The sequence below is a fragment of the Colius striatus genome, chromosome 25 (genome assembly GCF_028858725.1).
Source record: "Colius striatus isolate bColStr4 chromosome 25, bColStr4.1.hap1, whole genome shotgun sequence".
NCBI lineage: Eukaryota > Metazoa > Chordata > Aves > Coliiformes > Coliidae > Colius > Colius striatus.
The window spans coordinates 5,050,061-5,120,509 of record NC_084783.1 but is presented as its reverse complement, the minus strand read 5'-3'; the positions used below and the strand labels follow the sequence as shown (position 1 = coordinate 5,120,509).

The window sequence follows — 70,449 nt, the reverse complement described above, 5'->3', positions numbered from 1 at the left end:
CTGTATAAAACACCAGACTATGCACAAACCTCTGTTGCATCAGTCATATGTAGAGGCTGAAAAGAAAACTGGAAAGTAATTCCTTACTGACAGCTGTCTCATTAAGCACAGTGCTCTGTTCTAAGTGAGCATCTGACCAGATGAATGATTTCTTAGGACTTTTGAAGTCATTTTGTAAGGAATTAAAATGTTACATTACTGTGAAAGATCAGCCTCTCCCGTTCTGTAGGTGATTAATAAGTATTTTTGACACAACTAGGTAATAATTCCATCCTTGATATCATTATCATGTGATATGCTACTCAGAATACATTCTTAATTTCAGTGGGCTCTTTAATGATCCTTGTAATTTTGTTCTACAGGTGCTTGTATTCCCAGGAGGCAGGATCAGTCTTGTTTCTACCGCTTTGTCTCTGGACTGATGTCATTTCTGTTAAAGACATCATCATTGCTGGTAAGCTTGCAGTAGGATGGCCAGGCTGGTGGGACACTTCTTTCAGTTATCAGTTTCTATATCAGATATCTATGACTAACAGAAAGGAGGCTGTCACAGAAACAGAAAGGGAGAACAAACCTAAGAGTTAAAGCAATGGGTGTAGGGTTTTGGTGGGTTTTTTTACCATGAATATAATGCTGTAAAAATTAACTAAGACCTTAATCTTGGCTGGTGGTACGTAGTGACTGACATGAGTGTACTTCTATTGGGAAGGGGGACGAGTGATTCTGGCTTCCCTAAAGCTGAGGACTTGTCTGTTGTTTATTTTTCACCTTCTGCTGAAATCTAGTGTTTACAGAACTTGATGCAAACATGAATAACTGCTAGTCTTGTTTTTATTGCAGCATCTTTTCTTACATGCACCATTTACAAGTGTATTCTCACAGTCTTTAATTATTACCTCCTGTGCCTTTAGGTCTGGTTATTTGTGTGAGAAGTTAGTGATAACACTCATGCAGAGGCAGTTAACAAAGGCTCATTATTAATATCCTCATCCTACCACTTGATTCTTATGAGTACTCATATTGATTGGAATTTGCAGTTGAGGGGGACAAAAGTGAAAGGAGGCTGAGGGTAACAGCACTCAAGAATTGGTGTCATTTACAGCTTAGTGTTAACTGGGTTTTGTTTGCCAAATACCTGGCTGGTGGTTTTAACTTTGCAGGGTGGATGAGACACAGTGGGGGAATTCTTGTTTCTGCAGAATAAGGATGAGAATGTACAAGTGGTCAGGATGTCAGTTAGACCTTGTCAGAACCAATACAGAGGCATTCACACCTTTTTCAATGAACTGCAGTCCCTCCCTCACCTTTCTGCCACACCAGTAGAGCCACAGCAACCCCCTGCATGCTTTCCACCTGGACAAGTGCCTGACATTCCTGACATTTCCTGAGGACCAGAATCACCTTTTTTGTTGTTAATGAAATAAAAATGTGAAGTATGTGCTGTGCACACGGGTGGGTGAATGTGGCTCACAGATTTGACTGATGAATAGTTTTTATACATAAGCAGTTCTTACAGAACTTCCTTTAAACCCCTAACTATTACCAGATGTGGGTTGCAGGCGGCTGCTGGAATTCCAACACCTGTTGCATCACACTGAATAGGATTCATTTGGCAGGCACAGAAAATTCCATTTCAGTAACTAAATGGTTTGAAATGGTATCTCTGGTTCTAGCCTTATTTGCAGCATTGCACATACTTTCATAATTAGAATATGAGTTTGCAGTCTTTAGAGACTATCATTGCCTGGTATTTCTTGTACTCACTAAACATCAAATACAAACTCTTCAATTTGGAAGAAATTTCTCCTTTAAAAAAAGTTAACAATGAGTTAAAAGGCCATATGCCATGTCATGATAATTTCTAGCTGTGATTTCTTAGGTGTAGAAATACACTGGTCTGTGTTCAAAACTGTTACAGCATTGTGCTGAAGGTGCTGGAGCTTCATTTTAGAAGTGTGCTCTGCTGCAGTGATGAATTCGTTGCTGAATCGTGTCACTGCTCTATCCACAGAGCTTTATTCAGAGATACAACGTGGATGGCTACAGAATGGCTGTTTAGTGGCACCTTATGGGGTTTTTTGGTATGTACCCCTTAGATCTTGGGCAGGAGTCTATAAGGAGCTGTTTGTGGGTCTGCTCTATAGAGACATGCATTAGGTGTAGAGGTAACTGTTCTTTTGCAAGCATAGTGTTGTTTCATCCAGAACATACCTGATCTCTGCAGGACTACTATCAAAGGCCTTGTTTAGATTAGTGAGGTATTGCACACGAGTTGTAGGCTGCCACACCATGACAGCAGCAGAGGTGCTCCATTTTCATTTTACCTCCTTATTGTCTTCAATCAAAGGATTCCAACATGCTTTTAAGTATCACTCTGAGGGAGGAGGCTGACATCAGTATTGCTACTTTGCAGGCAGGAAAATACTGAGATATACGGGTTTTGTGGTTCTATATGAGAATATGACGAAGCTGAAAAAGAATCTGGACACACCACATTTTGCTTTCTCTTTGCTATTTTGATTTTAAAAACCCCCAACATTCCCACTTCAATGTGCTCTTCTAAGTTGCTTCTCAGAGCTTAGCTGGTTTGGTTGGGAAATGATCTTTCTGCTTCCAGAGTCTGAATGAGTTTGAATAAGCTGAAGGAGAATCCAGCAGTAAGGAAGAATCCACGCTCTTAAATGTAGATGAGTCAGGCTATTTCCATTTCTAGTTGAGTTTCAAAGGCCCAGATGCATTATAAACCAGAGTTATTTTATTAAGAATATTGTAAACAGAAGTGCAACCCAGGCTTAACAGAGCTGGCAAAAGCAAATGTTGGATCTCAGCTGTGCCATCGTTGCATTTAGTACAGAGAAAAAGAAAACTAATGTTCCAGTGAAACATTTGTGGAAAAATACAGCTCTCAAAAAGACAGAATGGTGGCCATTGTGCTTAATTCTACATAAAAACAGCCTAATGTCAACTGACCTGACATCATCCCAGAGAATAGCACCGCAGGGTTTGTGGAGAGCATTCCTGTCCAACTAATAAGCATAATCTAGCAAAATACATCCCAGAATCACAGAATGGTGATTTACTTTACACATGGAGAGAAAAGATGTGTTGGGAGGGCCTCTGGTTGACTTTGTGCTTTTCTTTCATGTGCCCTCGATTTGGGGCAGATGAAAGAGTCTCCTGGTCGGTGCTGTAGAGTTGTTTTGTAAAGATACATGAGCAGTGAAGTGAGCAAGAGAGGAGCAGTTTTGCTTAAATAGCACAACAGTGAGCAAAATTCATTCAGCTTACGTCATATTAAAGGCTGGAAACTGCTCCAAGTCATTCTGCAGCTCCTCCCACAGATGAGCTTTAGTGAGAAAAATCCCATTGAAAAGAAATCCAAATGGCCTTTCCCAAGGTGGTGAACAGTCTGTAAAAACTTCTTGTTCAGTAGTGAGAGCAGAAATCTGCTGTTATCATTCTATTGAATAAAACTCCTTTAGTTCTCCACCCTGGTCTTGACAATTAGGACAAGTCTGGAAACAAGATCTGTAGAGAAAAATTAGTCAAGGGTTGTTGCTGTGATGAGTGGTTTATGTAGGTGATTTCTTTACAACCTTCCAAACTTGTGTGGCTGTGGCTTTTAAGTGTTGTGTCCAATCCTAAGAGCTGGGATGAGCCTTGCAAAACACATCATCCTTTTGATTTGAGAATGTCACCTGGTATAAAGAATTTTCAGGTGAGGCAGACTTTTTAAAGCCATAGCCTAGTTTCTTTGGGGATTTTTTCCTTCATTTGATAAAACCTGTTCCCTTTTGTTATGCCTCAGCACAGTAATGATATGATGCTGCTGCTTTAAGGTAGACTGAAGTAGGGAAATGCAGTCACATCTACCAGTGACAGCCATTAGTGAAGATAACCTGAACTTATCAAAAAGCTATGGAGTCAGTGATTTATCTAAAGAGAAGTCATACTAAAATCAGTATAAGTTTCAAACAAGATAAAACCTGAGGCACTGTTTTGTTGCTCTCCTGGCTGTGGACCAATCAGCCTCTGAAGTCCATTTGCTGAAGCAGTCAGGGAAACTTCCTCACTCCTCTGGGTGAGACTGACTTGCAGCAAATGTTTGCTGGTACTGATCCTGATAAAATGGCTGGTGACTGAAATAATTTTAAGAGAGTGAAAAGTAATTGACACATTTGGCAGCTTTAACAACTTGATTTGCTGTTTTTCCTGTTGGAAGCCAGAGGAAAGGGCCTTTGGTGAACAATCGAGCTGCCTTTTGGATACAAATCTGTGTTTTTGCTGAACGAAATGCTGCTCAGTGATTGGTAGAAGAAATGAAACTGAGATTCAAACACTGGAGCTGACAGAGAAAGAAAAGAATAGCATTCAATATTTTTTTCCAGTTTTCCTGGTAGTTTACATTAAGCCAGGTGTGGAGGATTGGAGGAAAGGATCCGTTCAAACTACCTACATTAAGGGTTTTCAGTTATTGCTGGGGCAAGGGCAGCTCTGCTGAAGCACACACCTGGGATCCTGGCTTGCCCATGTTGTCTCTGGCAAGGGATGGAGAAATCATTCCTTGATGTGGCATTTAATCCCTCTCCGTGAGACACGGCATTGATTCTGTCACCTTGCATCCTTGCTTTTGCTTTGGGTGTGCTTTTCCTCCATTTGTGTCAACTCGACTCACCTTCTTCAGCCTGATGCAGTCGAGAGCTCCCCCTCCTGTCTCAAACCCCGGTAACCACGGGTCAGGCCCGAGGGATGGAGATGGACAGAGAGGGCCTAGGAATAGAGGAGGATGGAGTCGCATCAGCCCTGGCACTGGATTTTCAGTTGGAAAGCAGCTCTTTGGTGGGGCTCAGTGGAGTGCAAAAGCTCGCTCGATGGGAGCAGCGCGCAGGGGCTGCTCTGGCCTGGTGCGGCTTGACGGCAGCTTTAAGGCACCTCAGCTCTCGCAGCTGCGGAGTCTGCGTGTGGCACCGTCGAGGAGGAAGGCAGAGCGCTCGGGCAGATGGTCTCCCGGTGCTGCTGAGCGCGGCAGTTGAGGAGCAGATGCCGGCCGGGCTCGGCTGTCGGGGCTGCGGCGAGGAGCGGCGGCTGCAGCCGGGAGCCCGCGGGGGCCGGGCGCGCAGCGCACCTGGGAGCGGGCAGCGCCAAGCCGAGCCCCGGCGCCGGGAGGCGGAGGTGCGGGGCCCGGCCCCCTCCCCCGGTGCACGCCGTCAGGAGCAGGCGGGGAGCCGCAGACAAAGAGCCGGGGCCGCAGCCGAGCGGGCACCGGGGCCAGGAGGGGGCGGCCCGGGGGCGGGGACGCGGCGGGGGCGGGGGCCGGAGGCACCGGGGAGCCGAGCCCGGGAGCGGGGCGGCGGGGGAGGCTCGGGCTGCGCTCGCCGCGAACAAAAGGCTCCTCCTGGCCTCGGAGAGTGCCGTGGCCTGGGGCCCCGCAGCACCATGCCCCGCCAAGAGCCCGGCTGCGTCTGGGGGGTCCTCCTGACCCTCTGCAGCCTGAGCGCAGCCCAGCCCCGGGAGAGGCAGTAAGTACCCAGAGAAGGTCGCGCAGCCTGCGGCGGGCTCCCTGGAAGGGGTGATGGGGGAAGGAGAGGAAGGGATGAGCCTCCCTCCTCTCTGCGAGGGGCTCCGGGAGTGGTTGCCCCAGCTACTTAACAAAGCCTGCGAAAAGTCACGTCGAGGAGCTGAGGTCGGGGAGGCGAGCGGCGGCTGCTCCTGAGCCCAGCAGCACGTTTGTGCTCGCCGGTGCAAAAGTGCACAGCACAGAGAAAGGAGAGGGGGGAAGAAAAGAAAGTCTCCGGAGAAATACCTGCCTCTAGCTGCTCCAGCAAGCGGCTGCAAAGCTTTCTTCTGCAAACAATTCTTTAAGGAATCCGGGGTGTTGCGCAGGGGCTGCTGTTGGGTTTGGGATGGTTGAAGGTAATGATGGTTGCTCCGTAAGAGCACGTGAAGGATTCTTGTGTGGAAAGTCACATTTCCCTGCGGGGAAAGCTTTCTGGCTTTTAGGAATTGAGTCCTCAGCTCCTTCTGGAGTGTTTAGGTTAACGTTGATCAAGGTTTGCTGCTTTCTTTCCTTTATCTATGGCTTATTCTAGCCCATCAACACCATGAATAGCTGCATTAATGAAGAGCCACCCACAGCCTATTTTCATTTGCTTAGTAGTAAATATCTCTTTCTACCAAGTTTTGGTGTGATCTGGCAGAGCTGTTAGTGAAATGTGCTTCAAGGATCTGTCCAGTCACTGTCAAGTTAACTGTTAAATTGCCAAGTTAAATATTTAATGTCCAAACGCTCCTCATGAAGTGATTTCAGTATCTGTGCCGATGGGTTGATGCTTCAGAAAGAGCCACAGCAGTTTAGAACAATGTGAATACATGTGCTTCACATATGGCACTGCAGTGCTGTGCTTCTCTGACAGTTTTAATCTAATCATTTCATCCTGGATGCAGATGGTACTCCCTCTGCAGCTTCTTTCTTACCAAGAATTTACAGACAAAGTAGTAACTTTTAGTTGTTATTTGTTATTGTTCTGATGAATTTTCAAACCTGGCAACCACAAGGTTTTGAATCTGTAAATACCCAGTGCAATTAAACTCAAATGCCACAGAGATCTGAACTTCCTTTGGGGGTAATGAGATCTCCATGGCAATGAGGCCTGCTGAGTGAGAAACAGGGGGCTGGAATTTGATAAAAGGTGATTTAAGGGCTGTAAATCATCATCATCTTCATCCCAGAGTGACAATGAATCATGAACTAAACCAAACTGTCTCATGGAGCTGTAAAAAGGCATGGGCTGAGAAATAGGGCTTCAAGAGTCATATGAGGAATTGCCTCATGTAAAAAATCCTTTGGGGCTGAAGAAAAAGCAGAAAGGTGTGTCATGAAGAGAATATAAATGTGTTGCTTACAGCCCAGTGCATCAAAGAGCTCAGAGTCTGTAATCCTTCGAGTTGACAAGTCCATGGCATGGTGCCATTCAGGAATGGTATAGATTCCATTCAGCAGCACAAGGACTGTAGTGCAGATGGGAGGTCGTCTGGGGTGGCTTTAAAACTCTGTATGTGCCAGCTAAAATAAGTCCTTTTTGCCCACTTTTAAACTTGGAAGATAGAATTGTTTGAACAAAAACATGTTAGAATTTGAGCCCAGTCTTGTAGTTGTAGTTTCTGAGCTCCTTCTGTAGAAATTGGAAGTTTAGATGTGGTAGGTTGATGTGAGTCTGACATCCAGAAAGTGCTGAATATCATCACTGAGAGTCTCCTCTTCTTTGTGACAAGTTAACTCTGTAAGGGGAGTGATGAAAAGTAACTGAGATAAAAATGTTAGAAGTATCTGAGTCCTTTCCAAATGAGACATTATCTACAAAACTCTATTGGAGGCTCAGGTATCTCTTTATTCTTTCCCGAACTTCAGCTTTTTTATGGTTAGTTACAGGTTTAGTGTGTTTCTACAGAGTGTATAAATGAATGTATTTATAACGTGTGCAGTAAAGGTCACTATTACTGCCTTTAAATACTGAGGGTTGTTTATGTTATGCATAGAGTGACATACAAATAAGAATCACACTCTTGTTGCTGTTCTTGACTGTCTGCTTCCAATTTTGCTTCTCAGGGGCTATTTGATTGCAGCACCTTCTGTTTTCCGCTCTGGTGTTGAGGAAGCGATAAGTGTAACCATCTTTAACTCTGTCAAGGAGACAACAGTTCAGATTCAGTTAGTGGTGAAAGGAGAAACTGTGTCACGAAGCCATGGAACAGTTCTGGGTAAGTTCCTACAATTCTGAGCTTGAGAACTAGTTTCTAAGTTGAGATGCAGTGAGAGCACATCAGAGTCTCGTGGAGAGTTGCTTTAGATGATAATGGAACTGGAACCAAATGAATTAATTCCTTATCTAGTAAAACTTCTCAGGTGGTTGTGCTACTGTGATTTTGAGATGTGTGTGATCTCAAACATCCAAGACTAATAATTTTGGAACCTCAAGACATGCAGAGACCCCAGATAACTGCTATTGAAATGTTTTACGGTGAATATCCTTTCTTTTGAAATCTGAATGAGTGACCCTGGGCAGCTGGGGAAGGGATAAAAAAATGACACCACCATCATCATCATCATTTCCTACCTTTGTTTTAAGCTGAGTGTGGGAAATGCAACCTCTCCATCTTCAGGCCTGAGTATTGCTGAAAGATGTGGTAATGTTTGAGGAATTGGATAAGTTGGATAATATTTTGTGGGGTTGTGTTTTAAAGGCAGATTCTTCTCTGTCCTGTAAGGACTGAGAGTGTTTGATTATGTCCAACTTACTACTGAATGTGTTTACATTATGGAAAATGAAACCCAGTAGCACTGTTCTTCCACTGCTCACACTGGTGTAAGCTGTAGTGTAGACAGGGCTCAGGCAATCAGGCTTTTTAACCATCATGTTTTAAGCCTTTTCTGTGTAAAAACTGGGAGTTACATAAAAGCCATTTCCTTTCTTGGAACAGATTGTATCTGGTTTCATCCTCCCCTTGTCTTTGAAACTGGCTGACACTTGTTGAGTAATTCAAAGGGGGTGATGCTTCCACATGTGGACAACCTGTGCTAGAGAGAAATCTTAGATATGGCTGTATCCAGCCATCAAAATAAATTCTGTGACTGTTTGTTTTGAGAATTATCCTACTCCAAAAAGAGAACATGTCCTTTTTACAGCAAAATACTTCAATGAGTACAGGATGCTCTGTGCTGGAACCTCAGCCTTGATGGTACTCTAACCATAAAGCACTTTGTAGTTTACCTTGTACAAAAGCTGTGAATAAATGTGGACATAGTTTAATTTAGAGAACTGTGCTGGGCCCAACTTGCTCACCCTGGAGATAGTTTTGCACAATGCAAGAAAATTACTTCAGGTGAAATCATACTGAAGGGGTGTTGCAGTCAGCAGCTCCGTGATGTGGGAGTTTCATTCAACTACAAATGTCTAAAAGGGTAGTACCTGAGCTTGGCAAGAATAACACACTCTCTCTCTCTCTTTTTAGATAAAGGAACAATTAAGCTGAAGGTGAGTATCAATTATTTTAAGATGGTTTTGGTGAAAACATGAGGGACTTGCTTTCAACCACAGCAGGTATTGCTCCCTGAGCAACTGCAGCACAAATGCCACATTCTGGTGTACACACCAAAGAGGAAGCAACCTTCACAAGAGTAAGAATGGAGACAGAAAAGAACAAAGCTTAATCCATCACAGCTCATCTGTCAGGTCCTTACACCATTAAAGAAAATGTGTACAAGAGGTTTATGACAAGGTATTATTTTGGGGGGGGGGGGAGAATAAAGTTATTAAATAGTTAAATTATTAAAGAACACACGCACTATTCATGCACAAGTGATATTATTTCAGTCTGCTTAGCATATCCCAAGGAGTGGACAGCTGCCCCAGGATCTATCCTCTTCTCACTTTCCTTCTATTTCCATGCCATCCTTTCTTCCCTGTTAAAGTAGCACAAGCATTCATACATTCATACAGCCACAAAGCAAACTGAACTGGGAAAAATGTCCAAATGAAAGTTCCTTGTTTCCCCAGGTTAGTTTACACCCAGATCATTTCCCTGGCTGAATTCACCACTTGGCTACACAAACATTTATTCATCCTCCCACGTAAATCCTCCTACAAAGCTACAAAAGCAGCTTGAGGTAGAAACAGAATTTGATCAGTTCTTAAATCAGCTGTGACAGCTTAGAGAAGCCATAACTATGACAGAAGGAGCAGTCCATAGATGCAAGTAGGAAGACAGTTCTGACACTGAGATCCACACTTTGGTTTGTTTCATAGAATGGTAGGGGTTGGAAGGCACCTTTAGAGATCATCTAGTCATCACCTAGTTTCCCCCAGCTGACCACTTTTCATGAAAGGTACAAGTCAGGAACAGTATTTGCCCCCACACAGCTTCAAGGAAACAGCGTCTACAGATGACCAGTGCAAATACTGCTGTCAGCTCCTCCTAACCCTATACACTGTAGTGATTTTTCGAACTTGCATAATTTACCCAGACAAGAGACTGATAATCTCACTTGTGTAAGCCACATCCTTGCTGTAGGAAGCTTCAAACATGTTTTTTAGCTTCAATTTTAGGCAACAACGTAAATGCAGTCTTACTGCAGCTGCTTTTCAGTTCAGTTAACAAGATACCAAACCACTCAATTCACAAGCCATTACGCCTTTCACATCTACTTTTTCCTCACTGGGTTTCAGGAGCCTCATTCATGAGTCTCCAATAGTAACCCTTTCTCATTGCTTTTTCCTCCTTTCATCCTTGATGTAGGCCAGCAATCTAACTTCAACCTAACATCAACCTCACGGAAGTCAACTTCCTCTTCACCACCAAGTTAAAAGCCTCCAGACTTAGTAACATTCTATGCCTTTATGGGTGATTTTTGTCTCAGCTGCAATTTGGTGCACTCACATCACCAGGACTAGGTTTGCTTATATTGCTTTAGCTCACCAGTTTATTAGCTTATCAATGGATAGTCAAAGGAAAATGAAGTACCTCCTTTGTTTTAACAGTTTGTAAAGTTGCATACCCAGAATATCAGTTGCATTTTTTTTTTCAAGAACAAAATGCTCTAATTATACACCTACATGCCAGATATTAAAAAAAGATGCAGAGAAATGCCAATGAAGTTGCTTTTTGCTACTGAACAACTGCACAGGAACTTGCATAAGGCCACAGAGAGCAATCATTTAAAATTAAAATCAGTAGAGTTGGAAGTATTTAGCTGCCACTTCCACTGCAAGTAATGAATCACTTCACAGAAACATATGACATAGTTCTGCCTCATGAACAGCCTCAGAGTAGAAAGCTGTGCTTTAAGGGAACTCTGAATAGTTAGATTACAGACAATACTACTATGCAAGCTGGACCATTTTTACCGGCTACTCATCAAGAGGAAGGCTGAGCAAGCCACAGACAGCAAGTCAAACCACAGCACTTCTCTGGTCAAGCTGTATGATCCCTCTGACAATGATTGGGTTTTTTTTCCCTTGTTAAATTTCCTTCTTCATTCACCAAGGAGAGCTTATTGCAATAACTGTCATACAAAGGGTGGAACAGTGCGCTCAATGTCCTTCGTCCATTTCCTTTAACTATCAGTGACCAGTAGCCAGCAAGTCTGAAGTATCTTGAAGTAATTATGCAAGTGTAAGCATTCCTAATCTTTAGAAGCTCAAACACCTTAATGTACAGCAGAATCTACAGTAGACTGCTGCTCATGGGGAAGAATGAATCTGAAGCACAGAGGGAAAAAAAACAAACCCAAACCAGTGACCATTTTCTTCTCAAGTCTGTGAGCCGGTTCAAGGAAGACAGCCTTGTGCAGACTTCCTTTTTTCCCCCTCAGCAACTAGTTTCAGAAACACTGTCTTGTATGATAGAGGAAGTCCCCTCAGCGAGCATTTTTGCCAAAAGAGCACCCTATAAAATATGGCACCAACTTTTTGCCTGTATAGAAGAGCTGAACCTAGGTATTGACCTCTGACTTTACTCGTATACACTTCTTAACCTCACCTTGTGTCAGCTGCCAAGGTGTCTCTGGTACATTGCTCAAGACTCCTGTATTACACTTTCCAGAGAACACAGATGGCCTCTTCTCTATCAGTAAAAAACCCAGGCCAGTTACAGTAAGCAGCAATGGCAGTAGCTGGTATAATGTCTGCTCAGGTGAGTATAACTGAAAAACAAGAAAGAGAAAGACCCCTGAACCTTAAGAGGGCAGATTTCTGACAAAGTAACATGCAGACATCAACCTTAATGTATTTATGCTACATATAGACTTCTAGATTATGCAGTCATCATACAACTTGATGGAAGCTGAAGCAGGCACCCATCACTCTATAGCAACGATATGGAAGATTACAGTAGAAGTAACTTGCTGAAACATGATTTCAGCATAGAGTCACATCAGTAGTAAACAGTCAGTTGGCATAACACTGCCCTTTTTTTTAATCACATAGCAAATCCAGACAGTATTTCCTTGCTTTCAACAGCATCAAGATTTGAGACTGCTCTTGCAAACAATGACTTCAAACAGATAGGCTACTTTGAATTATTTAATACTGATTATGAGGCTTTCAATACTCATTATGAGGCTTTAAGAAGAAAAAAAACTCTACATTCTCTAAGTCACTTAAGGAAAAGTATCACTCAATTAATGTTGATTCCTTTCAACCAATTCTGCTTTTGTTAGCCAGTTTATTTACCTGAAAATGCACTACATGAGTCCCAGAAAAAAATAACATGATACTTAAATTCTTCTGTCTGAGAATACCTAGTCATCACAGAGCTTTGAGGGAAACCTGCTGGTCTCCAACTACTTGTTATTTTACTATAAAGGACATAAAATATGATCATAATACTGCTCTAAGAGACAGATCTCTGACTTCATACTAAACAATATTCCAAGTGACAAATTAGAACATAAAAGCAAAAGAGCACACATTGACCAGATCCTAAGTGGGTTACCTAATGAATTCTGGTAATAAGGACTGTATCGTCAAGCAACTGAGGATTAAATCCTAGTGAGGCTGGATTCCTGACCAAGTAAACATTTTCATGATGGTTCTCAAGGAAATAAAATAGTCACTAATAAAAAAATATATCACAGAGAGATTAACAAGGCAGCAAGCAATAAAAAGCCAGATAAACTCTATAGCTTGTTAGTAGAGGAGCAAGAAAACAAATGCTGAACAAATTTCAGCTCAGTTCATAGATCTGTAACACGGAATTTATCCAAGAAACAGCCCATACCACAGGGATGGCAGCTGTCTCAAATAGGTTCGAAAACCACAGCAAGTAATTATTTTAAAATGGCATTCTAATACAACACTACAAGCATGACAGTGAACCTTATTCCCAGAAAAACATCACATGAGTATTAGGTTAGGTGGCCACATTATCCTTGTACTCAAAAGGTATGTGACCAATCTAGAATATATCCAAAACTCACTGAAGTAGCTGAGTAAGAATGGCAACAATAACTACAAAATCTGATAGAAAATACTCCCCAACAGCAAAATACTCTAGAAGCTTTGTCTATTAGAAACACACAGAGGAGACTGCTATCAGTTTAAGTCCTTGCACGGAGGACTAGAGTTTAGCAACCATCAGCAGTCTGGAGGAACAAGCCACTGCTGGAATTCAAAGCTAAAAACATTCAAGCTAGTGTAAAACATAAACATCACCAGAAAGCTACCCTACACTGCGAAAAGTTAAATGGCACTGAAGATGAGACGTCATTGCTAAGGTCCTGTTTAGAAAATTAGCCAGTCCCCAATTACAGATGAACATCTTCATTAGAACAGTTAATTAGGTACCGTAACACTCTCTTGTTTACGTTGAGTGGTCTGAACAGATGATTAGAAGGATTCCTTCTAATTGTATTATCTCTAATTACTTAGCATTTTTTTAAGCAATTGAAATATCTATTTGATGCCATTTGGCTCATCAAGGAAGCACAAGCCTGAATTCAGGTGCAGAGAAGGCTGGAAGCAAAAGGAGAAATACTGGAGTAGAAGGGAATAATGAAACCATACTGGTCAGCAGGTGAAACAGCAACCTCAGGAACACAGCAGCACAACCACCACTGTTGAATTCTTTCTGTAGATGGAAATTCTGCAAAGCTATCTCAATTTTTTCAGTACCTTTTTTATAAGAAGCTCCTTTCCAACGCATGGGAAAACCCAAAGATGTGTATAGTAAAGAATTTCATAAGTGGGAGGCAGAAGCTGGCATTTGCTGCACATCAACTAATTTTAGACTTCACATTCAGACTCCTTCCTGTTTCCCTTCAAATATTTTACTTGTCACAAGCCCTTAACAGCACATAAAATTTACTAAGGACATTCATCAGCATCCACAAAACACAGCAAAGCATTATTTCTCACCATAGTACTGTTTCACAGATGCAAGCAGAGTTAGGTAAGCCAGGGAAAACAAACAAAAAAAAGTCAGAAAAAGTTGAGACATGCAAAGCCTTTGATGGTAACCTTTTATCCAAAACATTAGATTATCAGTTCTGTGGGCAGGAGTGGAGCAGCAGCTGCACAGCATTAGTGAGTCAAAGGATAGAGTGATATATGATTTGCACCCTTGAGACAGTGGTTTCTTTGTGCCAGTATAACATACACAATTTAACATGACTTATTTCAAGTGAGACTGAAGACAAGTAAATCTGAAATAGTGCCAGGTATAAGGTAACAGTTACAGGCCACCTTTACCCAACTATCCCAGAAGGATAATTCCAACAAGTCAAGAAAAATGGAAGCAAAACCAACCAACCTAAAAACCTCTTTTCAGGATTTTGTTACTTTTCCCTACTCTATCCTTTGCAAACAGCACTAACAAAATGAGCTGGCAAGGCAATGGCCTAATGCCACATTTATTTTTATGTTACCTATCAATTCGTATTTGCATTTGCTTGGAAAAAACAAAAATCTACTGGTCCTACAAAAAATAATCTAAATGATTGTGGGGATGAACTCTTTAGTCCATCACTGGAGGAAGGATTACACTTGCCACTTAAATCACCGAGCCGGGCAACACTTCACGTAACTACTTCAGTACTCTGCAGAAGAAATGCAGTAGGTTACATAATTTATCATGAATCTGGAATTTTACTTTTTGCTGCTGTTAATAGAAATAGAAAGCCAAATATTTCAATTCTACATGGTAATTTGGATGGTATTTTCTAAGTGTGTTCAAGTCTCCATTAAACCAATTACTTTCTTATTACATTAAAGCCAACGTTGTCCACTTAATAATGCAGTAATGTACTAGAAGAGGACTTTGCCCCAATCAGCTCAGGATATCTGTTTAGTTTAAATAAGGCCATAATTTGAAGTCACATATTTAGTCAATGAATCATAGTGAAGCTAAAAAAGGAAAGCTACCATTACAGCAAAATGGTTGAGGATGAACTTTACAATATTCCAGTTCTTCACATTTTCACATGTATTTACAGTGCTGTGTTCCTCAAGATGTAAGATTCAAGCTTCTCACATTGCTCATGAAGTAATTTTCAACGTAAAAGTAAAAACACGAGTATTTGATCTCTAATATTATTAAATATCAGAAAAATCAATGACTACCCAGAAAAGAGACACCTCAGTCTGCTTAAATGGAAAGCATTTTGCAATTTCAAAACTAATCAGCTGTTATCTGTCCTTGATTTCCAAAGCAAGGAATTTCCTGCCAAATGGCTACTGGAGGCACCCTAAAGTTTCCACAATTAACTGTGCATTACAAGAAAGGCAAATGCCTCAACCCTTGCCTTACATCATAAGGATGTACAGTTGCTGTTAGTTGAGCATAATGAATTTTAACTCTTTCTTTTCCCAGTATTCCAGACACTTGTACATTCGTATATAACCTGAAAATTGCCTGGCATTCTACTAACACATCATTATTTTTCTTGCTCATCAAAATTTTATTGAGCTAAACAAGTTTAGATCCTTAGTTTTCTTCAAGTAGAAGCTCTTGGCCTTTTCTACTCCAAAAGCAGTAGCTCTGAATGAAGCATGCAAATTTACAATACATTTCTTATTACTCTTGGTAATCAATCCTGCCAAAGAAGTTACTGCCACAGATGCCTAACAAAGGAGAAACTGCACTGCAACGCAAGTAATGCAACATAATACAGGAAAAAGTCAAATAAATTACCTTCCTTACAACATTTCCTTCTCAGTTACCTTCTCTCTGCTCTCCTGTAACCCTTGACACCCTGATCTCAATCTATGCCCTCAAAGCACCTAAAGATGCAGAGGTCTGCTTCCTCTTAATGATTCAAATGCAGTTTAACCTCAAGACAAAGACACCTTATCAGGCTTACAGTGACACTAAAGGCCTGTGAAACTTTACTACCTTACAAAAAACGTGTTGTGTCAGAGTTACAGACACACACTTCAGTATGATTCAGAGGAAACTGAAATGTGGCCTTGTTGAGAAAACGGGGAAAGAAGGCAAAACAACCAAGAGTGTTAGAGGGAAATAACATAAGCCAAAAGAACCCTGGAGGCTATTCTACCACCTTTTGCAGTTTTCTTTATTTTATCCTTAATGGCATTACAGCTGTCAACAAAGGAAGTAAAAAATTTCTCTGGTCCAAAACTGCATTTCCTCTGATAAGAAATTTTCTTAAGAAACTTGAGGTTTAACTACTTTTTTTCCTTCCGATTCATACAAAAGAGGTTCATCAGCAGAATGTACACACAACAAAAATACCTTTAAACCCACTTTTATTGTTAAACATTGTTGGTCATTAAAGGAAATGCATCTTTTTCTAGGCTCTGCATTGAGTTTCGCTTGGTAATCGGATACAAGCACCACAATAAAGCCTAGATAAAAGCAACTTGGCAAGTCACACTGAAGTCATGTGATACATCAAGAAAACATGATATACTAGAGACAAAAATCTCTGAATTTTCCTTTTCTGAAATAAAGGCACTCCTACACTGTTCAGAAGGCAGGTTACCCACTAAAACAGCCATCCACTGAGAAAAACACTTAGCAGCATCTCACACTTCTCAATATTAAAATAAGCAGGTCTCACTTCTTAGAAATTTGATTAATAAACAGTCTTCAAAACAGAACAAAGTACAAAAATCCAAATGTAACAAAAAAAAGAGTAGCAAACCACAAACTTTTTGTGGAATCCTAATTTTTCACTCTTTCTGTGACTGTTGAGAAAGCTCATACTGTTGCATCTTTTAGGACTTTTTCCTTTTTAAATGCCTGAGATATGTGAATCATGGTATTGGACCATCTAGCTAAGGAAAGACCATGTTAGACTAAGTGATACTCAGCTACGTGCATATGAGTCAAACAATCGTATACAGGATTATTCAAGAGGTCTAATGTTTGAATCATCATTTGTCAGAAAACCCAGACTGCACTAAGCATTACTTTCTAGGTAAACCTCATTTAGATTTATCATCAGCTGCATTTAGTCTTCCTAAATTATTCAGTTCTGTAAGTGTTTTAGGTTCCACAGAAAACCAGAAACAGATGAGTCTTCCCACTCTGACTAGATTATCCATTGGCACAGACAGGTGCCCAGTCACTGCAGAAACTACAACATTCAACTACTGAAAAAGCTTTTCATTGAGAAAAACATTCAAGCCAAACCTTGCATAACCCAAACTGTACAGCTGTATAAAACTAGTTCCAGTTACTGCAGCAACTCCTGAGTTCCATGGTAGTAAGTAAACACTAATGATTAAGGAAATGGCCTTAGATACATCCTCCTGAAAAGCACAGACAATGTTACTGGACTTTATGTAGAGTAGATAGAGAATCTCACTGTGAGTTCAAAGACAAGAAGAGATCAAGAACAACTCTTTTTCTAAAAGACACACAATGAATCTTGAAGCTGCTATGAACTGAAGTTCCCCATGTTGCTTTCCCTACAATAAATGGATTTGTTCCTGACAAGACTCTGAGTTAAAAACACTAAAGACTTACTAAAATGGGATGGGTGTGACTCTAATGTACTAAAACAGAACACAGGGTTACCTCACTCTGTTACTTCAGGGCAAGTACTTCAGCCATGTATTCCAGCTAAGAAACTTGAAATCAGAGAGCATCTAATTACCCATGACAAACTCTTATTTGCAAACAGGGAGGTAGATAAACTGATACCAGTCCACCTCTAGGAGTAACGTGGGAGGATGCTGATGACATCTTGGAAAGGATAATTGCATTTGCAGGAGGTCTGAGATCATCTCCAGCCCTTTGCTACACTGCCACACATTTCCAGAAGGTGAAATCAAGGAATACTGAACTTATCTGCATCCAAAGCACTTCTGACTTTTCAGAAAGAGAACTTGCAAATAAAACTCGGTAAAAATTTTGCCAAAATACTCATGGAGTAACAGAAAACAAACAAAATGATACTGGGAAGTCATCTTGCATTAGGGATCACACATACTTGTATCAACCACACGGTAACAACCGTAATGAATCAGGATAATGTTCTGCTGCTTTTAGTCTATAAACATGCAACAACGACATATTCCCAGATTACAGAAGTTTTACTTTGCAAAGATTGCTAACTCAAACTTACCTAAAAACCATATCACTAGCAAGATACAAACATCTAGAGGCATACAACATGACAGGCAATGACAGTCACCATAATAAAGCACAACCTCAACACAGCAGCAGCACTGACACCAAGAGTTGCCCAAAAATAAAACAAAGAAACAAAAGAATCCAGAAAGTTTTAACGGGTTCTTTCTGGAAGACACTGGGATATTTGTATGAAAGCTTACAGGCTGTTCGTACCAAGAGTTAAAGACATCATGCGAAAAAGCAGAACGCTGCATAGTCGAGAGATCAGGAAACAGGAGACAGAAATTAGCGTCTTGCCCTGATCAATGGGCAGATTTTCCCTTGCACGTCTCCCGAGAGACCGAAGACGCAGCCGGGCAGCGAGGCACGTCCCTTCCCTAAGGCACGGCCGGCTCTTCGGGTACATCAGACGCAAAACAAGAGAGCAGCAACACATCTGCCATCGCGTCGGTTACCAGCCCACACAACTTCAGTCTGCTGCTCCCGGGCACCGCTCCGCTCCAGCACCCACCGCCTCAAGGGGGGACTCCCAGAACTGCTCCCGGGCTCCAGACCCCTGAGGGAATTGCTGGAGCTCCACGATTTCTTCCCGCCCGTCTCCCGCCTCCCCCCCGCCCCGAGAACTCCCGCACCTGCCTCACAGCGCCCCACCACACGGGCCTCGGGGGACAGCACCGCTGTGATGGCACCCCGTCCGTCAGGAGCGCCACCGGCACCACGCCGGCTACAGAGACGAAAGAGAAAGAAGGGAATGAAGGGAAGAAGGAACCTGGATGCCCAGGGGCGCGCTCCGCCTCTGTTTTACCTCAGCCGCCGTGTCAAACGGTAGCGACTAACGCCGCCGCCCGCCACAGGCCCCGCTCGCCACTTCCGGGTACAGGGAGGCAGGGCGGCGCCCATTCAGCGCCTCGAGCGCACTGCGCATGCGCGCAGCCCCGCGCCAGGCCGGGAGGCGCAAAGCACCGCCTGGAGCTGCGGGAGGAGGCGCCGGGCTCGCCCCGGCCCGGCCCGACCTGCGCCCCCGCCTGTGGCTCCCTGCGCGGCTCGGGAAAGGGTGATGTCGGGAGCCGGGGGCTGGGCCCTGCGGCGGGAAGAGGGAGTGGCCAGGTTCCTGTCAAAACCAAACTACACCGGTGCCGTTCCTGGCCGGGAGCGTCGCCTCCTGGCACCGTGAGGGCTCCCGCTGCAGAGGCGGTGGTGTCGCTGCCGCTTTTCCAGCGATTCCGTAGCTCAGTGGGGCGGCGCAGAAATTCCCTCCCGTAGCGTTCTTGCCGTTCGTCAGCTGAGTCTGCAGAGCATGGCCACCTCCCGCCCAAGACCTGAGGCGAAACCGGCGAGGTCAGTCACGTTTAGGCGTTGTCAGCCCGTCGCTTCGCGCTTTGCCCTGGCGCCGAGGGGAGCGTGGCGGGGCTGTGCCGGGGCGGGAGGGCTCCGTGCCCGGGCCGTGACCCTGCGGCCCGGCCGGGCTCGTGTCCCTGCTCCGCGCCGCCAGGGGGCGCGCGGGGGCCGGCGCTGCGCGCGCGGCGGTTCGAACGCGATGGCGGCCGAGGCGGCGGCGTGAGAGCGGGGTAGCGGCCCGCCGGCCGGCTCCTCGCTCCCCGTCTGCGCCCGCTGTCGTCTACTGCTTTGTGTTTGCAGGATGTCCGGGCAGGCCCCCAACCGCAGCGCCAGGGGGGCGAGCGGACGAGTGTCCGAGACGGAGCCGAAAGGTACCTGGGCGGAATGGCGAGCGCGGTCCGCCTGAGGGGCGAGGCGGGGCGGCGGGCCCGGCTGAGCTCTCGCCGCTTCTTCCTCAGGAGGACGGGTCGTGAAGTCGCGCTATCTGCAGTGCTTTCAGAAGGACGGCGAGAAGGTAGTTGGACGACTCTCGGGGGCGCTCCGCGGGGTCAGAAATGGTGCGAGGGGCGGCTGGGGCGTGTGGCAGCGAGACCGAAGCGATACCAGCACCCGCCGCGGTTCGGAGCGAGTCGTGGTGTAGCGCTGGATGCAGTCTGGGATGGCAGCTCGAGGTGACTTGCGAAGCAACAAGACGAGCTGGGCCTGTAGTTGTTTATTGTCAGCGTTCAAGTCGGAGTGAATATAGATTGCCGGTGACAATGATATTCAGTCTTACTCATTTCTTGATTGTCAGGGTAATTCAGTACATTCTTTTTCGACATCCACTGCTAAAACATCCGCTGCCACTAAACCCAGATCAGTGCCTCGGAAACGTGGCGCTTCGGCTGGTAGGTATTACCAGAATTTAAGAGCTCTTCTTTTGTGTATTTATTTCCAGCCCTTAAGAACTTGATGGTACCCTGAAGAACTCTAAAATGCTGCTACAAGATGATCTTTTGTTTTACTCGCATCTGGATACAGAGGGAATTAATAAATGATGTGGGATTAAGAGGTGTAAACTCAAGTGCATTGAAGTCTCCTTTGAATCTTCTGATAGAAAGTTAATGTTCTGATAGGAGACTGTTTTGTGATGAAGTCTTTGGGTTGTCTAACCTTATTTCTTGCCTCCTGCACAAGACTTTGAACTCTGCTTTCACTGTGCCCTCACAGTTACCCAGCTTTTCTATTTAATCTTTTCAGTAAACCAAGAGTAAATGACTGAGAATCTCTGGCTGCAGGACAGTCCATTTTTGTTTCTTTTGCAAGAGTCACAAAAGAATTTTCTAACAAAACTTTTCTCCAGGTGACTTGAAAATCCTGAGTTAATAACATTATTCTCTGTTGTTGAGCTGTGAAATGTTTCAGAGGATAACATTCTGAGCCACCTTATCTTGAGATAAGTCAGGGAGGAAGCAAATGAGAGAGAGAGAGACAAAATATGTAGAAGCTTGTGTAAGGTGCCCAAATATTAGTGAAAGCACACAGAATTGTGACTTTGTGCAGAATCTACTCTAATTCTTTTAGTCTGACAACAGCTTCTTTCTTCAGGTCGTGTCCCTGGCTCATTAAACCAAAGCAGTTTTGAGAAAGGTGACTTGCAATCCACTTTATTAGATGAAGATAAAAGTAGTCGACCAGAGCTTGATCTTTCACCTGTTACTGGTAAGCTTCCACTCATACTCAGGTTCCAGGTTTATTATTTTTCATGTCTGTGCCATGACTTGATGATAAGTAACCTTCTGTTCTTCTAGATTCATGAAAGGACTTCTGAAGGGAAGTTGAATGTTGTTGCAAGTGTCCTTAAGCAGAGCTATTAAGACCTTTGGAGTTTAATTTTAATCATCTGTTTTATTTAATCGTCTGGGTGCTCGGTTCTTTTTGTTTAGCATTGAGTTTTCAAGAACAAAGTGCTCTCCATTCTTTGTTCCTGTGACAGATGAGTGTCAGATTATCAGCCCTTTGGCCAGTTGTTTCCCTGGGATCTGTAACTGTCACTTGCAGCTTAATGCTCCCACGATGCACATCTCGTGTCATCAGACTCAGAAGCAGAGCACACATAATAATCTTGAAGTTGTCTTTGCATGTGAAGGACCTGATGGTGTGTTGTTCCACCCTGTATACTTTGGTAGAAGAGGGCAATAACTTTTCTGTTGCAACACAGATAAAAGTGCTTGTGAAGAGACTCATCATTCAAAACCTGTTTGCAAAGGAGCTACTGGGACACGTAAAAGCCGAGCAAAAAAGGTGAGTCTCACTGCTTTCATGTGTGTCTTTTGAAATGTGTGAAATGAAGGTTCTCTGTTTATCTTTAATCTCCATAACAACTTTGGGGTCCTGGAATCAGCTGAAGCCCTCTGGAAGAAGTCAGAGGCTATGTCTGTTGTGTTGCTGGTGATGTTCTTGTTTATCAGATGTCTTAACACTGACTGAAGTTTTGCTTCCATTCCCTGTGGTAAAGAACCTGCTCCACTTGTAGCATCTCCTCAAGTGTATTCTTCTTGTGTTTCTGTCCTACTTGTTAATTAGATCAGATCTTTCAATATTTTCTGACCTTTTTACTCAGAAAACCAACATTGATTCAACCTGACTCAAAGTGCAGATCTTGTTCAACCTAGCACTGAAAAAATGTGCTGAGAATGTTACAGAAAAGGGTGAAGCACAGAGGTGTATTGAATGTGCATTGTTTAATAACCCAGCCTTCTTTGGAGCAGACTGTTGTTGATGACTCGATGATGATTCTGGGCACAAATGGAACTTTCAGTGATTTGTTTGAACATTAGAAGAATAATTGTTGAAATACCAAATTTGCTCTAGTATGTTCTTTTCTTTCTAGAAGGGAAATGATGATGTTGTGATTGAAGAGCTGGAGTCTCTGACACTGCTTTTAACTTACCTAAGAATAAAGGTGAGAGTCAGTCAAGTATTTGGTGTTTCAGACGGAAGAACTTGATATTGAGGAACTGTTTAATGCCTTGTCTATGCTTTCTGACCTGTAACAGTTAGATTTTTGTGACTTTCTATGTTTATGCTTGTAAAACCATTTTCCTTGCTTTGAAAACTCTCTTAGAGTGAATGCAGTGCCAGTTTATGAAGCTGGGTCTTGTTCTTCACAAAGCAGGGGTATGCAGAAGTCTTGAGAAGACTGAAGGAGAGCGTTTGGTTGGGTTCATGGTTGTAGCAATGACTTTTTGCTCTTTGTTCACTCAGTGCTTTTTATGTCTGGTTTTCCTTTACAAAAATCATTTGGGAGGTTGAGGGAAGATGATGGAGGGGGCACTAACTATAATGTCCTGTGCTTATTGCATGAGGTCTTTGCTTCCTTAACTGCAGCTCTTTGATCTGGTCTGGTCCTTACACTTGTTTATTCAGAGTAACTTAGACTAGTGTTACTTGAGTTAATATTTTGTGTGTGTGTGTGTAATAGGCAGAAAAAAATCTTGCTGAGCTGGAGAAAAAAACAGAAGAGAACTTGTTAAGGTTATGTGAAGAAAAGGAGAGACAGCAGGAGAAGCTCTGGGAGCTGAAGCGTGAAATTCTACTCAAAGAGAGAGAGCAGAGACTAGAGGAAGCATTAGACAAACAGGTAGGCTTTATTACAGTCTGGACCTCTTCTCTATTGAAACAAGCTCACTTAGGAAGTAGTCCTTTATCCAGAGAAGATTCTTCTGCTTCTCTTGTCTCCTGGGACGTGGTTTTATGCATCTTAAAATAAAGATTGACTTCTTGTAGCACGAAATGTTTCCTAGTAACCTAAACACAGACCTTTTGTCACTTTCTTGGTTGTGTCGTGTACATAGGCAAGGAGAAGTTAGAGCTGCAAGGGGCAGCAGTAGTGCACTGATCACCAGAGTACTTTACAAGCTCTGCAAGTGTCTTAAGCCATGTGAACACCCTGCTGCTGGGCAATGACAGTTATAGCTAGAGCTTGAGATGTTGACCTTTAGATGAGAGGTGGACATCTGTACTTTGATTTATTTTTATACATCAGCGATAGTTGTGGCCTGATTGTAAGAAGGCAAGTTTCTAATTAAGTTCTTGGTAACAGGTGATCTTAGAAGCTAAGTCTTCCCCTCTTTGTCAGTGTTTTGTTAGTTCTGTTGCATCACATTAAAAGGTAGTTCTTTGGGAATAACAAATGTTCAGAACTGATCTTAGGTTTGCTTTTAATAAATATGCATTGCAAAAATTCAACAAGACTTCAGTGTTCTGATGAATACACTCTTAACTGTAGTGTCATGTATAGTACACTTCACCTGATCTATTGCTAATAGCTCTCAACAGCAGTAACAAGGAAATTGGTTTTGACATAGACATTTTGGGGTGGTAGAGGAAAATCTAGTAAGCAGCATTAGAGGAGTATCCTACCACAAACTTCTCAAATTCTTCTGTAAATGAGCATTTCAGAGCGGTACTTGGAGTTTTTTATAAACTATTTGTGCCTCTCTTTCAGATGGATGTACTTTCCCCCCTTGTTGCTGTTTGTGAACAGTTTAAGGAGCAATATAAAAACTTTGCTACTTCGCTGGATGCCGCTAGACATAAATTACCCATCAGGAATATTCACATAGAAGGAGATGCACAAACATACCTTGGTATGGCAATTGGATTCATCAAACTTCTTATAAAAAATAGCGATTTTGTGATATGCTAGCTTTTTGTGGTATGCTGGCTCTCTGGCCACTGCAGGAATTTATGTGCTCTTACAGCTTGTATGGACACTGGGCTGCAGCAGTAGTCACATGTTTTGCTGTGAGTAATTTTTGTCTCTGTTTAACCACTAAACCACACCTGAACAAGGTTTTTATCTTGCAGCAGGAAAAACTGTCTAAACTGGGGCAGCTTTCATGCAGAAAATTGCTAAAGAAAGTGTGTGTTTTACCTATTTGTGGCATTCCTCTTCCTTTCTAGTTCCTAATGAGTGAGCAAGTTATAGAGTTACAAACATACTGTGATCTCTTTTTGTTTCTGTGTTTGAGAGATAAAGTCACGTGGGTAGACGTGCTCACATTTCCTGTACAACTAGAGTTTAAATGTGCCCTGGGATATCTTGAGCCAGAGAGTGCTTGTTTGATAAATGAGTACTTGTGTTCTGTATTGAAGTCTGGACAAAAAAGATATCTTTAAACTGCTGATCTGCTAGTAATGAGATTCTTAAACCATCTACAACGATCTTGCTTACACTTTAAAACAAATGGAGGAGATTTATTGAAGAACTTGTTTTTTTTGTAAGGAAGATTGAAAGAAATACTTATTTTTGGTTGGTGAATGCTGAAGGAAAGGACTGGATCAGTTCCATTTTGGGATTATATGCAAAAAGCAATGTATGTAAGTGGCCAGGGAAATTTGGATGTATAAAATATGCTTTTCTCTTGCATTTGTCATGTGAAAGTCTTTTACATATTCTAAATGAAAATTTGATTAGCAATTTTATTAGGCTGCTCGTAGAATCGCTGTACAGTGGGGGTTGGAAGGGACTTTTAGAGCTCATCCAGTCCAGCCCCCCTGCCAAAGCAGCTCCCACCTAGATCAGGTCACACAGGAACGTGTCCAGGTGGGTTTGGAAACATCCCAAGAAGGAGCCTCCACAGCCTCCCTGGGCAGCCTGGGCCAGGGCTCCCTCACTCAAACACTGAAACAGTTTTTCCTCAAGTGGAACTGTTTGTGTTCCAGATTCTTTCCATCACCCCTTGTCCTGTCACTGGAGACAACAGAAAAAAAAGTGTTGCCCCAACCTCCTGACACCCAGCAGTTAGATACTTGTCAATATGAATGAGCTCCCCCCTCAGTCTCCTCTTCTCCAGACTGAACAGCCCCAGATCCCACAGCCTTTCCTCAGAAGGAAGATGCTCCAGTCCCCTCAGCATCTTGCTGGGCTCTCTCCAGCAGTTCTCTTTCCCGCTTGAGCTGGGGAGCCCAGAACTGGGCACTGGACTGCAGATGAGGCCTCCCCAGCACAGAGTAGAGGGGCAGCAGAACCTCCCTTGACCTGCTGCCCACACTGTTCCTGATGCCCCAGGATGCCATTGGCTTTCTTGGCCACGAGCTCACATTGCTGCTCACGTTTAATTTGCTGTCAACCTGGACTCCCAGGTCTCTCTCCTGGAGCTGCTCTCCAGCAGGTCTGTCCCCTGGTTTTGCTGCTGTTAGTCTCCATAGCTAAAAATAACTTAGCTTTCCCAGTTTTCTCTTGGGGTGATTGTGAAAGCTGAACAAACAGTAGCTTTCATTACCTAGTTCACTTGTTTCTGTGGATATTTGGCTGTTAAGTAATCTTGTATGAGTTGATGCCACTGCCTGTATTTTTGAATGAGATCTTTACCATCTGATATTGTAGATGGCCTGCAGAAGGAGTTAACTGTCACACAGGAACTTCTGGCAGAAATTATGCCACGCTACTCAGAAGAAAGCACACAAGTGTTTGGGGTACTGAAAGACCTTAAAGAAGTCTCTCAGAAACTGGATCAAGAGATTCAAAGGTATTTACAGCGAATCAGGTGAAAAGACTTATTGGCTAAATGTTGGGAGGAAAATCCATAGTTTTGCCAGACCGTGTGTAGAATGTGTCTTGGAAGAGGATTAACTGAGGGAACAACACCGAGTTTAGTTCTGTCTGTAGTGGGCATCTGTATTTCCATCCCTACCCTACCTACTGTCAAAGGAAAGACGTTTGGACTTTTCATTTTGTTTGTTTCTTCTAATTGGCCAAGTTTTGTGTGCCATTCCCTGACACTTCCACTGAGAATTTCAATGGCCAAGAATAGCCCTGGGAAAGTGCAAGTATATAGGAGATGAGAACTGCAGGAGACAGAAAGGCAAACTGGAAGCAGTGTGTCTTAAATAATAACCATGGAAATGTATCACCCTTTAGAAGTGACAGGGTGCACAGAAAAGGTTTTTTCCTTAAGTATTGAGTCAACAAATACAAAGTATCACTGAGAGCAGGAGGAAGAGATGAAGCATGATCTATTTCCTTTCCTCCCTTCCTTCATTTCGCTATAATAGATGACAGGTAAAAACTTTGAAGATTAATAGACCATAAAGCATCTCCCCCTGCTGCAGACTTCCCTTCACCAAATTTTAGCCTTTGGGTAGATAATATATATGACAGTTTTTCTTGTGGCTCCATGGTAGGAGAATGATACAAATGTCCAGGTGTCAAATGTCCATAGCCTTTGGGGTTAAGCAGAAGTTGTTATCCTTTAGAGTAACTGATTTAGCTTCATTTATTCCAGGAGCTCCACACAAGTGCAGAACCTGGCGTTTGAAGTTAGTAAAGAAGTTTCTCTGTGTAACCAAAGAAAATGTGAAGAGCAGCATGGACCAGATGTTGTAAGAGACTGGTACTTCGGCTAAGTTTGTGTCTTGTTTGACAAACGAGCGGGTTCTAAAGCAACGAGACCATGCTTCTGTGTGAACATACAACTTGTCCAATTTTCAGTCAGTCATACAACTTACCAACACTTTCAGGCTGTGTGAGCACTGTAAGCATGTGTGCTTCCTAAAATAAAGGGAGTTTTCTTCTGCATTCTGCCCATAAGGAGACCTCCTTTTTGAGTGCAAATTTCTTTGACACCTTCTGCTTTGACAACACTGAAAGTATTTTCTTGGCAAATATGACCTATGTATTCTTAAAGTTCTTGTTTGCCTTTCTTGGAAGTAGCTCCAAGACTGATTTAGACTTTTCAGACTGATTTCCATCTTTTTCCCAAGTAGCATTCTTTAGAGGGCAGTGTACGAGAACGCCAGTGGGTCAGAAAGAGCCTGGTCACTTCCACCAAGTGAAAACTTTGTTAACTTTGTGGCTGATTGTCTTGGAAATGAATTATTAAAACCATCAATGTTTTTGTAGTAACCTGCCATCTTCTTTTTAAGGACTTTATTCTCTTTAATAATAAAGATTACTTTCCACTGCTTTATCTCTAGCCTTCATGCCAGAATATCTTCCCTGTTCTACTACAGAAGCTTTTGTTTCCATCTGGGCTTACATAGGCCTAATACTACACTACCATTCTATGATTGTAGATATGCAGTGATGGACTTGCAGGCACTAACAGGTGCTAATGGCAAGCTGTGGGAATCGCACTCAAAGGGTTAAAACTGCCAGTACCTGCTTCTGTGATGCAGAGCTGGGAGGTGGAGGCCTTGAGAGATCAGCCTGAAAAGTAGCCGAGTGAGGAAGCCTTGTGGAGGCAAGATGGTTCTGTTTTGGCTGCAAATGCTGGGATTGAGAGAAAAGCAGCTTCCAAACAGTTTCAGCAAGGCCACAGGTGCCCAGAGTGAGAGAACTGCATGAGCCATGCAATGGATACTCAGGTTAGCACCCCTGTGACACCCCTGACGATGAAAATGAGCAAAAAGAGGGATGTGCTAAACCAGAAATAACTGTTCCTCAACTCTCCACCCAAATCATGTCAAATGTCACCCCAGGGATGAACAGAGAAGTCAAAGTCCCTAGGGGAGAGGAGAGGTTTTTTGGCTTTTTAGCCTTTTTAGTGTTTTGAATGCTTTTGCTCTGCTGCTTCAGAGAGATGCAGCAGGACCAAAGAGACTGAAGACCCAGGTGAGGCAGGTGATGGACTGTACTCTTCTTCCTCACCCAAGCCAGGGACACCTTGGTAAGAATCATGCTTTTTGTCTAGGTGACAATCCCCAGGACAAGCATTGCTGCCATTTTGATCATATATTAGCACAACTGCAGTGTGTTTATCAACAGCAGTGTCCAATCTGTGATATCTGTCACCTTCCTAATTTCTCATAAATTCTAATGCTTGACTTTTGAAGCAGTTTTCAGTGAAAGTCCCCAGCAGCAGCTCCTGACAGACTAGTCAAGCTCAACCTTCACGTGACACAAGCCATTGGCCACTGGCAGCCAACGTGCTGAGGCCAGAAGAGCGTGAATGTGCAGAGAAACCTTAAAGCTAGCTACTGAGTAAGTGCCTGGGAGTGACTGCTCTGCTAAGAACACCTGGGCCATATGTGGCAGGCCTTTCCAGACTGCTTTCCAGGTTTGTAGATGGAATGTGTTCCTCTCAAAGACATATTGTGTCCTGTATTGGTTTCTTTTTTACCTATGGAACCTCTTTCTGCGATGGTTCTTTCAAAGCATTTGCTTGGTGTTGTCTGCATAGTGGTACATTTCTAGCTTAAGCTCTGTGTGTCTATAAAGATTTCTGGCCTGCTCAGAAAATGCTGGGAACATTCTCCTTGCACTCGTTGCAGTGCAATTCACTTTCTTCCTGGTATTACTAAGGGTGTAACTAGATTCTTGCCTCCTTTTATTAAAAAAATAGGAGTACATTGACCTATAGTAACTGGATGTGTAAGGTGTGTGCAGCACACTGGATAAGAAGTCAATATATAACAAACTACCCATTAGGAGTTTGTTAAACCTTTGAGAAGGGCTGGGGAAGGGGAAAAATCCCAGTGATGTCACAGAATTCTTATGTTTGGAAAAGACCTTTTAAGATCATCAAGTTCAGGCAGTCACTTCACACTGCCAAGCCTATCACTAAACCATATCCCTCATATCCCTTTTGAATATCTCCAGGGATGGTGACTCCACCACCTCCATGGGCAGCCCATTCCAAAGCTTAATAACCCTCTTAGTGAAAATGTGCTTCCTCATGTCCAATATAAACCTCCCCTGGCGCAACTTAAATCCATTTCATGTGCTGTCGTTCATTACTGGAGAGAAGAGACCAACCTCTACCAGACTACAACTCCCCTCCAGGGAGTTGTAGAGAGTCATCATGTGTCTTCTCAGACTCCTTTTCTCTAGGTTAAACATCCTCAGCTGCTCCTCATAAGACCAATTCTCCAGATCCTTCACCAGCTTTGCTGCCTGTCTCCTTTCTTGTAGCTAAAATGTATAGTATATCATATTAAATCTCTTTTTTTCCACATCAACTTATCCACGAGCCACTAGGAGAGCAATGAGTTGTTTAAAGTGATTCATCTGTTGTTTCTGCTCCCTTACAGGTGTTAAATGACCTGCAACTAATAGTTCTCCATGTCCAGCCATTCATTCTGTCATTGCCAAGTGTTGCACGCAGCAGGGTCGTGTTCTGAGCCAGAAACGTGAGCTGCACCGACGACATTGGCCACTGGATGGGGAACTTTGCTAAGCAGTCATGTCATAGGTTAGCTGCAAATTTAGATTGTTTCTTTTTGGTAGATGAACATTTGAATAGAAAGACTCCTATGTAGTGGAACTGCTAGTCAAACTGTTTTTCCTGAGTTTAACTTGCTTATTGTGTGTCATTCTGAGGCTAAGGAAGTTAAGAGGCATCTTAAATATGAGAGTGTAGGGATGAAATGAAAATCAAGTTTATAGTGTCTTGATAATTCTGTCTCTGCACAGGCACAAGTCAGAATGTCTTCCAAGTCAGATTTGTTTATGGGAAACCTCATTGCTGGTCTAAAAATTATTAAAGAAGTACTTGTAAATTTTACTCAAGTGACTTTCTACCACTGAGATACTCTTGTATGTGTGTGTGTGTGTGTGTGTGTGTATATATATACACCTCCAAATGCTACTTAAATCACAGACAGCAACACAAATTTTCCTTGCAAAGTGAAGTGGAATGCTGTTCTGTTCCTGGAGAAGGGTGGTGAGAAAGGTTCTGCTTGCAGTGATCACAGGTACAGGCTAAATCCTTTGGGGCCATAGTTTGTCCCCAGTGCTGCAGGTGGCAGTCATTGTCTGCACTGCAAGCCTGAGGCAAAAGGCCAGTCCTGACAACTGAATGTGCAAAACAATAAAGCTCTTGGGGGTGTGCACTCATTGTTTCAGAAGAATTGTAGGCATTGATTTGAGGGTTATGCCATTCTTCTCTTTTAAGTTGGCCACTTGTAATCATTTTTTGTATAAACGCAAGAACAAGTGTTAGGTGAAGCAGCCTGGCCCTCCAGGAAAGGGTTTTAAACTATTTTGAACTGATCCCTTTCCATCTTGATCTTCTTGAATATTCTTTCTAAGTAATTCTGGTTTGGCTCTTTGCAGAACTGGTTTAGGATCCTCCACCTTGAAACAACCACAGAATTAGATGCTGCTGTATTTATCACTGTACCAACAACAACAAAGAACCACAGAATCACTGGAGCAGGAGCTAAACAGATGTGACACCAGTTATTTTGTATTTTCCTCTTGTTTTCTGAAAACATCACATGCTCTGAATCAGTTGGAATCCTAAACAACTTAAGGGCTCTTTTCAGAACCTAGAGTTATCAATGTTCTCCCTTCTGTAACTTGTATTAATGTCCATTCAGTTTTGTTCTCTCTGAACTTGGGCACTGTGTGTTACCTAAGCATTCATATTTTAGGCCAGAGTTCTTATTGAGTAATTGTTAACTTTCTTGTCTCCTAAGGTGGTGGGTTGAGGGGCTTTTTTTCCTCTTCCAAAAACTGAAAGCAATTGTGAAATGAGGCAGCTGAGTGCCTGGGTGGGAAGGGAGAAGCACTGAAATGCATTTACCTCCTGCAAAACTCTAATGGTCTGAAAAGCAGTTGGCAAAGATCATGTTAAGCTAAGTTTGCACTGCCTGCATTCTTTTCTTTCTTGGGGAGCTCTGACCACATGCTCTCCAGTTGCACTGGTGTTGCCTGACTGTTTGCCCACCACCAGCTCGAGAGGACTGAGATAAAGCCTTTTTTACTGTAATTCTTCTGCTCTCTGCCATAGGGTCAGCAGGAATCAACAGGAAGGAGCATCTCTCTTGCCTCTGGCACACTATAGCTGAAGCCTCACTTGTCTCTTCACCATTACTCCCAAATCTACAGTTCCTTGTTCACACTAGCTTCAAATGGAGCTGAATCCTTGCTCATCAGCAGCAAGTAAGCAGCTCATGGCCCCAGCAGATATTTCTGCATGTTAGGCTAATGAGAACTTCTGGGATTACTGCAGCCTTCCCTGCCTTGGAGCAGACATCCCTCTGTCAGAGATCTGGAAACTCATACTGAATGTGATAAACAAAACTACTGGCTGGACTGTGATTTTCAGGACATGAGAAGAGCTCCACAGCAACAGAAGATGGAACAGCTCTGAAAGGCACCACTGACCCACACTGATTAAGAGCATTTCCAGTGCTTACATTCCTGTTCAACTCTCAGGAATGATTTTCAGTTGTTTCTTCCAGTGCATTTGTGTGTGGTCTGTAAAGCAAGCACGGGGATGGAGGATAAGTTTTGCAGAATAGTCTCAAAATGATGAGTTTCTTTTAAAGTATTCCTGTGATAATGTGTATGCAAGAGCTCTCAAGTTTCCTGCTATTTCAAGATCTTAAATGTCCTATGGTAGGGGAGCAAATGTCAGCTGCCTCTCAAGATGGAACTTTTGTTTTTACAGATAATGTGTACTTGGAGATGACCTGTAGGATATCAAAACTTAATTCCTTGGTTTAATATCTATTCTATGTGGGGATGGGAAGTTAAACGTGATTGAACAATAGAGTTTTCAGGACTACTACCCGTGATTATATTCTCTGTGTGGCACTTTTCAGCTGTGAGGTTTTGGTGTGTATTTCTTCAGAACTTTTTAGACAGTATTTCAGGAAGTTAAATGGTATCGAGCAACTCTAGGAGTGCATCACTGATCCTCTGCTAAACCAGGATGAAGCTTATTAGTTGGAGTGTAAAGTGATGTCAGTACACTTCCACAACTTCAGTGTATCGTGGGCAGAGCATAGGCAGTGTCTGTACAGGCCAAAGTACCCAAAGATGTCGAGAGCCTTGAACTCTTTGTTTTGAGAAACTTGTCTTGACATAACTGAATAAGATCCAATTGCTCACCTTAATATGGTTTGTATGGTAAAAGGACACCTCTACCCCTTCCTACCTCTACCTCTCCTTTTCCTAGTTATAAAAGTGTCCAGTTGAATTTTCAATCACTCTCAGGTATGGAGACGTCACAACCTTTCTAGATCCCTTACTTCTGTATAAAACACCAGACTATGCACAAACCTCTGTTGCATCAGTCATATGTAGAGGCTGAAAAGAAAACTGGAAAGTAATTCCTTACTGACAGCTGTCTCATTAAGCACAGTGCTCTGTTCTAAGTGAGCATCTGACCAGATGAATGATTTCTTAGGACTTTTGAAGTCATTTTGTAAGGAATTAAAATGTTACATTACTGTGAAAGATCAGCCTCTCCCGTTCTGTAGGTGATTAATAAGTATTTTTGACACAACTAGGTAATAATTCCATCCTTGATATCATTATCATGTGATATGCTACTCAGAATACATTCTTAATTTCAGTGGGCTCTTTAATGATCCTTGTAATTTTGTTCTACAGGTGCTTGTATTCCCAGGAGGCAGGATCAGTCTTGTTTCTACCGCTTTGTCTCTGGACTGATGTCATTTCTGTTAAAGACATCATCATTGCTGGTAAGCTTGCAGTAGGATGGCCAGGCTGGTGGGACACTTCTTTCAGTTATCAGTTTCTATATCAGATATCTATGACTAACAGAAAGGAGGCTGTCACAGAAACAGAAAGGGAGAACAAACCTAAGAGTTAAAGCAATGGGTGTAGGGTTTTGGTGGGTTTTTTTACCATGAATATAATGCTGTAAAAATTAACTAAGACCTTAATCTTGGCTGGTGGTACGTACTGACTGACATGAGTGTACTTCTATTGGGAAGGGGGACGAGTGATTCTGGCTTCCCTAAAGCTGAGGACTTGTCTGTTGTTTATTTTTCACCTTCTGCTGAAATCTAGTGTTTACAGAACTTGATGCAAACATGAATAACTGCTAGTCTTGTTTTTATTGCAGCATCTTTTCTTACATGCACCATTTACAAGTGTATTCTCACAGTCTTTAATTATTACCTCCTGTGCCTTTAGGTCTGGTTATTTGTGTGAGAAGTTAGTGATAACACTCATGCAGAGGCAGTTAACAAAGGCTCATTATTAATATCCTCATCCTACCACTTGATTCTTATGAGTACTCATATTGATTGGAATTTGCAGTTGAGGGGGACAAAAGTGAAAGGAGGCTGAGGGTAACAGCACTCAAGAATTGGTGTCATTTACAGCTTAGTGTTAACTGGGTTTTGTTTGCCAAATACCTGGCTGGTGGTTTTAACTTTGCAGGGTGGATGAGACACAGTGGGGGAATTCTTGTTTCTGCAGAATAAGGATGAGAATGTACAAGTGGTCAGGTTGTCAGTTAGACCTTGTCAGAACCAATACAGAGGCATTCACACCTTTTTCAATGAACTGCAGTCCCTCCCTCACCTTTCTGCCACACCAGTAGAGCCACAGCAACCCCCTGCATGCTTTCCACCTGGACAAGTGCCTGACATTCCTGACATTTCCTGAGGACCAGAATCACCTTTTTTGTTGTTAATGAAATAAAAATGTGAAGTATGTGCTGTGCACACGGGTGGGTGAATGTGGCTCACAGATTTGACTGATGAATAGTTTTTATACATAAGCAGTTCTTACAGAACTTCCTTTAAACCCCTAACTATTACCAGATGTGGGTTGCAGGCGGCTGCTGGAATTCCAACACCTGTTGCATCACACTGAATAGGATTCATTTGGCAGGCACAGAAAATTCCATTTCAGTAACTAAATGGTTTGAAATGGTATCTCTGGTTCTAGCCTTATTTGCAGCATTGCACATACTTTCATAATTAGAATATGAGTTTGCAGTCTTTAGAGACTATCATTGCCTGGTATTTCTTGTACTCACTAAACATCAAATACAAACTCTTCAATTTGGAAGAAATTTCTCCTTTAAAAAAAGTTAACAATGAGTTAAAAGGCCATATGCCATGTCATGATAATTTCTAGCTGTGATTTCTTAGGTGTAGAAATACACTGGTCTGTGTTCAAAACTGTTACAGCATTGTGCTGAAGGTGCTGGAGCTTCATTTTAGAAGTGTGCTCTGCTGCAGTGATGAATTCGTTGCTGAATCGTGTCACTGCTCTATCCACAGAGCTTTATTCAGAGATACAACGTGGATGGCTACAGAATGGCTGTTTAGTGGCACCTTATGGGGTTTTTTGGTATGTACCCCGTAGATCTTGGGCAGGAGTCTATAAGGAGCTGTTTGTGGGTCTGCTCTACAGAGACATGCATTAGGTGTAGAGGTAACTGTTCTTTTGCAAGCATAGTGTTGTTTCATCCAGAACATACCTGATCTCTGCAGGACTACTATCAAAGGCCTTGTTTAGATTAGTGAGGTATTGCACACGAGTTGTAGGCTGCCACACCATGACAGCAGCAGAGGTGCTCCATTTTCATTTTACCTCCTTATTGTCTTCAATCAAATGATTCCAACATGCTTTTAAGTATCACTCTGAGGGAGGAGGCTGACATCAGTATTGCTACTTTGCAGGCAGGAAAATACTGAGATATACGGGTTTTGTGGTTCTATATGAGAATATGACGAAGCTGAAAAAGAATCTGGACACACCACATTTTGCTTTCTCTTTGCTATTTTGATGTTAAAAACCCCCAACATTCCCACTTCAATGTGCTCTTCTAAGTTGCTTCTCAGAGCTTAGCTGGTTTGGTTGGGAAATGATCTTTCTGCTTCCAGAGTCTGAATGAGTTTGAATAAGCTGAAGGAGAATCCAGCAGTAAGGAAGAATCCACGCTCTTAAATGTAGATGAGTCAGGCTATTTCCATTTCTAGTTGAGTTTCAAAGGCCCAGATGCATTATAAACCAGAGTTATTTTATTAAGAATATTGTAAACAGAAGTGCAACCCAGGCTTAACAGAGCTGGCAAAAGCAAATGTTGGATCTCAGCTGTGCCATCGTTGCATTTAGTACAGAGAAAAAGAAAACTAATGTTCCAGTGAAACATTTGTGGAAAAATACAGCTCTCAAAAAGACAGAATGGTGGCCATTGTGCTTAATTCTACATAAAAACAGCCTAATGTCAACTGACCTGACATCATCCCAGAGAATAGCACCGCAGGGTTTGTGGAGAGCATTCCTGTCCAACTAATAAGCATAATCTAGCAAAATACATCCCAGAATCACAGAATGGTGATTTACTTTACACATGGAGAGAAAAGATGTGTTGGGAGGGCCTCTGGTTGACTTTGTGCTTTTCTTTCATGTGCCCTCGATTTGGGGCAGATGAAAGAGTCTCCTGGTCGGTGCTGTAGAGTTGTTTTGTAAAGATACATGAGCAGTGAAGTGAGCAAGAGAGGAGCAGTTTTGCTTAAATAGCACAACAGTGAGCAAAATTCATTCAGCTTACGTCATATTAAAGGCTGGAAACTGCTCCAAGTCATTCTGCAGCTCCTCCCACAGATGAGCTTTAGTGAGAAAAATCCCATTGAAAAGAAATCCAAATGGCCTTTCCCAAGGTGGTGAACAGTCTGTAAAAACTTCTTGTTCAGTAGTGAGAGCAGAAATCTGCTGTTATCATTCTATTGAATAAAACTCCTTTAGTTCTCCACCCTGGTCTTGACAATTAGGACAAGTCTGGAAACAAGATCTGTAGAGAAAAATTAGTCAAGGGTTGTTGCTGTGATGAGTGGTTTATGTAGGTGATTTCTTTACAACCTTCCAAACTTGTGTGGCTGTGGCTTTTAAGTGTTGTGTCCAATCCTAAGAGCTGGGATGAGCCTTGCAAAACACATCATCCTTTTGATTTGAGAATGTCACCTGGTATAAAGAATTTTCAGGTGAGGCAGACTTTTTAAAGCCATAGCCTAGTTTCTTTGGGGATTTTTTCCTTCATTTGATAAAACCTGTTCCCTTTTGTTATGCCTCAGCACAGTAATGATATGATGCTGCTGCTTTAAGGTAGACTGAAGTAGGGAAATGCAGTCACATCTAGCAGTGACAGCCATTAGTGAAGATAACCTGAACTTATCAAAAAGCTATGGAGTCAGTGATTTATCTAAAGAGAAGTCATACTAAAATCAGTATAAGTTTCAAACAAGATAAAACCTGAGGCACTGTTTTGTTGCTCTCCTGGCTGTGGACCAATCAGCCTCTGAAGTCCATTTGCTGAAGCAGTCAGGGAAACTTCCTCACTCCTCTGGGTGAGACTGACTTGCAGCAAATGTTTGCTGGTACTGATCCTGATAAAATGGCTGGTGACTGAAATAATTTTAAGAGAGTGAAAAGTAATTGACACATTTGGCAGCTTTAACAACTTGATTTGCTGTTTTTCCTGTTGGAAGCCAGAGGAAAGGGCCTTTGGTGAACAATCGAGCTGCCTTTTGGATACAAATCTGTGTTTTTGCTGAACGAAATGCTGCTCAGTGATTGGTAGAAGAAATGAAACTGAGATTCAAACACTGGAGCTGACAGAGAAAGAAAAGAATAGCATTCAATATTTTTTTCCAGTTTTCCTGGTAGTTTACATTAAGCCAGGTGTGGAGGATTGGAGGAAAGAATCCGTTCAAACTACCTACATTAAGGGTTTTCAGTTATTGCTGGGGCAAGGGCAGCTCTGCTGAAGCACACACCTGGGATCCTGGCTTGCCCATGTTGTCTCTGGCAAGGGATGGAGAAATCATTCCTTGATGTGGCATTTAATCCCTCTCCGTGAGACACGGCATTGATTCTGTCACCTTGCATCCTTGCTTTTGCTTTGGGTGTGCTTTTCCTCCATTTGTGTCAACTCGACTCACCTTCTTCAGCCTGATGCAGTCGAGAGCTCCCCCTCCTGTCTCAAACCCCGGTAACCACGGGTCAGGCCCGAGGGATGGAGATGGACAGAGAGGGCCTAGGAATAGAGGAGGATGGAGTCGCATCAGCCCTGGCACTGGATTTTCAGTTGGAAAGCAGCTCTTTGGTGGGGCTCAGTGGAGTGCAAAAGCTCGCTCGATGGGAGCAGCGCGCAGGGGCTGCTCTGGCCTGGTGCGGCTTGACGGCAGCTTTAAGGCACCTCAGCTCTCGCAGCTGCGGAGTCTGCGTGTGGCACCGTCGAGGAGGAAGGCAGAGCGCTCGGGCAGATGGTCTCCCGGTGCTGCTGAGCGCGGCAGTTGAGGAGCAGATGCCGGCCGGGCTCGGCTGTCGGGGCTGCGGCGAGGAGCGGCGGCTGCAGCCGGGAGCCCGCGGGGGCCGGGCGCGCAGCGCACCTGGGAGCGGGCAGCGCCAAGCCGAGCCCCGGCGCCGGGAGGCGGAGGTGCGGGGCCCGGCCCCCTCCCCCGGTGCACGCCGTCAGGAGCAGGCGGGGAGCCGCAGACAAAGAGCCGGGGCCGCAGCCGAGCGGGCACCGGGGCCAGGAGGGGGCGGCCCGGGGGCGGGGACGCGGCGGGGGCGGGGGCCGGAGGCACCGGGGAGCCGAGCCCGGGAGCGGGGCGGCGGGGGAGGCTCGGGCTGCGCTCGCCGCGAACAAAAGGCTCCTCCTGGCCTCGGAGAGTGCCGTGGCCTGGGGCCCCGCAGCACCATGCCCCGCCAAGAGCCCGGCTGCGTCTGGGGGGTCCTCCTGACCCTCTGCAGCCTGAGCGCAGCCCAGCCCCGGGAGAGGCAGTAAGTACCCAGAGAAGGTCGCGCAGCCTGCGGCGGGCTCCCTGGAAGGGGTGATGGGGGAAGGAGAGGAAGGGATGAGCCTCCCTCCTCTCTGCGAGGGGCTCCGGGAGTGGTTGCCCCAGCTACTTAACAAAGCCTGCGAAAAGTCACGTCGAGGAGCTGAGGTCGGGGAGGCGAGCGGCGGCTGCTCCTGAGCCCAGCAGCACGTTTGTGCTCGCCGGTGCAAAAGTGCACAGCACAGAGAAAGGAGAGGGGGGAAGAAAAGAAAGTCTCCGGAGAAATACCTGCCTCTAGCTGCTCCAGCAAGCGGCTGCAAAGCTTTCTTCTGCAAACAATTCTTTAAGGAATCCGGGGTGTTGCGCAGGGGCTGCTGTTGGGTTTGGGATGGTTGAAGGTAATGATGGTTGCTCCGTAAGAGCACGTGAAGGATTCTTGTGTGGAAAGTCACATTTCCCTGCGGGGAAAGCTTTCTGGATTTTAGGAATTGAGTCCTCAGCTCCTTCTGGAGTGTTTAGGTTAACGTTGATCAAGGTTTGCTGCTTTCTTTCCTTTATCTATGGCTTATTCTAGCCCATCAACACCATGAATAGCTGCATTAATGAAGAGCCACCCACAGCCTATTTTCATTTGCTTAGTAGTAAATATCTCTTTCTACCAAGTTTTGGTGTGATCTGGCAGAGCTGTTAGTGAAATGTGCTTCAAGGATCTGTCCAGTCACTGTCAAGTTAACTGTTAAATTGCCAAGTTAAATATTTAATGTCCAAACGCTCCTCATGAAGTGATTTCAGTATCTGTGCCGATGGGTTGATGCTTCAGAAAGAGCCACAGCAGTTTAGAACAATGTGAATACATGTGCTTCACATATGGCACTGCAGTGCTGTGCTTCTCTGACAGTTTTAATCTAATCATTTCATCCTGGATGCAGATGGTACTCCCTCTGCAGCTTCTTTCTTACCAAGAATTTACAGACAAAGTAGTAACTTTTAGTTGTTATTTGTTATTGTTCTGATGAATTTTCAAACCTGGCAACCACAAGGTTTTGAATCTGTAAATACCCAGTGCAATTAAACTCAAATGCCACAGAGATCTGAACTTCCTTTGGGGGTAATGAGATCTCCATGGCAATGAGGCCTGCTGAGTGAGAAACAGGGGGCTGGAATTTGATAAAAGGTGATTTAAGGGCTGTAAATCATCATCATCTTCATCCCAGAGTGACAATGAATCATGAACTAAACCAAACTGTCTCATGGAGCTGTAAAAAGGCATGGGCTGAGAAATAGGGCTTCAAGAGTCATATGAGGAATTGCCTCATGTAAAAAATCCTTTGGGGCTGAAGAAAAAGCAGAAAGGTGTGTCATGAAGAGAATATAAATGTGTTGCTTACAGCCCAGTGCATCAAAGAGCTCAGAGTCTGTAATCCTTCGAGTTGACAAGTCCATGGCATGGTGCCATTCAGGAATGGTATAGATTCCATTCAGCAGCACAAGGACTGTAGTGCAGATGGGAGGTCGTCTGGGGTGGCTTTAAAACTCTGTATGTGCCAGCTAAAATAAGTCCTTTTTGCCCACTTTTAAACTTGGAAGATAGAATTGTTTGAACAAAAACATGTTAGAATTTGAGCCCAGTCTTGTAGTTGTAGTTTCTGAGCTCCTTCTGTAGAAATTGGAAGTTTAGATGTGGTAGGTTGATGTGAGTCTGACATCCAGAAAGTGCTGAATATCATCACTGAGAGTCTCCTCTTCTTTGTGACAAGTTAACTCTGTAAGGGGAGTGATGAAAAGTAACTGAGATAAAAATGTTAGAAGTATCTGAGTCCTTTCCAAATGAGACATTATCTACAAAACTCTATTGGAGGCTCAGGTATCTCTTTATTCTTTCCCGAACTTCAGCTTTTTTATGGTTAGTTACAGGTTTAGTGTGTTTCTACAGAGTGTATAAATGAATGTATTTATAACGTGTGCAGTAAAGGTCACTATTACTGCCTTTAAATACTGAGGGTTGTTTATGTTATGCATAGAGTGACATACAAATAAGAATCACACTCTTGTTGCTGTTCTTGACTGTCTGCTTCCAATTTTGCTTCTCAGGGGCTATTTGATTGCAGCACCTTCTGTTTTCCGCTCTGGTGTTGAGGAAGCGATAAGTGTAACCATCTTTAACTCTGTCAAGGAGACAACAGTTCAGATTCAGTTAGTGGTGAAAGGAGAAACTGTGTCACGAAGCCATGGAACAGTTCTGGGTAAGTTCCTACAATTCTGAGCTTGAGAACTAGTTTCTAAGTTGAGATGCAGTGAGAGCACATCAGAGTCTCGTGGAGAGTTGCTTTAGATGATAATGGAACTGGAACCAAATGAATTAATTCCTTATCTAGTAAAACTTCTCAGGTGGTTGTGCTACTGTGATTTTGAGATGTGTGTGATCTCAAACATCCAAGACTAATAATTTTGGAACCTCAAGACATGCAGAGACCCCAGATAACTGCTATTGAAATGTTTTACGGTGAATATCCTTTCTTTTGAAATCTGAATGAGTGACCCTGGGCAGCTGGGGAAGGGATAAAAAAATGACACCACCATCATCATCATCATTTCCTACCTTTGTTTTAAGCTGAGTGTGGGAAATGCAACCTCTCCATCTTCAGGCCTGAGTATTGCTGAAAGATGTGGTAATGTTTGAGGAATTGGATAAGTTGGATAATATTTTGTGGGGTTGTGTTTTAAAGGCAGATTCTTCTCTGTCCTGTAAGGACTGAGAGTGTTTGATTATGTCCAACTTACTACTGAATGTGTTTACATTATGGAAAATGAAACCCAGTAGCACTGTTCTTCCACTGCTCACACTGGTGTAAGCTGTAGTGTAGACAGGGCTCAGGCAATCAGGCTTTTTAACCATCATGTTTTAAGCCTTTTCTGTGTAAAAACTGGGAGTTACATAAAAGCCATTTCCTTTCTTGGAACAGATTGTATCTGGTTTCATCCTCCCCTTGTCTTTGAAACTGGCTGACACTTGTTGAGTAATTCAAAGGGGGTGATGCTTCCACATGTGGACAACCTGTGCTAGAGAGAAATCTTAGATATGGCTGTATCCAGCCATCAAAATAAATTCTGTGACTGTTTGTTTTGAGAATTATCCTACTCCAAAAAGAGAACATGTCCTTTTTACAGCAAAATACTTCAATGAGTACAGGATGCTCTGTGCTGGAACCTCAGCCTTGATGGTACTCTAACCATAAAGCACTTTGTAGTTTACCTTGTACAAAAGCTGTGAATAAATGTGGACATAGTTTAATTTAGAGAACTGTGCTGGGCCCAACTTGCTCACCCTGGAGATAGTTTTGCACAATGCAAGAAAATTACTTCAGGTGAAATCATACTGAAGGGGTGTTGCAGTCAGCAGCTCCGTGATGTGGGAGTTTCATTCAACTACAAATGTCTAAAAGGGTAGTACCTGAGCTTGGCAAGAATAACACACTCTCTCTCTCTCTTTTTAGATAAAGGAACAATTAAGCTGAAGGTGAGTATCAATTATTTTAAGATGGTTTTGGTGAAAACATGAGGGACTTGCTTTCAACCACAGCAGGTATTGCTCCCTGAGCAACTGCAGCACAAATGCCACATTCTGGTGTACACACCAAAGAGGAAGCAACCTTCACAAGAGTAAGAATGGAGACAGAAAAGAACAAAGCTTAATCCATCACAGCTCATCTGTCAGGTCCTTACACCATTAAAGAAAATGTGTACAAGAGGTTTATGACAAGGTATTATTTTGGGGGGGGGGGGAGAATAAAGTTATTAAATAGTTAAATTATTAAAGAACACACGCACTATTCATGCACAAGTGATATTATTTCAGTCTGCTTAGCATATCCCAAGGAGTGGACAGCTGCCCCAGGATCTATCCTCTTCTCACTTTCCTTCTATTTCCATGCCATCCTTTCTTCCCTGTTAAAGTAGCACAAGCATTCATACATTCATACAGCCACAAAGCAAACTGAACTGGGAAAAATGTCCAAATGAAAGTTCCTTGTTTCCCCAGGTTAGTTTACACCCAGATCATTTCCCTGGCTGAATTCACCACTTGGCTACACAAACATTTATTCATCCTCCCACGTAAATCCTCCTACAAAGCTACAAAAGCAGCTTGAGGTAGAAACAGAATTTGATCAGTTCTTAAATCAGCTGTGACAGCTTAGAGAAGCCATAACTATGACAGAAGGAGCAGTCCATAGATGCAAGTAGGAAGACAGTTCTGACACTGAGATCCACACTTTGGTTTGTTTCATAGAATGGTAGGGGTTGGAAGGCACCTTTAGAGATCATCTAGTCATCACCTAGTTTCCCCCAGCTGACCACTTTTCATGAAAGGTACAAGTCAGGAACAGTATTTGCCCCCACACAGCTTCAAGGAAACAGCGTCTACAGATGACCAGTGCAAATACTGCTGTCAGCTCCTCCTAACCCTATACACTGTAGTGATTTTTCGAACTTGCATAATTTACCCAGACAAGAGACTGATAATCTCACTTGTGTAAGCCACATCCTTGCTGTAGGAAGCTTCAAACATGTTTTTTAGCTTCAATTTTAGGCAACAACGTAAATGCAGTCTTACTGCAGCTGCTTTTCAGTTCAGTTAACAAGATACCAAACCACTCAATTCACAAGCCATTACGCCTTTCACATCTACTTTTTCCTCACTGGGTTTCAGGAGCCTCATTCATGAGTCTCCAATAGTAACCCTTTCTCATTGCTTTTTCCTCCTTTCATCCTTGATGTAGGCCAGCAATCTAACTTCAACCTAACATCAACCTCACGGAAGTCAACTTCCTCTTCACCACCAAGTTAAAAGCCTCCAGACTTAGTAACATTCTATGCCTTTATGGGTGATTTTTGTCTCAGCTGCAATTTGGTGCACTCACATCACCAGGACTAGGTTTGCTTATATTGCTTTAGCTCACCAGTTTATTAGCTTATCAATGGATAGTCAAAGGAAAATGAAGTACCTCCTTTGTTTTAACAGTTTGTAAAGTTGCATACCCAGAATATCAGTTGCATTTTTTTTTTCAAGAACAAAATGCTCTAATTATACACCTACATGCCAGATATTAAAAAAAGATGCAGAGAAATGCCAATGAAGTTGCTTTTTGCTACTGAACAACTGCACAGGAACTTGCATAAGGCCACAGAGAGCAATCATTTAAAATTAAAATCAGTAGAGTTGGAAGTATTTAGCTGCCACTTCCACTGCAAGTAATGAATCACTTCACAGAAACATATGACATAGTTCTGCCTCATGAACAGCCTCAGAGTAGAAAGCTGTGCTTTAAGGGAACTCTGAATAGTTAGATTACAGACAATACTACTATGCAAGCTGGACCATTTTTACCGGCTACTCATCAAGAGGAAGGCTGAGCAAGCCACAGACAGCAAGTCAAACCACAGCACTTCTCTGGTCAAGCTGTATGATCCCTCTGACAATGATTGGGTTTTTTTTCCCTTGTTAAATTTCCTTCTTCATTCACCAAGGAGAGCTTATTGCAATAACTGTCATACAAAGGGTGGAACAGTGCGCTCAATGTCCTTCGTCCATTTCCTTTAACTATCAGTGACCAGTAGCCAGCAAGTCTGAAGTATCTTGAAGTAATTATGCAAGTGTAAGCATTCCTAATCTTTAGAAGCTCAAACACCTTAATGTACAGCAGAATCTACAGTAGACTGCTGCTCATGGGGAAGAATGAATCTGAAGCACAGAGGGAAAAAAAACAAACCCAAACCAGTGACCATTTTCTTCTCAAGTCTGTGAGCCGGTTCAAGGAAGACAGCCTTGTGCAGACTTCCTTTTTTCCCCCTCAGCAACTAGTTTCAGAAACACTGTCTTGTATGATAGAGGAAGTCCCCTCAGCGAGCATTTTTGCCAAAAGAGCACCCTATAAAATATGGCACCAACTTTTTGCCTGTATAGAAGAGCTGAACCTAGGTATTGACCTCTGACTTTACTCGTATACACTTCTTAACCTCACCTTGTGTCAGCTGCCAAGGTGTCTCTGGTACATTGCTCAAGACTCCTGTATTACACTTTCCAGAGAACACAGATGGCCTCTTCTCTATCAGTAAAAAACCCAGGCCAGTTACAGTAAGCAGCAATGGCAGTAGCTGGTATAATGTCTGCTCAGGTGAGTATAACTGAAAAACAAGAAAGAGAAAGACCCCTGAACCTTAAGAGGGCAGATTTCTGACAAAGTAACATGCAGACATCAACCTTAATGTATTTATGCTACATATAGACTTCTAGATTATGCAGTCATCATACAACTTGATGGAAGCTGAAGCAGGCACCCATCACTCTATAGCAACGATATGGAAGATTACAGTAGAAGTAACTTGCTGAAACATGATTTCAGCATAGAGTCACATCAGTAGTAAACAGTCAGTTGGCATAACACTGCCCTTTTTTTTAATCACATAGCAAATCCAGACAGTATTTCCTTGCTTTCAACAGCATCAAGATTTGAGACTGCTCTTGCAAACAATGACTTCAAACAGATAGGCTACTTTGAATTATTTAATACTGATTATGAGGCTTTCAATACTCATTATGAGGCTTTAAGAAGAAAAAAAACTCTACATTCTCTAAGTCACTTAAGGAAAAGTATCACTCAATTAATGTTGATTCCTTTCAACCAATTCTGCTTTTGTTAGCCAGTTTATTTACCTGAAAATGCACTACATGAGTCCCAGAAAAAAATAACATGATACTTAAATTCTTCTGTCTGAGAATACCTAGTCATCACAGAGCTTTGAGGGAAACCTGCTGGTCTCCAACTACTTGTTATTTTACTATAAAGGACATAAAATATGATCATAATACTGCTCTAAGAGACAGATCTCTGACTTCATACTAAACAATATTCCAAGTGACAAATTAGAACATAAAAGCAAAAGAGCACACATTGACCAGATCCTAAGTGGGTTACCTAATGAATTCTGGTAATAAGGACTGTATCGTCAAGCAACTGAGGATTAAATCCTAGTGAGGCTGGATTCCTGACCAAGTAAACATTTTCATGATGGTTCTCAAGGAAATAAAATAGTCACTAATAAAAAAATATATCACAGAGAGATTAACAAGGCAGCAAGCAATAAAAAGCCAGATAAACTCTATAGCTTGTTAGTAGAGGAGCAAGAAAACAAATGCTGAACAAATTTCAGCTCAGTTCATAGATCTGTAACACGGAATTTATCCAAGAAACAGCCCATACCACAGGGATGGCAGCTGTCGCAAATAGGTTCGAAAACCACAGCAAGTAATTATTTTAAAATGGCATTCTAATACAACACTACAAGCATGACAGTGAACCTTATTCCCAGAAAAACATCACATGAGTATTAGGTTAGGTGGCCACATTATCCTTGTACTCAAAAGGTATGTGACCAATCTAGAATATATCCAAAACTCACTGAAGTAGCTGAGTAAGAATGGCAACAATAACTACAAAATCTGATAGAAAATACTCCCCAACAGCAAAATACTCTAGAAGCTTTGTCTATTAGAAACACACAGAGGAGACTGCTATCAGTTTAAGTCCTTGCACGGAGGACTAGAGTTTAGCAACCATCAGCAGTCTGGAGGAACAAGCCACTGCTGGAATTCAAAGCTAAAAACATTCAAGCTAGTGTAAAACATAAACATCACCAGAAAGCTACCCTACACTGCGAAAAGTTAAATGGCACTGAAGATGAGACGTCATTGCTAAGGTCCTGTTTAGAAAATTAGCCAGTCCCCAATTACAGATGAACATCTTCATTAGAACAGTTAATTAGGTACCGTAACACTCTCTTGTTTACGTTGAGTGGTCTGAACAGATGATTAGAAGGATTCCTTCTAATTGTATTATCTCTAATTACTTAGCATTTTTTTAAGCAATTGAAATATCTATTTGATGCCATTTGGCTCATCAAGGAAGCACAAGCCTGAATTCAGGTGCAGAGAAGGCTGGAAGCAAAAGGAGAAATACTGGAGTAGAAGGGAATAATGAAACCATACTGGTCAGCAGGTGAAACAGCAACCTCAGGAACACAGCAGCACAACCACCACTGTTGAATTCTTTCTGTAGATGGAAATTCTGCAAAGCTATCTCAATTTTTTCAGTACCTTTTTTATAAGAAGCTCCTTTCCAACGCATGGGAAAACCCAAAGATGTGTATAGTAAAGAATTTCATAAGTGGGAGGCAGAAGCTGGCATTTGCTGCACATCAACTAATTTTAGACTTCACATTCAGACTCCTTCCTGTTTCCCTTCAAATATTTTACTTGTCACAAGCCCTTAACAGCACATAAAATTTACTAAGGACATTCATCAGCATCCACAAAACACAGCAAAGCATTATTTCTCACCATAGTACTGTTTCACAGATGCAAGCAGAGTTAGGTAAGCCAGGGAAAACAAACAAAAAAAAGTCAGAAAAAGTTGAGACATGCAAAGCCTTTGATGGTAACCTTTTATCCAAAACATTAGATTATCAGTTCTGTGGGCAGGAGTGGAGCAGCAGCTGCACAGCATTAGTGAGTCAAAGGATAGAGTGATATATGATTTGCACCCTTGAGACAGTGGTTTCTTTGTGCCAGTATAACATACACAATTTAACATGACTTATTTCAAGTGAGACTGAAGACAAGTAAATCTGAAATAGTGCCAGGTATAAGGTAACAGTTACAGTCCACCTTTACCCAACTATCCCAGAAGGATAATTCCAACAAGTCAAGAAAAATGGAAGCAAAACCAACCAACCTAAAAACCTCTTTTCAGGATTTTGTTACTTTTCCCTACTCTATCCTTTGCAAACAGCACTAACAAAATGAGCTGGCAAGGCAATGGCCTAATGCCACATTTATTTTTATGTTACCTATCAATTCGTATTTGCATTTGCTTGGAAAAAACAAAAATCTACTGGTCCTACAAAAAATAATCTAAATGATTGTGGGGATGAACTCTTTAGTCCATCACTGGAGGAAGGATTACACTTGCCACTTAAATCACCGAGCCGGGCAACACTTCACGTAACTACTTCAGTACTCTGCAGAAGAAATGCAGTAGGTTACATAATTTATCATGAATCTGGAATTTTACTTTTTGCTGCTGTTAATAGAAATAGAAAGCCAAATATTTCAATTCTACATGGTAATTTGGATGGTATTTTCTAAGTGTGTTCAAGTCTCCATTAAACCAATTACTTTCTTATTACATTAAAGCCAACGTTGTCCACTTAATAATGCAGTAATGTACTAGAAGAGGACTTTGCCCCAATCAGCTCAGGATATCTGTTTAGTTTAAATAAGGCCATAATTTGAAGTCACATATTTAGTCAATGAATCATAGTGAAGCTAAAAAAGGAAAGCTACCATTACAGCAAAATGGTTGAGGATGAACTTTACAATATTCCAGTTCTTCACATTTTCACATGTATTTACAGTGCTGTGTTCCTCAAGATGTAAGATTCAAGCTTCTCACATTGCTCATGAAGTAATTTTCAACGTAAAAGTAAAAACACGAGTATTTGATCTCTAATATTATTAAATATCAGAAAAATCAATGACTACCCAGAAAAGAGACACCTCAGTCTGCTTAAATGGAAAGCATTTTGCAATTTCAAAACTAATCAGCTGTTATCTGTCCTTGATTTCCAAAGCAAGGAATTTCCTGCCAAATGGCTACTGGAGGCACCCTAAAGTTTCCACAATTAACTGTGCATTACAAGAAAGGCAAATGCCTCAACCCTTGCCTTACATCATAAGGATGTACAGTTGCTGTTAGTTGAGCATAATGAATTTTAACTCTTTCTTTTCCCAGTATTCCAGACACTTGTACATTCGTATATAACCTGAAAATTGCCTGGCATTCTACTAACACATCATTATTTTTCTTGCTCATCAAAATTTTATTGAGCTAAACAAGTTTAGATCCTTAGTTTTCTTCAAGTAGAAGCTCTTGGCCTTTTCTACTCCAAAAGCAGTAGCTCTGAATGAAGCATGCAAATTTACAATACATTTCTTATTACTCTTGGTAATCAATCCTGCCAAAGAAGTTACTGCCACAGATGCCTAACAAAGGAGAAACTGCACTGCAACGCAAGTAATGCAACATAATACAGGAAAAAGTCAAATAAATTACCTTCCTTACAACATTTCCTTCTCAGTTACCTTCTCTCTGCTCTCCTGTAACCCTTGACACCCTGATCTCAATCTATGCCCTCAAAGCACCTAAAGATGCAGAGGTCTGCTTCCTCTTAATGATTCAAATGCAGTTTAACCTCAAGACAAAGACACCTTATCAGGCTTACAGTGACACTAAAGGCCTGTGAAACTTTACTACCTTACAAAAAACGTGTTGTGTCAGAGTTACAGACACACACTTCAGTATGATTCAGAGGAAACTGAAATGTGGCCTTGTTGAGAAAACGGGGAAAGAAGGCAAAACAACCAAGAGTGTTAGAGGGAAATAACATAAGCCAAAAGAACCCTGGAGGCTATTCTACCACCTTTTGCAGTTTTCTTTATTTTATCCTTAATGGCATTACAGCTGTCAACAAAGGAAGTAAAAAATTTCTCTGGTCCAAAACTGCATTTCCTCTGATAAGAAATTTTCTTAAGAAACTTGAGGTTTAACTACTTTTTTTCCTTCCGATTCATACAAAAGAGGTTCATCAGCAGAATGTACACACAACAAAAATACCTTTAAACCCACTTTTATTGTTAAACATTGTTGGTCATTAAAGGAAATGCATCTTTTTCTAGGCTCTGCATTGAGTTTCGCTTGGTAATCGGATACAAGCACCACAATAAAGCCTAGATAAAAGCAACTTGGCAAGTCACACTGAAGTCATGTGATACATCAAGAAAACATGATATACTAGAGACAAAAATCTCTGAATTTTCCTTTTCTGAAATAAAGGCACTCCTACACTGTTCAGAAGGCAGGTTACCCACTAAAACAGCCATCCACTGAGAAAAACACTTAGCAGCATCTCACACTTCTCAATATTAAAATAAGCAGGTCTCACTTCTTAGAAATTTGATTAATAAACAGTCTTCAAAACAGAACAAAGTACAAAAATCCAAATGTAACAAAAAAAAGAGTAGCAAACCACAAACTTTTTGTGGAATCCTAATTTTTCACTCTTTCTGTGACTGTTGAGAAAGCTCATACTGTTGCATCTTTTAGGACTTTTTCCTTTTTAAATGCCTGAGATATGTGAATCATGGTATTGGACCATCTAGCTAAGGAAAGACCATGTTAGACTAAGTGATACTCAGCTACGTGCATATGAGTCAAACAATCGTATACAGGATTATTCAAGAGGTCTAATGTTTGAATCATCATTTGTCAGAAAACCCAGACTGCACTAAGCATTACTTTCTAGGTAAACCTCATTTAGATTTATCATCAGCTGCATTTAGTCTTCCTAAATTATTCAGTTCTGTAAGTGTTTTAGGTTCCACAGAAAACCAGAAACAGATGAGTCTTCCCACTCTGACTAGATTATCCATTGGCACAGACAGGTGCCCAGTCACTGCAGAAACTACAACATTCAACTACTGAAAAAGCTTTTCATTGAGAAAAACATTCAAGCCAAACCTTGCATAACCCAAACTGTACAGCTGTATAAAACTAGTTCCAGTTACTGCAGCAACTCCTGAGTTCCATGGTAGTAAGTAAACACTAATGATTAAGGAAATGGCCTTAGATACATCCTCCTGAAAAGCACAGACAATGTTACTGGACTTTATGTAGAGTAGATAGAGAATCTCACTGTGAGTTCAAAGACAAGAAGAGATCAAGAACAACTCTTTTTCTAAAAGACACACAATGAATCTTGAAGCTGCTATGAACTGAAGTTCCCCATGTTGCTTTCCCTACAATAAATGGATTTGTTCCTGACAAGACTCTGAGTTAAAAACACTAAAGACTTACTAAAATGGGATGGGTGTGACTCTAATGTACTAAAACAGAACACAGGGTTACCTCACTCTGTTACTTCAGGGCAAGTACTTCAGCCATGTATTCCAGCTAAGAAACTTGAAATCAGAGAGCATCTAATTACCCATGACAAACTCTTATTTGCAAACAGGGAGGTAGATAAACTGATACCAGTCCACCTCTAGGAGTAACGTGGGAGGATGCTGATGACATCTTGGAAAGGATAATTGCATTTGCAGGAGGTCTGAGATCATCTCCAGCCCTTTGCTACACTGCCACACATTTCCAGAAGGTGAAATCAAGGAATACTGAACTTATCTGCATCCAAAGCACTTCTGACTTTTCAGAAAGAGAACTTGCAAATAAAACTCGGTAAAAATTTTGCCAAAATACTCATGGAGTAACAGAAAACAAACAAAATGATACTGGGAAGTCATCTTGCATTAGGGATCACACATACTTGTATCAACCACACGGTAACAACCGTAATGAATCAGGATAATGTTCTGCTGCTTTTAGTCTATAAACATGCAACAACGACATATTCCCAGATTACAGAAGTTTTACTTTGCAAAGATTGCTAACTCAAACTTACCTAAAAACCATATCACTAGCAAGATACAAACATCTAGAGGCATACAACATGACAGGCAATGACAGTCACCATAATAAAGCACAACCTCAACACAGCAGCAGCACTGACACCAAGAGTTGCCCAAAAATAAAACAAAGAAACAAAAGAATCCAGAAAGTTTTAACGGGTTCTTTCTGGAAGACACTGGGATATTTGTATGAAAGCTTACAGGCTGTTCGTACCAAGAGTTAAAGACATCATGCGAAAAAGCAGAACGCTGCATAGTCGAGAGATCAGGAAACAGGAGACAGAAATTAGCGTCTTGCCCTGATCAATGGGCAGATTTTCCCTTGCACGTCTCCCGAGAGACCGAAGACGCAGCCGGGCAGCGAGGCACGTCCCTTCCCTAAGGCACGGCCGGCTCTTCGGGTACATCAGACGCAAAACAAGAGAGCAGCAACACATCTGCCATCGCGTCGGTTACCAGCCCACACAACTTCAGTCTGCTGCTCCCGGGCACCGCTCCGCTCCAGCACCCACCGCCTCAAGGGGGGACTCCCAGAACTGCTCCCGGGCTCCAGACCCCTGAGGGAATTGCTGGAGCTCCACGATTTCTTCCCGCCCGTCTCCCGCCTCCCCCCCGCCCCGAGAACTCCCGCACCTGCCTCACAGCGCCCCACCACACGGGCCTCGGGGGACAGCACCGCTGTGATGGCACCCCGTCCGTCAGGAGCGCCACCGGCACCACGCCGGCTACAGAGACGAAAGAGAAAGAAGGGAATGAAGGGAAGAAGGAACCTGGATGCCCAGGGGCGCGCTCCGCCTCTGTTTTACCTCAGCCGCCGTGTCAAACGGTAGCGACTAACGCCGCCGCCCGCCACAGGCCCCGCTCGCCACTTCCGGGTACAGGGAGGCAGGGCGGCGCCCATTCAGCGCCTCGAGCGCACTGCGCATGCGCGCAGCCCCGCGCCAGGCCGGGAGGCGCAAAGCACCGCCTGGAGCTGCGGGAGGAGGCGCCGGGCTCGCCCCGGCCCGGCCCGACCTGCGCCCCCGCCTGTGGCTCCCTGCGCGGCTCGGGAAAGGGTGATGTCGGGAGCCGGGGGCTGGGCCCTGCGGCGGGAAGAGGGAGTGGCCAGGTTCCTGTCAAAACCAAACTACACCGGTGCCGTTCCTGGCCGGGAGCGTCGCCTCCTGGCACCGTGAGGGCTCCCGCTGCAGAGGCGGTGGTGTCGCTGCCGCTTTTCCAGCGATTCCGTAGCTCAGTGGGGCGGCGCAGAAATTCCCTCCCGTAGCGTTCTTGCCGTTCGTCAGCTGAGTCTGCAGAGCATGGCCACCTCCCGCCCAAGACCTGAGGCGAAACCGGCGAGGTCAGTCACGTTTAGGCGTTGTCAGCCCGTCGCTTCGCGCTTTGCCCTGGCGCCGAGGGGAGCGTGGCGGGGCTGTGCCGGGGCGGGAGGGCTCCGTGCCCGGGCCGTGACCCTGCGGCCCGGCCGGGCTCGTGTCCCTGCTCCGCGCCGCCAGGGGGCGCGCGGGGGCCGGCGCTGCGCGCGCGGCGGTTCGAACGCGATGGCGGCCGAGGCGGCGGCGTGAGAGCGGGGTAGCGGCCCGCCGGCCGGCTCCTCGCTCCCCGTCTGCGCCCGCTGTCGTCTACTGCTTTGTGTTTGCAGGATGTCCGGGCAGGCCCCCAACCGCAGCGCCAGGGGGGCGAGCGGACGAGTGTCCGAGACGGAGCCGAAAGGTACCTGGGCGGAATGGCGAGCGCGGTCCGCCTGAGGGGCGAGGCGGGGCGGCGGGCCCGGCTGAGCTCTCGCCGCTTCTTCCTCAGGAGGACGGGTCGTGAAGTCGCGCTATCTGCAGTGCTTTCAGAAGGACGGCGAGAAGGTAGTTGGACGACTCTCGGGGGCGCTCCGCGGGGTCAGAAATGGTGCGAGGGGCGGCTGGGGCGTGTGGCAGCGAGACCGAAGCGATACCAGCACCCGCCGCGGTTCGGAGCGAGTCGTGGTGTAGCGCTGGATGCAGTCTGGGATGGCAGCTCGAGGTGACTTGCGAAGCAACAAGACGAGCTGGGCCTGTAGTTGTTTATTGTCAGCGTTCAAGTCGGAGTGAATATAGATTGCCGGTGACAATGATATTCAGTCTTACTCATTTCTTGATTGTCAGGGTAATTCAGTACATTCTTTTTCGACATCCACTGCTAAAACATCCGCTGCCACTAAACCCAGATCAGTGCCTCGGAAACGTGGCGCTTCGGCTGGTAGGTATTACCAGAATTTAAGAGCTCTTCTTTTGTGTATTTATTTCCAGCCCTTAAGAACTTGATGGTACCCTGAAGAACTCTAAAATGCTGCTACAAGATGATCTTTTGTTTTACTCGCATCTGGATACAGAGGGAATTAATAAATGATGTGGGATTAAGAGGTGTAAACTCAAGTGCATTGAAGTCTCCTTTGAATCTTCTGATAGAAAGTTAATGTTCTGATAGGAGACTGTTTTGTGATGAAGTCTTTGGGTTGTCTAACCTTATTTCTTGCCTCCTGCACAAGACTTTGAACTCTGCTTTCACTGTGCCCTCACAGTTACCCAGCTTTTCTATTTAATCTTTTCAGTAAACCAAGAGTAAATGACTGAGAATCTCTGGCTGCAGGACAGTCCATTTTTGTTTCTTTTGCAAGAGTCACAAAAGAATTTTCTAACAAAACTTTTCTCCAGGTGACTTGAAAATCCTGAGTTAATAACATTATTCTCTGTTGTTGAGCTGTGAAATGTTTCAGAGGATAACATTCTGAGCCACCTTATCTTGAGATAAGTCAGGGAGGAAGCAAATGAGAGAGAGAGAGACAAAATATGTAGAAGCTTGTGTAAGGTGCCCAAATATTAGTGAAAGCACACAGAATTGTGACTTTGTGCAGAATCTACTCTAATTCTTTTAGTCTGACAACAGCTTCTTTCTTCAGGTCGTGTCCCTGGCTCATTAAACCAAAGCAGTTTTGAGAAAGGTGACTTGCAATCCACTTTATTAGATGAAGATAAAAGTAGTCGACCAGAGCTTGATCTTTCACCTGTTACTGGTAAGCTTCCACTCATACTCAGGTTCCAGGTTTATTATTTTTCATGTCTGTGCCATGACTTGATGATAAGTAACCTTCTGTTCTTCTAGATTCATGAAAGGACTTCTGAAGGGAAGTTGAATGTTGTTGCAAGTGTCCTTAAGCAGAGCTATTAAGACCTTTGGAGTTTAATTTTAATCATCTGTTTTATTTAATCGTCTGGGTGCTCGGTTCTTTTTGTTTAGCATTGAGTTTTCAAGAACAAAGTGCTCTCCATTCTTTGTTCCTGTGACAGATGAGTGTCAGATTATCAGCCCTTTGGCCAGTTGTTTCCCTGGGATCTGTAACTGTCACTTGCAGCTTAATGCTCCCACGATGCACATCTCGTGTCATCAGACTCAGAAGCAGAGCACACATAATAATCTTGAAGTTGTCTTTGCATGTGAAGGACCTGATGGTGTGTTGTTCCACCCTGTATACTTTGGTAGAAGAGGGCAATAACTTTTCTGTTGCAACACAGATAAAAGTGCTTGTGAAGAGACTCATCATTCAAAACCTGTTTGCAAAGGAGCTACTGGGACACGTAAAAGCCGAGCAAAAAAGGTGAGTCTCACTGCTTTCATGTGTGTCTTTTGAAATGTGTGAAATGAAGGTTCTCTGTTTATCTTTAATCTCCATAACAACTTTGGGGTCCTGGAATCAGCTGAAGCCCTCTGGAAGAAGTCAGAGGCTATGTCTGTTGTGTTGCTGGTGATGTTCTTGTTTATCAGATGTCTTAACACTGACTGAAGTTTTGCTTCCATTCCCTGTGGTAAAGAACCTGCTCCACTTGTAGCATCTCCTCAAGTGTATTCTTCTTGTGTTTCTGTCCTACTTGTTAATTAGATCAGATCTTTCAATATTTTCTGACCTTTTTACTCAGAAAACCAACATTGATTCAACCTGACTCAAAGTGCAGATCTTGTTCAACCTAGCACTGAAAAAATGTGCTGAGAATGTTACAGAAAAGGGTGAAGCACAGAGGTGTATTGAATGTGCATTGTTTAATAACCCAGCCTTCTTTGGAGCAGACTGTTGTTGATGACTCGATGATGATTCTGGGCACAAATGGAACTTTCAGTGATTTGTTTGAACATTAGAAGAATAATTGTTGAAATACCAAATTTGCTCTAGTATGTTCTTTTCTTTCTAGAAGGGAAATGATGATGTTGTGATTGAAGAGCTGGAGTCTCTGACACTGCTTTTAACTTACCTAAGAATAAAGGTGAGAGTCAGTCAAGTATTTGGTATTTCAGACGGAAGAACTTGATATTGAGGAACTGTTTAATGCCTTGTCTATGCTTTCTGACCTGTAACAGTTAGATTTTTGTGACTTTCTATGTTTATGCTTGTAAAACCATTTTCCTTGCTTTGAAAACTCTCTTAGAGTGAATGCAGTGCCAGTTTATGAAGCTGGGTCTTGTTCTTCACAAAGCAGGGGTATGCAGAAGTCTTGAGAAGACTGAAGGAGAGCGTTTGGTTGGGTTCATGGTTGTAGCAATGACTTTTTGCTCTTTGTTCACTCAGTGCTTTTTATGTCTGGTTTTCCTTTACAAAAATCATTTGGGAGGTTGAGGGAAGATGATGGAGGGGGCACTAACTATAATGTCCTGTGCTTATTGCATGAGGTCTTTGCTTCCTTAACTGCAGCTCTTTGATCTGGTCTGGTCCTTACACTTGTTTATTCAGAGTAACTTAGACTAGTGTTACTTGAGTTAATATTTTGTGTGTGTGTGTGTAATAGGCAGAAAAAAATCTTGCTGAGCTGGAGAAAAAAACAGAAGAGAACTTGTTAAGGTTATGTGAAGAAAAGGAGAGACAGCAGGAGAAGCTCTGGGAGCTGAAGCGTGAAATTCTACTCAAAGAGAGAGAGCAGAGACTAGAGGAAGCATTAGACAAACAGGTAGGCTTTATTACAGTCTGGACCTCTTCTCTATTGAAACAAGCTCACTTAGGAAGTAGTCCTTTATCCAGAGAAGATTCTTCTGCTTCTCTTGTCTCCTGGGACGTGGTTTTATGCATCTTAAAATAAAGATTGACTTCTTGTAGCACGAAATGTTTCCTAGTAACCTAAACACAGACCTTTTGTCACTTTCTTGGTTGTGTCGTGTACATAGGCAAGGAGAAGTTAGAGCTGCAAGGGGCAGCAGTAGTGCACTGATCACCAGAGTACTTTACAAGCTCTGCAAGTGTCTTAAGCCATGTGAACACCCTGCTGCTGGGCAATGACAGTTATAGCTAGAGCTTGAGATGTTGACCTTTAGATGAGAGGTGGACATCTGTACTTTGATTTATTTTTATACATCAGCGATAGTTGTGGCCTGATTGTAAGAAGGCAAGTTTCTAATTAAGTTCTTGGTAACAGGTGATCTTAGAAGCTAAGTCTTCCCCTCTTTGTCAGTGTTTTGTTAGTTCTGTTGCATCACATTAAAAGGTAGTTCTTTGGGAATAACAAATGTTCAGAACTGATCTTAGGTTTGCTTTTAATAAATATGCATTGCAAAAATTCAACAAGACTTCAGTGTTCTGATGAATACACTCTTAACTGTAGTGTCATGTATAGTACACTTCACCTGATCTATTGCTAATAGCTCTCAACAGCAGTAACAAGGAAATTGGTTTTGACATAGACATTTTGGGGTGGTAGAGGAAAATCTAGTAAGCAGCATTAGAGGAGTATCCTACCACAAACTTCTCAAATTCTTCTGTAAATGAGCATTTCAGAGCGGTACTTGGAGTTTTTTATAAACTATTTGTGCCTCTCTTTCAGATGGATGTACTTTCCCCCCTTGTTGCTGTTTGTGAACAGTTTAAGGAGCAATATAAAAACTTTGCTACTTCGCTGGATGCCGCTAGACATAAATTACCCATCAGGAATATTCACATAGAAGGAGATGCACAAACATACCTTGGTATGGCAATTGGATTCATCAAACTTCTTATAAAAAATAGCGATTTTGTGATATGCTAGCTTTTTGTGGTATGCTGGCTCTCTGGCCACTGCAGGAATTTATGTGCTCTTACAGCTTGTATGGACACTGGGCTGCAGCAGTAGTCACATGTTTTGCTGTGAGTAATTTTTGTCTCTGTTTAACCACTAAACCACACCTGAACAAGGTTTTTATCTTGCAGCAGGAAAAACTGTCTAAACTGGGGCAGCTTTCATGCAGAAAATTGCTAAAGAAAGTGTGTGTTTTACCTATTTGTGGCATTCCTCTTCCTTTCTAGTTCCTAATGAGTGAGCAAGTTATAGAGTTACAAACATACTGTGATCTCTTTTTGTTTCTGTGTTTGAGAGATAAAGTCACGTGGGTAGACGTGCTCACATTTCCTGTACAACTAGAGTTTAAATGTGCCCTGGGATATCTTGAGCCAGAGAGTGCTTGTTTGATAAATGAGTACTTGTGTTCTGTATTGAAGTCTGGACAAAAAAGATATCTTTAAACTGCTGATCTGCTAGTAATGAGATTCTTAAACCATCTACAACGATCTTGCTTACACTTTAAAACAAATGGAGGAGATTTATTGAAGAACTTGGTTTTTTTGTAAGGAAGATTGAAAGAAATACTTATTTTTGGTTGGTGAATGCTGAAGGAAAGGACTGGATCAGTTCCATTTTGGGATTATATGCAAAAAGCAATGTATGTAAGTGGCCAGGGAAATTTGGATGTATAAAATATGCTTTTCTCTTGCATTTGTCATGTGAAAGTCTTTTACATATTCTAAATGAAAATTTGATTAGCAATTTTATTAGGCTGCTCGTAGAATCGCTGTACAGTGGGGGTTGGAAGGGACTTTTAGAGCTCATCCAGTCCAGCCCCCCTGCCAAAGCAGCTCCCACCTAGATCAGGTCACACAGGAACGTGTCCAGGTGGGTTTGGAAACATCCCAAGAAGGAGCCTCCACAGCCTCCCTGGGCAGCCTGGGCCAGGGCTCCCTCACTGAAACACTGAAACAGTTTTTCCTCAAGTGGAACTGTTTGTGTTCCAGATTCTTTCCATCACCCCTTGTCCTGTCACTGGAGACAACAGAAAAAAAAGTGTTGCCCCAACCTCCTGACACCCAGCAGTTAGATACTTGTCAATATGAATGAGCTCCCCCCTCAGTCTCCTCTTCTCCAGACTGAACAGCCCCAGATCCCACAGCCTTTCCTCAGAAGGAAGATGCTCCAGTCCCCTCAGCATCTTGCTGGGCTCTCTCCAGCAGTTCTCTTTCCCGCTTGAGCTGGGGAGCCCAGAACTGGGCACTGGACTGCAGATGAGGCCTCCCCAGCACAGAGTAGAGGGGCAGCAGAACCTCCCTTGACCTGCTGCCCACACTGTTCCTGATGCCCCAGGATGCCATTGGCTTTCTTGGCCACGAGCTCACATTGCTGCTCACGTTTAATTTGCTGTCAACCTGGACTCCCAGGTCTCTCTCCTGGAGCTGCTCTCCAGCAGGTCTGTCCCCTGGTTTTGCTGCTGTTAGTCTCCATAGCTAAAAATAACTTAGCTTTCCCAGTTTTCTCTTGGGGTGATTGTGAAAGCTGAACAAACAGTAGCTTTCATTACCTAGTTCACTTGTTTCTGTGGATATTTGGCTGTTAAGTAATCTTGTATGAGTTGATGCCACTGCCTGTATTTTTGAATGAGATCTTTACCATCTGATATTGTAGATGGCCTGCAGAAGGAGTTAACTGTCACACAGGAACTTCTGGCAGAAATTATGCCACGCTACTCAGAAGAAAGCACACAAGTGTTTGGGGTACTGAAAGACCTTAAAGAAGTCTCTCAGAAACTGGATCAAGAGATTCAAAGGTATTTACAGCGAATCAGGTGAAAAGACTTATTGGCTAAATGTTGGGAGGAAAATCCATAGTTTTGCCAGACCGTGTGTAGAATGTGTCTTGGAAGAGGATTAACTGAGGGAACAACACCGAGTTTAGTTCTGTCTGTAGTGGGCATCTGTATTTCCATCCCTACCCTACCTACTGTCAAAGGAAAGACGTTTGGACTTTTCATTTTGTTTGTTTCTTCTAATTGGCCAAGTTTTGTGTGCCATTCCCTGACACTTCCACTGAGAATTTCAATGGCCAAGAATAGCCCTGGGAAAGTGCAAGTATATAGGAGATGAGAACTGCAGGAGACAGAAAGGCAAACTGGAAGCAGTGTGTCTTAAATAATAACCATGGAAATGTATCACCCTTTAGAAGTGACAGGGTGCACAGAAAAGGTTTTTTCCTTAAGTATTGAGTCAACAAATACAAAGTATCACTGAGAGCAGGAGGAAGAGATGAAGCATGATCTATTTCCTTTCCTCCCTTCCTTCATTTCGCTATAATAGATGACAGGTAAAAACTTTGAAGATTAATAGACCATAAAGCATCTCCCCCTGCTGCAGACTTCCCTTCACCAAATTTTAGCCTTTGGGTAGATAATATATATGACAGTTTTTCTTGTGGCTCCATGGTAGGAGAATGATACAAATGTCCAGGTGTCAAATGTCCATAGCCTTTGGGGTTAAGCAGAAGTTGTTATCCTTTAGAGTAACTGATTTAGCTTCATTTATTCCAGGAGCTCCACACAAGTGCAGAACCTGGCGTTTGAAGTTAGTAAAGAAGTTTCTCTGTGTAACCAAAGAAAATGTGAAGAGCAGCATGGACCAGATGTTGTAAGAGACTGGTACTTCGGCTAAGTTTGTGTCTTGTTTGACAAACGAGCGGGTTCTAAAGCAACGAGACCATGCTTCTGTGTGAACATACAACTTGTCCAATTTTCAGTCAGTCATACAACTTACCAACACTTTCAGGCTGTGTGAGCACTGTAAGCATGTGTGCTTCCTAAAATAAAGGGAGTTTTCTTCTGCATTCTGCCCATAAGGAGACCTCCTTTTTGAGTGCAAATTTCTTTGACACCTTCTGCTTTGACAACACTGAAAGTATTTTCTTGGCAAATATGACCTATGTATTCTTAAAGTTCTTGTTTGCCTTTCTTGGAAGTAGCTCCAAGACTGATTTAGACTTTTCAGACTGATTTCCATCTTTTTCCCAAGTAGCATTCTTTAGAGGGCAGTGTACGAGAACGCCAGTGGATCAGAAAGAGCCTGGTCACTTCCACCAAGTGAAAACTTTGTTAACTTTGTGGCTGATTGTCTTGGAAATGAATTATTAAAACCATCAATGTTTTTGTAGTAACCTGCCATCTTCTTTTTAAGGACTTTATTCTCTTTAATAATAAAGATTACTTTCCACTGCTTTATCTCTAGCCTTCATGCCAGAATATCTTCCCTGTTCTACTACAGAAGCTTTTGTTTCCATCTGGGCTTACATAGGGCTAATACTACACTACCATTCTATGATTGTAGATATGCAGTGATGGACTTGCAGGCACTAACAGGTGCTAATGGCAAGCTGTGGGAATCGCACTCAAAGGGTTAAAACTGCCAGTACCTGCTTCTGTGATGCAGAGCTGGGAGGTGGAGGCCTTGAGAGATCAGCCTGAAAAGTAGCCGAGTGAGGAAGCCTTGTGGAGGCAAGATGGTTCTGTTTTGGCTGCAAATGCTGGGATTGAGAGAAAAGCAGCTTCCAAACAGTTTCAGCAAGGCCACAGGTGCCCAGAGTGAGAGAACTGCATGAGCCATGCAATGGATACTCAGGTTAGCACCCCTGTGACACCCCTGACGATGAAAATGAGCAAAAAGAGGGATGTGCTAAACCAGAAATAACTGTTCCTCAACTCTCCACCCAAATCATGTCAAATGTCACCCCAGGGATGAACAGAGAAGTCAAAGTCCCTAGGGGAGAGGAGAGGTTTTTTGGCTTTTTAGCCTTTTTAGTGTTTTGAATGCTTTTGCTCTGCTGCTTCAGAGAGATGCAGCAGGACCAAAGAGACTGAAGACCCAGGTGAGGCAGGTGATGGACTGTACTCTTCTTCCTCACCCAAGCCAGGGACACCTTGGTAAGAATCATGCTTTTTGTCTAGGTGACAATCCCCAGGACAAGCATTGCTGCCATTTTGATCATATATTAGCACAACTGCAGTGTGTTTATCAACAGCAGTGTCCAATCTGTGATATCTGTCACCTTCCTAATTTCTCATAAATTCTAATGCTTGACTTTTGAAGCAGTTTTCAGTGAAAGTCCCCAGCAGCAGCTCCTGACAGACTAGTCAAGCTCAACCTTCACGTGACACAAGCCATTGGCCACTGGCAGCCAACGTGCTGAGGCCAGAAGAGCGTGAATGTGCAGAGAAACCTTAAAGCTAGCTACTGAGTAAGTGCCTGGGAGTGACTGCTCTGCTAAGAACACCTGGGCCATATGTGGCAGGCCTTTCCAGACTGCTTTCCAGGTTTGTAGATGGAATGTGTTCCTCTCAAAGACATATTGTGTCCTGTATTGGTTTCTTTTTTACCTATGGAACCTCTTTCTGCGATGGTTCTTTCAAAGCATTTGCTTGGTGTTGTCTGCATAGTGGTACATTTCTAGCTTAAGCTCTGTGTGTCTATAAAGATTTCTGGCCTGCTCAGAAAATGCTGGGAACATTCTCCTTGCACTCGTTGCAGTGCAATTCACTTTCTTCCTGGTATTACTAAGGGTGTAACTAGATTCTTGCCTCCTTTTATTAAAAAAATAGGAGTACATTGACCTATAGTAACTGGATGTGTAAGGTGTGTGCAGCACACTGGATAAGAAGTCAATATATAACAAACTACCCATTAGGAGTTTGTTAAACCTTTGAGAAGGGCTGGGGAAGGGGAAAAATCCCAGTGATGTCACAGAATTCTTATGTTTGGAAAAGACCTTTTAAGATCATCAAGTTCAGGCAGTCACTTCACACTGCCAAGCCTATCACTAAACCATATCCCTCATATCCCTTTTGAATATCTCCAGGGATGGTGACTCCACCACCTCCATGGGCAGCCCATTCCAAAGCTTAATAACCCTCTTAGTGAAAATGTGCTTCCTCATGTCCAATATAAACCTCCCCTGGCGCAACTTAAATCCATTTCATGTGCTGTCGTTCATTACTGGAGAGAAGAGACCAACCTCCACCAGACTACAACTCCCCTCCAGGGAGTTGTAGAGAGTCATCATGTGTCTTCTCAGACTCCTTTTCTCTAGGTTAAACATCCTCAGCTGCTCCTCATAAGACCAATTCTCCAGATCCTTCACCAGCTTTGCTGCCTGTCTCCTTTCTTGTAGCTAAAATGTATAGTATATCATATTAAATCTCTTTTTTTCCACATCAACTTATCCACGAGCCACTAGGAGAGCAATGAGTTGTTTAAAGTGATTCATCTGTTGTTTCTGCTCCCTTACAGGTGTTAAATGACCTGCAACTAATAGTTCTCCATGTCCAGCCATTCATTCTGTCATTGCCAAGTGTTGCACGCAGCAGGGTCGTGTTCTGAGCCAGAAACGTGAGCTGCACCGACGACATTGGCCACTGGATGGGGAACTTTGCTAAGCAGTCATGTCATAGGTTAGCTGCAAATTTAGATTGTTTCTTTTTGGTAGATGAACATTTGAATAGAAAGACTCCTATGTAGTGGAACTGCTAGTCAAACTGTTTTTCCTGAGTTTAACTTGCTTATTGTGTGTCATTCTGAGGCTAAGGAAGTTAAGAGGCATCTTAAATATGAGAGTGTAGGGATGAAATGAAAATCAAGTTTATAGTGTCTTGATAATTCTGTCTCTGCACAGGCACAAGTCAGAATGTCTTCCAAGTCAGATTTGTTTATGGGAAACCTCATTGCTGGTCTAAAAATTATTAAAGAAGTACTTGTAAATTTTACTCAAGTGACTTTCTACCACTGAGATACTCTTGTATGTGTGTGTGTGTGTGTGTGTGTATATATATACACCTCCAAATGCTACTTAAATCACAGACAGCAACACAAATTTTCCTTGCAAAGTGAAGTGGAATGCTGTTCTGTTCCTGGAGAAGGGTGGTGAGAAAGGTTCTGCTTGCAGTGATCACAGGTACAGGCTAAATCCTTTGGGGCCATAGTTTGTCCCCAGTGCTGCAGGTGGCAGTCATTGTCTGCACTGCAAGCCTGAGGCAAAAGGCCAGTCCTGACAACTGAATGTGCAAAACAATAAAGCTCTTGGGGGTGTGCACTCATTGTTTCAGAAGAATTGTAGGCATTGATTTGAGGGTTATGCCATTCTTCTCTTTTAAGTTGGCCACTTGTAATCATTTTTTGTATAAACGCAAGAACAAGTGTTAGGTGAAGCAGCCTGGCCCTCCAGGAAAGGGTTTTAAACTATTTTGAACTGATCCCTTTCCATCTTGATCTTCTTGAATATTCTTTCTAAGTAATTCTGGTTTGGCTCTTTGCAGAACTGGTTTAGGATCCTCCACCTTGAAACAACCACAGAATTAGATGCTGCTGTATTTATCACTGTACCAACAACAACAAAGAACCACAGAATCACTGGAGCAGGAGCTAAACAGATGTGACACCAGTTATTTTGTATTTTCCTCTTGTTTTCTGAAAACATCACATGCTCTGAATCAGTTGGAATCCTAAACAACTTAAGGGCTCTTTTCAGAACCTAGAGTTATCAATGTTCTCCCTTCTGTAACTTGTATTAATGTCCATTCAGTTTTGTTCTCTCTGAACTTGGGCACTGTGTGTTACCTAAGCATTCATATTTTAGGCCAGAGTTCTTATTGAGTAATTGTTAACTTTCTTGTCTCCTAAGGTGGTGGGTTGAGGGGCTTTTTTTCCTCTTCCAAAAACTGAAAGCAATTGTGAAATGAGGCAGCTGAGTGCCTGGGTGGGAAGGGAGAAGCACTGAAATGCATTTACCTCCTGCAAAACTCTAATGGTCTGAAAAGCAGTTGGCAAAGATCATGTTAAGCTAAGTTTGCACTGCCTGCATTCTTTTCTTTCTTGGGGAGCTCTGACCACATGCTCTCCAGTTGCACTGGTGTTGCCTGACTGTTTGCCCACCACCAGCTCGAGAGGACTGAGATAAAGCCTTTTTTACTGTAATTCTTCTGCTCTCTGCCATAGGGTCAGCAGGAATCAACAGGAAGGAGCATCTCTCTTGCCTCTGGCACACTATAGCTGAAGCCTCACTTGTCTCTTCACCATTACTCCCAAATCTACAGTTCCTTGTTCACACTAGCTTCAAATGGAGCTGAATCCTTGCTCATCAGCAGCAAGTAAGCAGCTCATGGCCCCAGCAGATATTTCTGCATGTTAGGCTAATGAGAACTTCTGGGATTACTGCAGCCTTCCCTGCCTTGGAGCAGACATCCCTCTGTCAGAGATCTGGAAACTCATACTGAATGTGATAAACAAAACTACTGGCTGGACTGTGATTTTCAGGACATGAGAAGAGCTCCACAGCAACAGAAGATGGAACAGCTCTGAAAGGCACCACTGACCCACACTGATTAAGAGCATTTCCAGTGCTTACATTCCTGTTCAACTCTCAGGAATGATTTTCAGTTGTTTCTTCCAGTGCATTTGTGTGTGGTCTGTAAAGCAAGCACGGGGATGGAGGATAAGTTTTGCAGAATAGTCTCAAAATGATGAGTTTCTTTTAAAGTATTCCTGTGATAATGTGTATGCAAGAGCTCTCAAGTTTCCTGCTATTTCAAGATCTTAAATGTCCTATGGTAGGGGAGCAAATGTCAGCTGCCTCTCAAGATGGAACTTTTGTTTTTACAGATAATGTGTACTTGGAGATGACCTGTAGGATATCAAAACTTAATTCCTTGGTTTAATATCTATTCTATGTGGGGATGGGAAGTTAAACGTGATTGAACAATAGAGTTTTCAGGACTACTACCCGTGATTATATTCTCTGTGTGGCACTTTTCAGCTGTGAGGTTTTGGTGTGTATTTCTTCAGAACTTTTTAGACAGTATTTCAGGAAGTTAAATGGTATCGAGCAACTCTAGGAGTGCATCACTGATCCTCTGCTAAACCAGGATGAAGCTTATTAGTTGGAGTGTAAAGTGATGTCAGTACACTTCCACAACTTCAGTGTATCGTGGGCAGAGCATAGGCAGTGTCTGTACAGGCCAAAGTACCCAAAGATGTCGAGAGCCTTGAACTCTTTGTTTTGAGAAACTTGTCTTGACATAACTGAATAAGATCCAATTGCTCACCTTAATATGGTTTGTATGGTAAAAGGACACCTCTACCCCTTCCTACCTCTACCTCTCCTTTTCCTAGTTATAAAAGTGTCCAGTTGAATTTTCAATCACTCTCAGGTATGGAGACGTCACAACCTTTCTAGATCCCTTACTTCTGTATAAAACACCAGACTATGCACAAACCTCTGTTGCATCAGTCATATGTAGAGGCTGAAAAGAAAACTGGAAAGTAATTCCTTACTGACAGCTGTCTCATTAAGCACAGTGCTCTGTTCTAAGTGAGCATCTGACCAGATGAATGATTTCTTAGGACTTTTGAAGTCATTTTGTAAGGAATTAAAATGTTACATTACTGTGAAAGATCAGCCTCTCCCGTTCTGTAGGTGATTAATAAGTATTTTTGACACAACTAGGTAATAATTCCATCCTTGATATCATTATCATGTGATATGCTACTCAGAATACATTCTTAATTTCAGTGGGCTCTTTAATGATCCTTGTAATTTTGTTCTACAGGTGCTTGTATTCCCAGGAGGCAGGATCAGTCTTGTTTCTACCGCTTTGTCTCTGGACTGATGTCATTTCTGTTAAAGACATCATCATTGCTGGTAAGCTTGCAGTAGGATGGCCAGGCTGGTGGGACACTTCTTTCAGTTATCAGTTTCTATATCAGATATCTATGACTAACAGAAAGGAGGCTGTCACAGAAACAGAAAGGGAGAACAAACCTAAGAGTTAAAGCAATGGGTGTAGGGTTTTGGTGGGTTTTTTTACCATGAATATAATGCTGTAAAAATTAACTAAGACCTTAATCTTGGCTGGTGGTACGTAGTGACTGACATGAGTGTACTTCTATTGGGAAGGGGGACGAGTGATTCTGGCTTCCCTAAAGCTGAGGACTTGTCTGTTGTTTATTTTTCACCTTCTGCTGAAATCTAGTGTTTACAGAACTTGATGCAAACATGAATAACTGCTAGTCTTGTTTTTATTGCAGCATCTTTTCTTACATGCACCATTTACAAGTGTATTCTCACAGTCTTTAATTATTACCTCCTGTGCCTTTAGGTCTGGTTATTTGTGTGAGAAGTTAGTGATAACACTCATGCAGAGGCAGTTAACAAAGGCTCATTATTAATATCCTCATCCTACCACTTGATTCTTATGAGTACTCATATTGATTGGAATTTGCAGTTGAGGGGGACAAAAGTGAAAGGAGGCTGAGGGTAACAGCACTCAAGAATTGGTGTCATTTACAGCTTAGTGTTAACTGGGTTTTGTTTGCCAAATACCTGGCTGGTGGTTTTAACTTTGCAGGGTGGATGAGACACAGTGGGGGAATTCTTGTTTCTGCAGAATAAGGATGAGAATGTACAAGTGGTCAGGATGTCAGTTAGACCTTGTCAGAACCAATACAGAGGCATTCACACCTTTTTCAATGAACTGCAGTCCCTCCCTCACCTTTCTGCCACACCAGTAGAGCCACAGCAACCCCCTGCATGCTTTCCACCTGGACAAGTGCCTGACATTCCTGACATTTCCTGAGGACCAGAATCACCTTTTTTGTTGTTAATGAAATAAAAATGTGAAGTATGTGCTGTGCACACGGGTGGGTGAATGTGGCTCACAGATTTGACTGATGAATAGTTTTTATACATAAGCAGTTCTTACAGAACTTCCTTTAAACCCCTAACTATTACCAGATGTGGGTTGCAGGCGGCTGCTGGAATTCCAACACCTGTTGCATCACACTGAATAGGATTCATTTGGCAGGCACAGAAAATTCCATTTCAGTAACTAAATGGTTTGAAATGGTATCTCTGGTTCTAGCCTTATTTGCAGCATTGCACATACTTTCATAATTAGAATATGAGTTTGCAGTCTTTAGAGACTATCATTGCCTGGTATTTCTTGTACTCACTAAACATCAAATACAAACTCTTCAATTTGGAAGAAATTTCTCCTTTAAAAAAAGTTAACAATGAGTTAAAAGGCCATATGCCATGTCATGATAATTTCTAGCTGTGATTTCTTAGGTGTAGAAATACACTGGTCTGTGTTCAAAACTGTTACAGCATTGTGCTGAAGGTGCTGGAGCTTCATTTTAGAAGTGTGCTCTGCTGCAGTGATGAATTCGTTGCTGAATCGTGTCACTGCTCTATCCACAGAGCTTTATTCAGAGATACAACGTGGATGGCTACAGAATGGCTGTTTAGTGGCACCTTATGGGGTTTTTTGGTATGTACCCCTTAGATCTTGGGCAGGAGTCTATAAGGAGCTGTTTGTGGGTCTGCTCTATAGAGACATGCATTAGGTGTAGAGGTAACTGTTCCTTTGCAAGCATAGTGTTGTTTCATCCAGAACATACCTGATCTCTGCAGGACTACTATCAAAGGCCTTGTTTAGATTAGTGAGGTATTGCACACGAGTTGTAGGCTGCCACACCATGACAGCAGCAGAGGTGCTCCATTTTCATTTTACCTCCTTATTGTCTTCAATCAAAGGATTCCAACATGCTTTTAAGTATCACTCTGAGGGAGGAGGCTGACATCAGTATTGCTACTTTGCAGGCAGGAAAATACTGAGATATACGGGTTTTGTGGTTCTATATGAGAATATGACGAAGCTGAAAAAGAATCTGGACACACCACATTTTGCTTTCTCTTTGCTATTTTGATTTTAAAAACCCCCAACATTCCCACTTCAATGTGCTCTTCTAAGTTGCTTCTCAGAGCTTAGCTGGTTTGGTTGGGAAATGATCTTTCTGCTTCCAGAGTCTGAATGAGTTTGAATAAGCTGAAGGAGAATCCAGCAGTAAGGAAGAATCCACGCTCTTAAATGTAGATGAGTCAGGCTATTTCCATTTCTAGTTGAGTTTCAAAGGCCCAGATGCATTATAAACCAGAGTTATTTTATTAAGAATATTGTAAACAGAAGTGCAACCCAGGCTTAACAGAGCTGGCAAAAGCAAATGTTGGATCTCAGCTGTGCCATCGTTGCATTTAGTACAGAGAAAAAGAAAACTAATGTTCCAGTGAAACATTTGTGGAAAAATACAGCTCTCAAAAAGACAGAATGGTGGCCATTGTGCTTAATTCTACATAAAAACAGCCTAATGTCAACTGACCTGACATCATCCCAGAGAATAGCACCGCAGGGTTTGTGGAGAGCATTCCTGTCCAACTAATAAGCATAATCTAGCAAAATACATCCCAGAATCACAGAATGGTGATTTACTTTACACATGGAGAGAAAAGATGTGTTGGGAGGGCCTCTGGTTGACTTTGTGCTTTTCTTTCATGTGCCCTCGATTTGGGGCAGATGAAAGAGTCTCCTGGTCGGTGCTGTAGAGTTGTTTTGTAAAGATACATGAGCAGTGAAGTGAGCAAGAGAGGAGCAGTTTTGCTTAAATAGCACAACAGTGAGCAAAATTCATTCAGCTTACGTCATATTAAAGGCTGGAAACTGCTCCAAGTCATTCTGCAGCTCCTCCCACAGATGAGCTTTAGTGAGAAAAATCCCATTGAAAAGAAATCCAAATGGCCTTTCCCAAGGTGGTGAACAGTCTGTAAAAACTTCTTGTTCAGTAGTGAGAGCAGAAATCTGCTGTTATCATTCTATTGAATAAAACTCCTTTAGTTTTCCACCCTGGTCTTGACAATTAGGACAAGTCTGGAAACAAGATCTGTAGAGAAAAATTAGTCAAGGGTTGTTGATGTGATGAGTGGTTTATGTAGGTGATTTCTTTACAACCTTCCAAACTTGTGTGGCTGTGGCTTTTAAGTGTTGTGTCCAATCCTAAGAGCTGGGATGAGCCTTGCAAAACACATCATCCTTTTGATTTGAGAATGTCACCTGGTATAAAGAATTTTCAGGTGAGGCAGACTTTTTAAAGCCATAGCCTAGTTTCTTTGGGGATTTTTTCCTTCATTTGATAAAACCTGTTCCCTTTTGTTATGCCTCAGCACAGTAATGATATGATGCTGCTGCTTTAAGGTAGACTGAAGTAGGGAAATGCAGTCACATCTAGCAGTGACAGCCATTAGTGAAGATAACCTGAACTTATCAAAAAGCTATGGAGTCAGTGATTTATCTAAAGAGAAGTCATACTAAAATCAGTATAAGTTTCAAACAAGATAAAACCTGAGGCACTGTTTTGTTGCTCTCCTGGCTGTGGACCAATCAGCCTCTGAAGTCCATTTGCTGAAGCAGTCAGGGAAACTTCCTCACTCCTCTGGGTGAGACTGACTTGCAGCAAATGTTTGCTGGTACTGATCCTGATAAAATGGCTGGTGACTGAAATAATTTTAAGAGAGTGAAAAGTAATTGACACATTTGGCAGCTTTAACAACTTGATTTGCTGTTTTTCCTGTTGGAAGCCAGAGGAAAGGGCCTTTGGTGAACAATCGAGCTGCCTTTTGGATACAAATCTGTGTTTTTGCTGAACGAAATGCTGCTCAGTGATTGGTAGAAGAAATGAAACTGAGATTCAAACACTGGAGCTGACAGAGAAAGAAAAGAATAGCATTCAATATTTTTTTCCAGTTTTCCTGGTAGTTTACATTAAGCCAGGTGTGGAGGATTGGAGGAAAGAATCCGTTCAAACTACCTACATTAAGGGTTTTCAGTTATTGCTGGGGCAAGGGCAGCTCTGCTGAAGCACACACCTGGGATCCTGGCTTGCCCATGTTGTCTCTGGCAAGGGATGGAGAAATCATTCCTTGATGTGGCATTTAATCCCTCTCCGTGAGACACGGCATTGATTCTGTCACCTTGCATCCTTGCTTTTGCTTTGGGTGTGCTTTTCCTCCATTTGTGTCAACTCGACTCACCTTCTTCAGCCTGATGCAGTCGAGAGCTCCCCCTCCTGTCTCAAACCCCGGTAACCACGGGTCAGGCCCGAGGGATGGAGATGGACAGAGAGGGCCTAGGAATAGAGGAGGATGGAGTCGCATCAGCCCTGGCACTGGATTTTCAGTTGGAAAGCAGCTCTTTGGTGGGGCTCAGTGGAGTGCAAAAGCTCGCTCGATGGGAGCAGCGCGCAGGGGCTGCTCTGGCCTGGTGCGGCTTGACGGCAGCTTTAAGGCACCTCAGCTCTCGCAGCTGCGGAGTCTGCGTGTGGCACCGTCGAGGAGGAAGGCAGAGCGCTCGGGCAGATGGTCTCCCGGTGCTGCTGAGCGCGGCAGTTGAGGAGCAGATGCCGGCCGGGCTCGGCTGTCGGGGCTGCGGCGAGGAGCGGCGGCTGCAGCCGGGAGCCCGCGGGGGCCGGGCGCGCAGCGCACCTGGGAGCGGGCAGCGCCAAGCCGAGCCCCGGCGCCGGGAGGCGGAGGTGCGGGGCCCGGCCCCCTCCCCCGGTGCACGCCGTCAGGAGCAGGCGGGGAGCCGCAGACAAAGAGCCGGGGCCGCAGCCGAGCGGGCACCGGGGCCAGGAGGGGGCGGCCCGGGGGCGGGGACGCGGCGGGGGCGGGGGCCGGAGGCACCGGGGAGCCGAGCCCGGGAGCGGGGCGGCGGGGGAGGCTCGGGCTGCGCTCGCCGCGAACAAAAGGCTCCTCCTGGCCTCGGAGAGTGCCGTGGCCTGGGGCCCCGCAGCACCATGCCCCGCCAAGAGCCCGGCTGCGTCTGGGGGGTCCTCCTGACCCTCTGCAGCCTGAGCGCAGCCCAGCCCCGGGAGAGGCAGTAAGTACCCAGAGAAGGTCGCGCAGCCTGCGGCGGGCTCCCTGGAAGGGGTGATGGGGGAAGGAGAGGAAGGGATGAGCCTCCCTCCTCTCTGCGAGGGGCTCCGGGAGTGGTTGCCCCAGCTACTTAACAAA

General features: G+C 43.1%; 2 protein-coding genes and 2 long non-coding RNA genes across 8 annotated transcripts; all 4 read left to right on the top strand.

The window, feature by feature from the left end:
* The first annotated feature begins 6,503 nt into the window (after positions 1-6,503).
* Positions 6,504-9,263, top strand: LOC133627797 (uncharacterized). Its single transcript, XR_009820399.1, has 2 exons — positions 6,504-7,758; positions 9,010-9,263. It is a non-coding gene; the product is annotated as an uncharacterized LOC133627797 (long non-coding RNA).
* A 9,758-nt stretch (positions 9,264-19,021) lies between these two features.
* LOC133627780 (HAUS augmin-like complex subunit 8) lies at positions 19,022-27,386 on the top strand. Of its 3 annotated transcripts, none has more exons than XM_062014880.1 (11): positions 19,022-19,431; positions 19,732-19,802; positions 19,890-19,945; positions 20,249-20,318; positions 21,019-21,132; positions 21,632-21,714; positions 22,304-22,375; positions 22,895-23,053; positions 23,921-24,062; positions 25,805-25,946; positions 26,703-27,386. In XM_062014880.1, the coding sequence occupies exons 1-11, from the start codon at positions 19,391-19,393 to the stop codon at positions 26,821-26,823; spliced, it is 1,071 nt and encodes a 356-aa protein (XP_061870864.1). In that variant the 5' UTR covers positions 19,022-19,390; the 3' UTR covers positions 26,824-27,386. The 3 variants fall into 3 exon arrangements, with proteins under 3 accessions (XP_061870864.1, XP_061870863.1, XP_061870865.1); XM_062014879.1 differs by having other exon boundaries at positions 20,225-20,318; XM_062014881.1 differs by lacking the exon at positions 20,249-20,318 and having other exon boundaries at positions 19,414-19,431; positions 19,732-19,945.
* Positions 27,387-38,902: 11,516 nt separating this feature from the next.
* On the top strand, positions 38,903-41,662 carry LOC133627796 (uncharacterized). The gene is made up of 2 exons (XR_009820398.1): positions 38,903-40,157; positions 41,409-41,662. It is a non-coding gene; the product is annotated as an uncharacterized LOC133627796 (long non-coding RNA).
* Positions 41,663-51,420: 9,758 nt separating this feature from the next.
* Positions 51,421-59,785, top strand: LOC133627779 (HAUS augmin-like complex subunit 8). 3 transcript variants are annotated; one of them, XM_062014877.1, is made up of 11 exons: positions 51,421-51,830; positions 52,131-52,201; positions 52,289-52,344; positions 52,648-52,717; positions 53,418-53,531; positions 54,031-54,113; positions 54,703-54,774; positions 55,294-55,452; positions 56,320-56,461; positions 58,204-58,345; positions 59,102-59,785. In XM_062014877.1, the coding sequence occupies exons 1-11, from the start codon at positions 51,790-51,792 to the stop codon at positions 59,220-59,222; spliced, it is 1,071 nt and encodes a 356-aa protein (XP_061870861.1). In that variant the 5' UTR covers positions 51,421-51,789; the 3' UTR covers positions 59,223-59,785. The 3 variants fall into 3 exon arrangements, with proteins under 3 accessions (XP_061870861.1, XP_061870860.1, XP_061870862.1); XM_062014876.1 differs by having other exon boundaries at positions 52,624-52,717; XM_062014878.1 differs by lacking the exon at positions 52,648-52,717 and having other exon boundaries at positions 51,813-51,830; positions 52,131-52,344.
* The last annotated feature ends 10,664 nt before the right edge of the window (positions 59,786-70,449 follow it).

Coding starts and splice junctions, on each gene's coding strand:
- LOC133627780 (XM_062014879.1), top strand. CDS start 19,391: ATGGCCACCTCCCGCCCAAGACCTGAGGCGAAACCGGCGAG. Junction 19,432..19,731: donor CCTGAGGCGAAACCGGCGAG/GTCAGTCACGTT, acceptor TTGTGTTTGCAG/GATGTCCGGGCAGGCCCCCA. Junction 19,803..19,889: donor GTCCGAGACGGAGCCGAAAG/GTACCTGGGCGG, acceptor CTTCTTCCTCAG/GAGGACGGGTCGTGAAGTCG.
- LOC133627779 (XM_062014876.1), top strand. CDS start 51,790: ATGGCCACCTCCCGCCCAAGACCTGAGGCGAAACCGGCGAG. Junction 51,831..52,130: donor CCTGAGGCGAAACCGGCGAG/GTCAGTCACGTT, acceptor TTGTGTTTGCAG/GATGTCCGGGCAGGCCCCCA. Junction 52,345..52,623: donor TTCAGAAGGACGGCGAGAAG/GTAGTTGGACGA, acceptor CTTGATTGTCAG/GGTAATTCAGTACATTCTTT.